General features: G+C 50.0%; 2 protein-coding genes across 3 annotated transcripts; one reads left to right on the top strand and one right to left on the bottom strand.

The window, feature by feature from the left end:
- Positions 1 to 27985: 27985 nt before the first annotated feature.
- Positions 27986 to 41054, top strand: LOC124081754 (cholesterol side-chain cleavage enzyme, mitochondrial). The gene is made up of 9 exons (XM_046428108.2): positions 27986 to 28251; positions 31251 to 31406; positions 34160 to 34359; positions 34960 to 35163; positions 35894 to 36051; positions 38989 to 39155; positions 39478 to 39556; positions 40098 to 40295; positions 40737 to 41054. The coding sequence occupies exons 1-9, from the start codon at positions 27986 to 27988 to the stop codon at positions 40866 to 40868; spliced, it is 1560 nt and encodes a 519-aa protein (XP_046284064.2). The 3' UTR covers positions 40869 to 41054.
- A 765-nt stretch (positions 41055 to 41819) lies between these two features.
- On the bottom strand, positions 41820 to 56841 carry Ccdc33 (coiled-coil domain containing 33). Of its 2 annotated transcripts, XM_046427847.2 has the most exons (10): positions 56754 to 56841; positions 46208 to 46370; positions 45834 to 45925; positions 45515 to 45646; positions 45333 to 45426; positions 44508 to 44656; positions 44066 to 44167; positions 43440 to 43526; positions 42969 to 43082; positions 41820 to 42016 (listed from the first exon to the last, which is right to left on the bottom strand). In XM_046427847.2, the coding sequence occupies exons 1-10, from the start codon at positions 56820 to 56822 to the stop codon at positions 41891 to 41893; spliced, it is 1128 nt and encodes a 375-aa protein (XP_046283803.1). In that variant the 5' UTR covers positions 56823 to 56841; the 3' UTR covers positions 41820 to 41890. The 2 variants fall into 2 exon arrangements, with proteins under 2 accessions (XP_046283803.1, XP_058429791.1); XM_058573808.1 differs by lacking the exon at positions 44066 to 44167.
- Between the last annotated feature and the right edge of the window lie 4107 nt (positions 56842 to 60948).

Consider the following 60948-nt stretch of genomic DNA (forward strand, 5'->3'; position numbering starts at 1 on the left):
AGGCAGACAGGTAGATCCTCTGCATGATCTCTGGGGGTGGGCACAGCGTCACCATCTAGGTTGTATAACTGAGGGCCACAGGCTCAACTTCTCTGTGGCTCTCCCAGCTTTGAGAATAAGCCCAACCCTGGGAACAGCTGCTCTCTGGGGTGCCCCTTTTTCCTCATCTATCAGGACTCGCTTGCTGGGACCCTGCACCCACCACCAGCATTGAGGGCATGGCCAGCTGGTGTGTCGGGGGTCTGTTGTTCACTGCACCCCTGCCCACACCAGCTTTAGCTGTGTTCACTGCTGTCCAGGAGGGGTCTTCTGAGTTCTTTCCCCAGGGGTCCACCTGAGAGGTGGGCTAGGGGACGAGGGCTTGTCCTCTGATGCTCCCACCCCTAACCTTTGCAGGTCTGGAGTAAAAATGGAAGCCCCATACACCATATGTCTAGATATTTAAAAGTTACAAATCTAGCCAACAAACTGCTAAATAGAATATGTTCTCTCCTCCTACACTGGCGAATATACCTTCGTGACAACAGGGAAGGCCAGGTTTCATTTAGAATTCTTGGACTCTTGAAGTCAAGTCCTGGAACACAGCAGCATAGAGAGAGAGCTAATCCCAAGCCCCACCATGGCCAATGCATGTGGCTACACTAAGCCATTCACCTGTGGGCTATCCTTGTGCCCAGCAAAGGCTGCCCCCTGGCCACCCCTTACACCCAGGAGTGAGACCTGTATAGACTGTGGAGTGGGCTTTGAAGCCTTGTGGGCAGGGAATGCTGGGTTCCTGCCTTTGGAGGAGAGAGAATGGATCTCATGTGGGCATGTCTTCTTGCCCCCTGTTGAAGGAGTAAGGCCAGAGAAAGGCCAGATGGGTTCCTCTAGAAAACAGTCCTGGGCAGGGGCCCTTCTTGCTTGGGTCTAAGGCATGCTGCTCTTTGAAAACTTCCAGAACCTGCTCTGTCCTTTCCTGTCTGCATCCTGGCCCTTGAGGCATCCTCGAGCCCCATTGAACCAGGGTGAGCAGGCCACTGTGCCTTGCTGACCCCGCAAACCAGGGAGCTGGCTGTGCTCCAACAGCCCTCCCTTCCTACCCAGCATGCCTCTCTTTCCTCATGTGGAATGGGGAGGGGGCTTCGGCCACCTGTCCCCCACCTGTCTGGGACTCTATTGCCCAGGCTGGCTGTGTGGAGCTCTGAGCACTGAGCCCTCCCACCCTGACTCTGGCCCTGCAGGCAGTGGGCAGCCCTTCCTTGTTCGTGTCTGGAAAGTGGGGCACCAACTCCACTTTAGACAATGTTTCTCGCTCACTCAGCTGAAAAGCCACAGCTTCCCTGAGGCTCCCAGCCCTCACCCAGTGCTGGCAGTTCCCTCGCTGATGCTGTGTGACAGGCTGACATTAGGGCTCCCACACCTGTCCTGCCGCCCTGCTCCTGGGTACCTTTCCCCATGGGGCACAACATTTGCCACAAGGCTGTTAGGCGTTGGCAGCCCCTTCTTCCCACCATGCTCTATCTTTGGCTCAGCTTGACCCTTTCTGGGCTCCCCTGTTAGGGTATATTCTCCTGCTCCATCCTCCAAGGGATGTTGGGGAGGGCAGGGGAAGTGGGGCGAGCAGACACTACCATCAGGGGGAGGAGGCAATTCAGAGGCCTTTCCACTGGGAGGGTCCTGGGCCCCCTGGGGAGGGGCGATTGGGATTTTCAGGGTAGAATGCAGCAGGCCCTGAGCTGTGCCCATAGGCAGGGCCCAGTTCTGCCTCCCAAGTGTCTGGTCAGGAATATGCTGGACTGAGCTCTTGGGGACAGAACAGGCTCAGGCCTCCTCCATTGCCCATGCAGACCACAGTGCCTGACACCAGCTCAGGAGTGGTTCCTGCCGATGCAGCCCCTTCCCATCTTTCTTTGTCCACTGATGGCCTTGCTTTTGCTGCGTCGGCACCATTATCGTCCCCTGCCAGGCGTGGTTGTCCTGCAGCCAACACGGCTCTCCTGGGAGGATGCTGCTGGGGTGAGTGGGGCCAGGCAGAAAGGGTGTCCACCTCATCCTGCTGAAGCCAGGACTAAAAACCAGGTAGTCAGTGTAGACAGGCAAATCGGTCAGAGTGAAGAAAACAGACCAAACCGGTTTGGGTCCAAAGGTTGGAAACTGTGTGCTGGGAGATTAAAATGTTAGTGTACCCAAAGCCCAGCCTAAACTGCCCATCCTAAAGAATTGTTAATGAAGCGACTTCTGAACAGATGGGGAACTGCTAATTAATCCGCCCAGGGCTCACTTCCTGCCCGGATCACTCCTCCCTGGCCCTCTAGCCCACCTGTTTCCCACCTTTTGGCCAGCCCACCGAGCATTTCCTGGGCCTAGTCAAGTACCAGGAAGGAGACAGATAAGGGGAAGAGAGCAGGAGAACAAAGGAAGCCTAGGACTATGAAAAGGCAGAACACCTCACTTCCTGGGATACCAGGATACCAGCTGTGGCCCCCTTCTCCCTCCCTGGAGAAGTCTATGTTACCCCTTTTTAAATAAACCCTGCTTTATGTGCTTGCCTCTGCGTACTTGTTCCCTAATGTTATAATTCAACATGTGAGGGAGCAGAACTTGTGGCCGATAACCAGCAGTATCACTGCCAGGTAATGGACGTATGCTGGCCCCTGTAGGTTTCCCTGCGACAGGCTTACCCCTGCCTCTTCTGAGTGGTCCCTTCCCCTTCTCTCATCAGCATATTCCAGGTCTATCTCCCCCCTGTCAAACCTCCCTCCCTGCTGGCCCGCTACAGACCAGGCTGACCCAGTGGTCAGCAGAGAGACTCCAGCATGGGGGACAACTACCACACATATCATACCCAATCATACCAACTCCTAGTGGGCAACAAGCCCAGACTCTTTCCTTGGCCTTACGGGTGATGTAGACACAGGGCAGGTGCTCATATGCCATGGTCCCTCTGCTTTCCACGGCATTGCCCCTGCTGGGGTGTCCGTGTCTTCTTCCCTCTTTGTTGCCATGAACCCCCACACCAACCACCTTGAGAAGCCCTCCCAGCTGCACAGAGCTGCCTCGCCTGTGTCTGAGTGAAGCCCCATCCCAACAGATCCTTGTTCTGAGTCAAAGCTCCCAGGTCCAGGTCCAGGGACCCTCTTACCCCACCACTCCTTCAGCTGTAATGCTCCCGGGGCTCAGCACAGGCTCTTGCAAAGGACAAGGGGCTCACAGTGCTCTGGCCTGTGGCCTGTGCCTCGGTTGCCCATCTGAGAAATGGGTGCTCTGTCACATCAGGTTTCCCTGACGGAATGCATCCAGGGAGGAAGTGCGCTGTTCCTCTTGGAAGGGCTTGGAAAACGCTTGCTTGAGATCTGACCTCATGTTTGCATCCACCGACCCTTTTTGGTGTTGTCAGATGTGAGGAGCCTTTGGACGGGAAGGGGGAGCAGGCAGAGATGGGGCTGAAGGATCAGGGGCTACACCTGATCCGGGCTCCTCTTGGGATGAAGTTGTCCTCTATTCTGAGTCCCCAGTTGAGGGGCAGCGCAGGCCACACAGTTGGCTGCCAATGCTATGCTGCCCAGAGCCGCCCCTGGCACATGCTGAGGGGAAAAAAAGCCAGTGGATTCCAGACCTCAAGGCCACCTGAGGCCCAGGGACTGAGAAGACAGATCTGGGGCTGGAGCCAGGCATGAGGCTGAAGGGCAGGAAGCGGGGCTCACTGTCTGAGCACCAGTCACCTCCTCTCTAGGGACTACACTTTTGAACAAGATCACTACCTGTCTCACTGCCTGGCCCACTCCCTTGTTTCAGGAGCATATAAGGTGATGCAGAGACTCTGAAAAGCATAAAGGTGGTATTATTATTAGCAGGAGTCATATTTGACTTGCTAATTAGCTGCCTAAAAATACCAAGTTTATTTTAGCATGGGGAGAACCCTATGCAGGAGTCGGCGCCCTGGATTCTTGGCACAGCTCTGTGATGGCTGTGCTGTGTGACTTTGGGCTGAGCCCTGACCTTCTCTGAGCATCTGGTTTCTAGGAGGAAGTTGGATGATCTCTGAGGGCCATAGACCCTGAGTCTTAGAAATAGCATTCAGATGAAAAATTGAGGAGGAGAACTTCTCCAGTCTTGGGCTGGATTCTAAGGGACTGGCTTCTTCTGAGTCACTGGGTCAGAGGAATTGGTGTCATTGAGGCTATCCCAGTATCTGCTGGTGAATTTACAGGAGTCTCAGTTTTTTACTTGGTCTTGTGGTGTGTGATGGTCCAGAAGGCTCTGAGGGATGCAGGTGAAAAGGGCCCAAGAGGAGCCCAGGCTGGATAGAACAGGGTGGGAGGAGAGGGGCTGCAGAGTCACCACGGGACATCTAACCAGTTGAGGAATCCATCCATTCATTCAATGATGTTTACTGAGCACCTATTATGTGCCTGGCACTGTGCCACAGGCTGTGGAGACAATGGGGCCAGCTAGACCAGGTCCAGTTTCTTCCCTCCTAGAACTTAAGATCTAGAGGGGGGAAGCAGATGCTCATCATTAACCACACACTAAACTGGTGAGGGCTGCAGATTGGGGTGCCTGGTGCCAGGAGCACATGTCACTGGGGATTGGATATAGTCAGGAGGCCGGGGCAGGCTCCATGGGGTTGAAACCTGAAGACAGAGGATGGAGGGGACCCAAGGCAGAAGGAAGACCAGGAGTAAAGTGGTCCAGAGGGGTGAGAAGAGGTGCTGCTGGAAAGCTGGTGTGGTGACAGCTGGAGCGGGCCCAGAAGGCTGGCCTTTACCATCAGCGCCTCACACAGCCTGGAAAGGGAAGGGGTTTTCCATGTGAAGCCCTTAGTGTGGTCCAGGTCAGGGGGTGGCAGTTGACTCAGGGAGGTGATATTGATGTAGAGTGTTTAGGCGGTGAGTTAGAGCACCATGTCATGGGCCCATCTCAGACATCATGTCATGGTGAGGTGGTGGGAGTGGTTGCAGTGATTCACTGAAATGACCTCCCTCCTGTCTGTCTCTCGGAGGAAATGCCCCTTTGTTGGTCTTCTGAGTCACCAGTCCCTCCTCATAGTGTAAGCTGAGCACCTGCCAGGATGCTGCCTTGCCCTCTGCATGCGTCCCCATTTCTGATTTCCTTGTCTCTTCCTCCCCAGGATTTCTGCTGGGACACCCCCCCCCCAGCCCCCGGCTGCCCTGTCTGCTCTCTGGGCAGTGGAGTCAATTTGCTTCTGAGAACCAAAGGGTTCATTGTGAGACCACTGGCCAGCAATGGGGGCTTTCCCACACACAGTGCCTGGACTTGGAGGTATGGTGGCATCAGTCCCTCCTCTGCAGGGAATGGCCAAGTTAAGGGCTGAGGACCACAGCCTGGGAGAGTAGTGCCACATGGAGGCCCGAGCCTCCAGGAACTTTAAATTCTGAGAGAGGCGGGTCTTGAGGGTCTTTCTGGCCTGGAGGCCTCCAATATCCTCTATGCCACCAATCTTACATTATTTCCAGTCCTGGGACCTTTGCCCCAAGAAGCTGGACCTGTGGAATTTGGAGGGAGTGTTGTCATAGTTTGGGCTTCCACTGGGCAAGATCCCGGAAGATTGGTTATAGAATACAAATCCTTGCTATTGGGAAGAGAATTGGGCTGACAAGGGGGACATGGAGTCTCCTCTCCTGGGTAGGCCAGTGGCCCTGCACCTGGAGGTCGCTCTTGAGGACCTGTGTGCTCCTATCTACCCTGAGGACCTCCTTAGCCCTCCTTCCACCTCCTTCCCTGGCTGTCCTGGGGAAAATTCTTTCCTCTTCCTCTAAGGAGGGCCTGAGACAGTAATGGAGACACCTCCTCCTCTCTCCCCAGAGCATTTGGGTCATCTTATCATCACCCCTAAAATATGATGGTGGTAAGGGACAACCCTGGAACCCATGGGGGACACTCAGTATGGGGATCTCTGGGAATTCCTCCTTAGGTTTAGTTTCCTTTACAAGATAATTTTCCATGCAGGGCTGTGGCCTGGGGAACATTCTCTTTTCCAGTTCTTCTGCCCTCCTGAGAGCAGAGTCTGGATCAAAGTGGGTGCATTTCCAGAATGCTCTCTCAACTGGTGGATGTGCCAAGAGAAAGAAGGGCTTATTTTCTTCTGTGCTCAGGTTAAAAGGAACTGGCATCCAGATGGGCTCAGGAGTCTTCCCACCCTAAGAACCACCCCTCCTTCTGTCCTCCCAGCCCCAACTCTGGGCTAGGAGCTTAGGATGGACCTGAGGCACCTAGAAGGAGCCTAGGGGCCACCACTTCTGGGCAGCACTGCCCCCTGCTGGCTATCCAGACAGGCCTGGGGGTAGCACTTTTATTCTGTCCCTGACTGGGGTTAGCTCAGTGACCCCTGCTAGGCCTGTTGGGGCTGTTTCCTTGGTTTTCTGCAGCTGGGGGGCCCTGGGGCAGGTCCTGGCTTGGCTCTCTGGCACGCTGAGTGGCTTAGGCAAATTTCTGCATAATTTGCAGGGTGACTTGGAGGTCTGTCTTAGATGTCAGATTTAGAGGTCACTTTTCACCTGTCCCTCAGCCCCCATTCTATTCTCCCCACCTTCAAGTTTCCTCCCCACTTCTGTATCTCCTTGGTGTTTGGCAGACCCCAGCTTTGGGACCCCCTACTTGCCCTCCATCTCTCTGGGCCGCCTCTCCTGCCTCCCTAGGACCAGCTGTCTCAGGGAGATCCCAGCACTCCACATGTCCTCCATTGGCTCTGGGCGCGGCTGGGAGAGCTGCATTCGGAGCAGTCCTCAATCCTCCCACAAGAGCATTATCCAGTGTGAGTAGGCTGCTAATGGGTATATGATGGGCCCATAACATTATTCAGTTTGCCCTCTGTAAAATGGGATAATAACTTCCAACTCCCAGGGCTGTTATGAGAATTAAACAAACTAATGACATGTTTGTGAAAGAGCTTTGCAGGTGGTGGATGTGTGTCAGTGGAAGGGCAGCGAGGAACACTGGGAGGCTGCCTTGGAGGCCAACAGCAGGGGCCTGGACCACCAGGGCCTGGAGCCCTATTCCCCAGCACTAGGGCCACACTGTGCCATGCCCACTATCCTGGGCTGGAAGTGGGGTGGGAGCCCCCAAGTCCAGTCCTGGTTGCTCTTGGGCCTGGAATCTAGTGAGGGGGAAGATCTCTGTCTGGCCTGGCTCTGGTACTTACTTGTACCATATGGATGTGGGCCAGACCTCTTAGCACCTCTGGCATGGAATGGCTCTCAGCTTCTGCGGATGTCTCCTGGGTACTTTATAAGGCACCAAATTGACCAGAGTCTCCAGACTTCATCCTGAAGGCTCTCCACTCACCTCAAGAGAAAGTTCACAGGCTTTAGGTGAACATTGAAGCCCTTAAGGACCTGGCCCCTGTCTCATTTTATCCCCTTCCTCCCATCCCCTACTGGCCACTCTGAATCCCTCATAACTGTTCATAGGCAGCTGTAGGAAATAGATACTAGTAAGACAACAAAGGTCAGAGGGGTTAGGTAGCCGTTCAAGGCCACATAGCTAGTGAGTGGAGGAGCAGGGAATGGAATCCACTGGAGCCACATTCTTTGCTGCCTCTTGGGTGTGTGTGGCGGGGGGGGAGGAGTCAGACTCAGGCAGAGAGACCAGGTAGGGGGCTTTGCAGTAGTCTAGATGGCAGAGGATGGTGACCTGAGGTAGTAGCTGGGGATCTGGGAGCAGAGGTATGGGATACTTGGGAGAAGGAGCAGGAGGTACAGGGTTTGAGGCTTTGAAGACTGGGTGAAGGGGCCTTTGTGGGGGCAGGGGCAGTGGAAGCCAGTGGGTTGGATTGGGCCATGGTGTGGATGTGGGCCTGGGGGCTGCCCAGGATGGCTGGGCCATGGCAAAAGGGTTAGGGGACCAGCAATAGAGCCACCAGGGAGCCATGAGCTTGGGGTCCTAGGAGGGAATATGGGCTCCAGGCACCTGCTAAAGAGGACCAGCAGGTGGGCAGGGCCATTGACTCATAGGGGACAGCGTGAAGAGTGACCTCAGAAGGCTGAGGTGGGGCTGGTAGGTAGGAATTGCATGGTCTTGATGTGGAGCCCCCCAAATAACAGAGGCTTGCTCTCAGGGTATGAAGCTCCCAGTCATAGGTGGTATGAGAGGCAGGGCTGACGACCTCTCTGTAGGGTGGGGGAATCTTTGTGTGGCAGCTGTTGACAGGAATGAGGCCAAAGATCCTGCATGTAGTTGGGGATATTGCTGCTGCTTCTTGTTCTTGTTCTTCTTCCTTTTTGGTGGGGGGTGGACAGGGACATTGCTTCTTAAACTTTACATAGCTGCCTTCCTTGGGTACAAGCCCTGACTTGTGCTGTGAAATCCTGACAGACCCCAGTGCTCTAAGACTCACTGGCCATGTAGACAGAGGTCTCCTGCACAGCTGGAAGCAGCCCCCCACCCCCACCCCAGATCTCAAGCACTCAGTCCATGCCCACCCCAGGGCAGGCCTCCGTCCAGGGCTTCCTTCCTGGAAGAGATCCACAGAGGGAGTGTCCAGCAGCACCTGGTGGGTGCCAGCCCTCCCACTAACGTCCCGTTGGCCTAGGGGCTGCAGTCAACTGGCCCTGGGGAAGGGGCTCCTGAGATGTTTCCTGAGACACGACGTAATTGGAATTGCATGGCTTGATAATTAGAAGAGGCAGCCAAGTGTTCTAAAAATGACTGTAATTATAGTTACAATCCAACAGCCAATCCAGGAGTTTCGGGGATCACCTGGGGGAGTGGGGAGGGGGACGGCTTGCTGTGGGCTGTTTGCCCGCCCTGAGTTTCACCCACCCCCAAGAGGCCCTGCCACAGAGCTCTGTGGCCCTAGACACCCTCCCCCAACAGGCCTGGAGACCATCTGCTTCAGGCCCCGATTTGACAGAGTGGGGAAAGCCTGGATAAGGGAAGAGACTTGGCCCAAATGACAGAGGCATCAATAGCAGAACCTGGCTTGGACCCAGTCATCCCCTAGGCCAGACAGAGCTACTTGATTTTAGTTCCTGGTCCATGCCAAGTGTCTGCTCCTCTCCTGGTCTCTTCCCGGCACCCCCTGCAACCTGGAGCACTCCCCTTCCCCCTTTCTGGGGTGCTGTCACTCCTCCCTCAGGTCTGTGAGGCTACCTCCTCCTGCAAGCCTTCCCTGAGGCCTGGGCAGGGTCAGCGCTTCCTTGAGTTCTCTGTGGCCACTGTGTGTCCCTCTGTTCCCCACTGACCCTGGGTGGGCCCGTCTCCCTCAGAAAGCACCCTCAATCCCCCACCACACGCCAACTCATACTGGAATTTTCAGGAATTCTGTGAGCCAGTTGTTAAACACAGCCATTGTTAATGATGAAATTACATAAACTTATAATTAAATACGTTCCATTTCAAAAGGAAACACACACTAGGAACTCATCATTTTCTAATTCATTACTTTTTACTGTCATCTCTGCACACAGTTTTTTTTTTTGTCTACTGTATCTGGTGGCGGAGACACTATAGTGGTGTGTTTTGTCACATTACATCTGTGACTTCACATAGTAGGACTATTTACACCACAGAAATGGGCAAAGTCGACAAATTGGGTTCCCTCGCCCCATCCCAGAGAGCTGCTATTGAACATTTTTCAACTTACACAAACTCATCTCTACCTCTGGCCCTTCTGGCAGGGCCTCCTTGCCCACAGGAACTCAATGAGGGGCTGGAAGGAGAGAGAACACAGGCTTAGGTGTTGCCTTGGGAGGTGGGGATACCTGCTTTCATCTGCCACCAGGGCTGACTCAGGCCTTGGCTCCATTTTCCTGCCCTCATCTAAGGCTCTTGTGGGGACACAGGCAAGGCCTATGCCAGAGGCCTGAATTTGAGGGCCCTGGGGTGGTGGGGGAGCCATGATCTTAGGCCAGGGCCTAGGGGCCCCAGAGATTCAAGCAGGTGTAGGCGGCCTTGGCAAGAATCACAGACAGCTGGGCCCCAAGAAGGTCTTGTCTCTTCCTCTCCCAAATGGTCTGGGCAGGGTGCCACCTTCCGGCACCCTTCCCACCTGGCCACAGCCGGAGGGGCATGGGGCTGTGGGCTGTGGACTGGGCCAGCTGCAGGGGCATGTGATGAAGGTATATTACAGTGCATGGGGCAGGCTCCCCCAAGAAAGAATTATCTGGCACAAAATTCAGTTGTGCTGAGGTTGAGAAGTCCTGCTCTGGAAAGATGCACTTGGACACAGATATGCAATTTCAGGGTGCCCTTCTGCCCCAAGTACCCCTGGTCTTGCCAGCCTATTAGTGTGCAGAAAGGAACTAACTGAGGGCAAGATGAGTAAATCATTTTTAGAGGTCACCGAGCAAGACCTCTTTGCAGCCCCGGGCGGTGAGCACGTTGTCTGCACACAGCAGCTGCTCAGTAAATGCTTGTTAATTGGAGAAACAAAAACCCAAACCAGGAAAGGGGGGCGGGGGACAGGCTTGAAATTCCTCCCAAGGTTGCCCTGGACAAGTCTCCTCAACATCCTGTTCTTCACTGGACCACAGCCTCTTGGCAGCAGTCACCGCTACTGACTGACTGTCCCCTTATTGACTACCACAGAAGGCCTGAGCCAAGATAATGTTGGGGGACAAAGTAGAAGGCCGTGGGGAAAGCCAACTTCACACAGAGAGGCTGCAGTGGTTGGAAGGGCACACCATGGTGGCTGGGCATGGGAGGGCTGCTGCAGGTGGTTGATGGAGTTTGCTGGGCCAGGTCCCTGGAGGTTCATGGGGTGCATGTGTGGGGGACCTCAGGTTTTGTGACCTTACCCACTTGGTTGGCTAGAAGTCTTTGTGTGGTGCCTACTTCTAGAACTGATCTTAAAGAACCCTTTGGGATTCTGTCTGTGGGGACCTCAGCTGCCTTCGCTGTCTCCATCTGCCCCTCCTTCTTCACAGGGAGAACTGCATAGGGTTAGGAATGCAGGATTTACAGCTCTACTCCAGATTCAGTTCCTTGATTTACTCTTTTCTGTCTGTGTGGCCTTAGGTAAGTTATTCAACCTCTCTGAGCCTATGTGTCCTTGGAACTAATACAACTGTACCTAGCAATAGTTTTGGTGGGAAGGTCAAAAAGTTATTTTTTAAAAATAAATTGCTTAGAAGGATAGCTGGCTTAGAATACCTACTCAATATGTATGAAATGTTGGCTTTTTTTTTTTAAATCAGGCTCCTCACATCTGTGGATGTTGGGAACAGAGAACTTCATCCTCTCCCATTTTTCTACTGCCCTCTAGAGGATTCCAGCAGTACTGTCCTGAGAGGACTTGGACCTGGTGGGTACAGAGAGGTAATTTCCGTTTTAAGATCTCCTCACCTCCTTACTAGGGATTGAACCCAGGGGTGCTCTACCACTGAGCCATAACCCCAGCCCTTTTTATTTTGACACAGGTTCTTGCTGAGGTTGGCTTTGAACTTGCCATCTTCCTGACTCAGCCTCGGAGTTGCTGGGATTAAAGGCCTAATGCCACTGTGCCTGGCTCTTTTTTCAGATTTCAAAGAAAGTTTGCCACTTAAGGAAACCTAAGCTTGATTCTTGTATAGACACAAGCAATTATTTCTTCCTCTTCTTCCCAAACATAACTCACCTGTGGGCAGGCATTTGTTTATTAATGTGAAGTAACACCTGCTATTGTAACATGGGCCAAGGGACCAATTCTTTCTTTTTCCTCCTCTTCCTTCCTCTTCATCCCCCACCCCATACTTGGGATTGAATTCAGGGTCTCACACAGGCAGGTGTTCCACTGAGTTACATCCCTTTTTAATTTAATTTAATTTTTTGCATTACAATTTTAATACACCATTATACAATAATTTATCATATCTCTGATTATATATAAGGTATGTTGACACCAAATTCACATCTTCATACATGTATTTTGTATAATGATGAGGGTCTCCTTCCACCATCCATGCTATTCCCCTTCTCCCTCCCTTTCCCTCCCACCCCTATTCCCTATGGAGAGGTAATCTTCCTCCCTTGCTCTCCCTCCCAACCCTTTTTTATTTTATTTTGACACAGGGTCTCATTAAATGGCTCAGGCTGGCCTTGAACTTGTGATCCTATTAGCTCAGTCTCCTGAGTCATTGGGATTACAGATGTGCACCACCATGCCCAGCAAACTTTCTTCTTGATTTTGACAACTGGATATTTTCAATTTTTAATTTTTTTTAGCTGTTGATAGATCTTTATTTTATTTATTTATATGTGGTGCTGAGAATTGAACCCAGTGTCTCATACATGCTAGGCAAATGCACTACCACTGAGCCACAGTCCCAGCCCCTATTTTTAATTTTTATAGGTGTGATGACCTGTAACCTCAACCCATTTCTGCAAACATCCTTATCCCACAGCTTAAGATGCACCTCAGTTTGGGGGATACCTGTCAATTTCTTCAAGCTCTCTGTCTTATAATTTTGTGTGAAAACTGGGTAATAATAATGCCAAGACCTTGTCATTGAGCTCATAGATGTCTTAGTTCTCTTAACAGCATATTTGAGACTGGTTACAGAAAAGAGCTTTATTTCTTGTAGTTCTAGAGGGGTCTGCATCTGGTTATGGTTTTCTAGCTGCATAATCCAATGTGGAAGATGGAAGGGCAAGAGAGCTGGTGTGAGAGCGAAAGAGGGGCCAAACTGAAGTGACACCCCGTTTATTCACAGAAAAGTCTTAACTGGGCTTCTCCAGAAATCTTCACTATGGCTGATTTTAGGACTGTCAGCAAAAAAGTCTCTACAAAAGAGTTCAATGTAGATAAACTTCCTATTTTTGTGTTACCCTGTTTTACTTGGCCACTCGCCGGGAAGATACCAGCACTCCAGGTGCTGGACACCCCCTTACTAGTTTTTCACAAACATATCCAGTATAGTAGTTTGTAGAAATGAGCAAACAAGGCCTCTGGCCCTGAGCTGGGCTTCACAGAGTTGTCTACATTTTTAAGATAAGTTACCAATTGGGCTCCATGGTAACCACTGGCAGGGGGAGGAAAAAAAGGGGAGAAGAAACTCTCCCCTTCTCAGGTGTTGTCCTTGAAGGGTTAACTTGCCCAAAACAGTGAAAGAAAAAGCTGCTTTTATTATGAACTTCTGCAGACTGTGAACTTCTGAGCCTCTCCCCTTACATGCTGGGTATAAAACTCTGAAACTACCTGAACTTGGGGTTCAGGGGATTGATTGATTACAGCAAAAGCTGTGCCCTCTGAGCCTGGCTGCAGCCAAATAAAACTGTTTCCTGCTATCGTTGGTGCCTTGCCTCATATGTCCCTACAACAAAACTTATTTTTATAACAAATCTACTCTTTCCATAATGAACATATTTCCATGATAGTGACAGTAGTTCATCATGAGGACAGAGCGTTCCTAAACTAATCACCTCTTAAAGGTTCCACTTCCCAATAGTGTTGCATTGGAGATTACGTTTTCAACACGTGAACTCGGGGGGACAACTCAAACCATAGCCCAGCTCTATCTCTGGTGCTCAGCACAGGGTATGCCTATAATAATAGGTGCTCAGGACAAGTCTATGAAATGAAATAATTCACTTCTCATAAACAGGTTGGGCCATATTCCTGTTCACGACCCCGCCTCCCACCTTAGAGGTGTAAGGATAATCACAGAGAGTGGGAAACTGCTAGGGACTGGTCATGCAAAGCTTTGTGACCTGGACGCTAGAGAGAGGCTGTTTAAGATAAAGAAGAGAGTGGAGGATGAGATGGAAGGATTGGAGGAGAGCTGGACGTCAGCCTGGTTCTGCTGGTGGGAGGTCAGTGAGAGCTAAGGAAGGAGCCGTCTGGAGTCTTGGTTTCACGTTCTGTGGTCTCTGACTGGGAAACGTGAGTTCTGGGAGAGATAAGGCTGCGCAGAAGGGTGCACACCTTGTTGCCCGAGGGAACCTGGAGCTTGGTTTCTCGCAGCACACTTGGGACCATATGCCCATGTGCTTAGAGACAACACGGCCAATGCCCACCCTAGATGCTAAATAAGCCGTGCAGCTCAGACCTCAGCCCAGCAGGAGCCACAACACCTGCGCCAGGTCTCTGCACCTTCCCGGTGCTTTCGCTCTCCAGAGCGTCTAACCCCTCAGCCCCGCCCTTGTCCCGCCTCCTCCCCTCCAGCCAACCCGAGCACCCCAGCAACCCCCTCGTCCAATGCGGGAGACTCCGGGTCTGAGCCCCGCCCCCTCCACCTGCAGCCGGGGCCTATGAGCTCATTCTGATGCTTCGGTGCTCGGTTCACTCTGTTAGGTGAAGCCCGCATCTCCACCGCGCTCTGTCCTGGCACGCCCAGGACAGTGCTGGAGTGGACGGCGGCCCAGTCTCCTGTGCTGGTGTACGCTCCTGGGTCAAGAGAATACTGGTCCCCGCTTCAGGATCGCCCTTCCTGGAGATGGCATCTTCTCCACCAGCGCCCTCCCCAAGGGCAGGGAATGGAACTGTGAATGCGGACGCTCGGCCTCAGCTTTGTCTTAACTCCTTTGACATCCTCTCAGGGCCTCAGGCTTCATCTGGTAAACGGGGACTTGCGACTGCCGGGGTCCGCTCTGGGACCATTTATTAGGTTTTACCGCTAATTCAGACAAAGCAGACAATGTAGGCCAAATAAGCCCACCCTGGGCCGGGCCGGCTGTCCCATCTTCTTCCTTGATAGGTCCCTGACTCAGCCCCGCTTCCTCAGTTCGTTTTTGAAAATTTTTTTTGTAGTTGTAGATGCACAGAATGCCTTTATTTTATCTGTTTATTTTTATGTGGTGCTAAAGATTGAACCCAGTGCCTCACACATGCTAGTCAAATCACTGAGCCACAACCGCAGCCCCCCACCCCGTTCCTTAGTTCTTTGCCTGCGGAACCCACTTTCTTGGATCGCGGCGGAGCATCCTATCCCAACGCAGTTGCGGTGGACTTTGGCTCCACCTAGTGGCGTATTGTTTCATTTCAGGGAGACCCGAGAAGACCGGGATGAGAGGGAAGGAGACCGCTGGTGGGCAGTTGGAGACTTGAATGTCACAGACAGGCAAAAGTAGCATTTCTCTGCCTCAGTCCCTGCCGCGGACATGGCTGACGAGTGCCGCAACTCAGCCTTCCCTCTCGTTCCTAGGGGAGGCTGAAGTGCCTGTGCACTTGTCTGTTTCTCAGTATTGGACTTTTTGTGTCGTCCTGTGGGATGTTGCTCTGGTGCCAAGCAAAAGCCTCTCAATTCCTGTTTGGACTGATGCCCATCTGCCTGCAATGCAGAGGCTGCAGTCCCTAGATTAGTGCAGCAATGTTATGTGGTCACCAGTTAAGACCAAGGCAGGTGGCTCTTTCCCTTCTACCCTGGACCCACCCTCCCCAGAAGGAAAGACGTATGCATACACGTCCCCCAGAATAGCTTACTTCAGGCCTCTGTGCCTTTAGTAGCTCCAGCCACGGGTTTCAGTAAGTCCTTTCCCACACAATGTGGCACGATTGGCTTCTATGTCCTTCCTTTCAATTTGCCTTGTCCTCTTTTGCATCTGGAGCTGAACTCTGCCTGTGCAGTCCAGCCAAGATGAGTGTTCTTCCCATTTGTACTTGTGTATAAAGGGTGTGGAGTATGAGAGGATGGCAATACCTATTGGCCCAGGTCGCTAATGTACTCAGTCCACTGAGGAGCCCACTACCTGGGGACTCCCAGGGACCTACATGAAGGTCACAGCTGGAAAAAAAAAATATTGGCTCTAAAATAAGAACACTGCCAAATGGAAATCAATAAATTCTTAATCAAATGTCCAACTGTAACAGTATGTTAAATTTCGTATTTATAAAAATTTCATTATGTTTGAAAGAATGCGTGGGCTAGGTTTTTCTCATTTTTTTTCAAGAATTCCCCAATGCAATTCAAAGCAGTTACTCATAGCCAAAAAAATTTCAAGAGAAAACCATTCCTTTCAAATCCTTTCAAAAACTTTAGAACAAAATTTTAATATTTGCACTGATGTGGAGGGAAGCTGTCAAAAAGAAAAATACCAGAGCTTACAGAGGTCCTAAACTGCCCTTGTGGGGGCTGCTAGGGTGGGGGCAGAGCACAGGAAGGCCTCAGGAGATGGGGGGGAGACAGTGATAATGATGGGGAGAAAGAGATGTACCCGACTACTCAGTCTTGGGTTTTTTTAGGGTACTGGGGATTGAATTCAGGGGTGCTTAACCACTGAGCTATATCTCCAGCACCCCCCCTTTTAAAAAACTTTTCAGTTTGAGACAAGTTCTTGTTAAGTTACTGAGGCGGTATTGAACTTGGGCTCCTTCTGCCTCAGTTTCCCAAATTGCTGGGATTATAGATGTGTACCATTGAGACCAGTTCAGTCATCTCTTTTTCTCTTGTTTATTTATTTATTTTTGGTATCAGGGATTGAACCCAAGGGCACTTAACTACTGAGTTAAGTATCACATCCCAAGCCCCCCCTTTTTTTTTCAGACAAGAAAACCTTTTATTTTAAATCACAAATAATAGGTGGCCACAATGTCCATGTTTCATTAAAATCACATAAAACCACTGATTATTGCTCTGGAAAAACTGCATGAAAAATTTAAATATGCACGGTAAAAACACCACGTATGTACAGGACCAAATTTTTCAGGCAGATATATGGAATGCTGAATCAATTTTACACATAGCTTCTAATATTAAATTGATATTATTTTATTTGAGGATGATGGAGATTTCCAAAAAGTAAAATGTTCATCCTTATATATTTTGTATGCCAACTAGTAGGGTCCTAGCATTTACACAATTCTTGGTAAAATAGCTTTTAAAGGTTATCTCAAGCCAGGCACAATGGTGCACGCCTATAATCCCAGTGGCTATGGAAGCTGAGGCAGGAGGATCTTGAGTTCAAAGCCAGCCTCAGCAATTTAGCGAGGGGTGTATAAGGGGTGTGGAGTATGAGAGGCTGTGGCTGTGGCTCAGTGACAGAGCACTTCCCTAGCCCATGTGAGACCTAGCAACTCAGTGAGACCCTGTCTCTAAATAAAATACAAAAAAGGACTGGAGATGTGGCTCAGTGGGCAAGTGCCCCTGAGTTTGATTCCTGGTACCTGCCCCCACAAAAAAGAAGCTATCTCAAGAGGTGCATAAAATCAACCCAAATTTTTATGATAATTCATTCTCTCTCAATATGTGCAGATTCAGTTTTTCTATGCCTCTTCAGTTTTAGTTTCACCATTTCCAGATGGTGCAGTAGTTGCAATTACTGGAAAGGAATTGCAATTCCTTTCCAGTTTCCTGCTTTTTTTCCCCCTGTACCTCTGCTAATCTTTGTTCCAGGTTCTTTCTTAGCAGGTGCTTTTCTTGATTTAGTTTCAGGTTTTGGTGGAGCAGGTTTGCTGACGACCTGGCAGACCGTCTCGTGGCCTCCTGTTTGGATACTTTGGATCCATCTTTGCCTTCTATTTTCTGCAGGTTTTCTCTTCAGCATATGACTGTATTGGTGCAGCAAAAAGTAAAGCAATGGGCTGGAACTGCTGGCACTGCAGTTAGATGCTGCCTCTGCTGCAGCAGCTGCTCACACACAGGACACAGCATAGCCCCGCCTCTCTGACCTACACCTCAGCAGCTCCCTCCTGGGGGCTCTCCACTCTTGCTTCCCAGCTTTTTAAAATATTATATTTAGAGACAAGGTGTCTCTAAATTGCATAGGGCCTTGCTACATTTTTGAATTCCCAATCCTCCTGCTTCAGCCTCCCAAACTGCTGGGATTACCATGCCCTGCCGGCTCAGTCATCTCTTAAATTGGGGTATGGGAGTTCCTCTGGACTTAGCAATCTTGGGTCTTAGCTACACAGGTAGCTGAGTGAAGATCCCTATGGTGTGGGATCATCCCATAGGAAGTCCATGTGGGTATGTTCTCGTAGGAGGACAGCATCAGGTAGCACCTGGCCAATCCTCAGAAATGCCCTTTGCAGGGGCTCCCAGCTGGGAATGCTGCTTTGCTGAGGCTCTGGGCCCTTGGTTTTATGGAAATAGAAGGAAAAAATCATGACAAAAACTATACTTAAAGAACTTTTCAAAGTGGAGTAGGGAGGTGATTGGAAGCAGGATTTATGCCGGATCCCAGCTGAGGTGTGTGAACTTTGGTCACAGATTCTGACTGTAGAACAGATGAGCACATTGGGCCCTGAGACTCAGGATGTACATCAAGAGGTTATCAGAGGGCTGTGACTGTGGCTCAGTGACAGAGCACTTGCCTAGCCCATGTGAGGCACTGGGTTCGATCCTCAGCACCACATAAAAATAAATAAATAAAATAAAGGTATTGTGTCCATCTACAGCTAAAAATATATTTTTTTAAAAAAGAGGTTATCAGACCCTTGTTCTGTAGACACTTTTACTAAGTGTACACATTCTATTCTTTATTTTTTAGTAGTCTCATAAGCCTTGTCCTGTAGCACTTGTTTTCAACTCCAACAGAAGTTGCCTCACAAAATAATTTTTACTGCTTTGTAATAAATCAACACAGTTTGTCCTTACAAGCTCCCATTTTCCCTGCCTTTTCTGGAACACTAATTTACAATGAATCTGTGTTGATGAATTGCAATTCCTAAGACCCCAATAAAATCCTTTTGCTTTTTCAGTTTCTTTCTTTTCCCTCCCTCCCCCCCCCCTTTCTTTCTTTCATACTGGAAATTTAATCCAGGGTGCTTTACCACTGAGCTACATCCCCAGCCCTTTTTATTATTTTTTTAAATTTATTTTTTGTTTTGAGGCAGGATCTCACTAAGTTGCTTAAGACCTTGCTAAGTTGCTGAGGCTGACCTTGAACTTTCCATCTTCCTGTCTCAGTCCTGGATTACAGGCTACTTTTGCAGTTTCTGAGTTGGAATCAATTGACAACTTCTAAGTACTATCTTCTCCCTCCCCAGCCCTGATTTACTCCTGCCCCCAAAGTTCTGTCAAATGTATCCTTTATTTTCTTTTATTTCCTCTTTAGGGTGATTTAGTCTATAGTGGTATCAAAGTCCGGGTTTCTTTATATCTTTCCCCAAACTAGTTCTTTGTAGATGAAAAATGACTGCTAAAAATCTCTGGGGGTTTGTCAGGTGTGGTAACACACACCTGTCATCCCAGGTAATCAGGAGGTTGAAGCAGGAGGATCATATGTTTGAGGCCAGTGTGGGCAACTTAGCAAGACCCTGTCTAAAAAAAAAAGAAAAAGAAAAAGAAAAGAAAAAAGACTTGGAATATAGCACAATGGTAGGGCACCCTTGGATTTATTTAATCCCAAATACTATAAAATAAAACAACAAAAGCCTGGGGATACAGGCTTCCTCAGTGTGGCTCTTAAATATGCTTTGACACTTCCTTTCAAAGATAGACCCCTACTCCTCTCTGCTTATATGTAGGCTAGACTTAGTGAGTTGCTGTAACAAATAGAAAAAAGTAGAAGTGATGTCCTGTTACGTCAGAGAGTGGTGCTTTCTGCTTGCTCTCAGACCTCTTGTTCAGGGGAAGGCAGCTGCTATGTTGGAGAGACACATAAGCAACCCTTGAAGAAGCCCAGGAGGTGAAAAATGGAAGCCTCCCAACAGTCAGAGGAAACAAGGCCTCCTGCCAGCAGCCATTGAAAAGTCTTAGAGTTGAGCTGATATTGGAAGCTGATCCTCTAGCCACTGTCAAGCCTCTAGTTACAGCAGCTCCTCATGAGAAACCTTGAGCGGGAGCTATCCCACAAGCTGATCCTGGGGGCCAGTCCACAGAAGCCATGTGGTAATAGCACTTGTTGCTGTAAGCCACTAAGTTTTGGGGTAATTTGTTAAGCAGCAATAAATCACTAATACATTCAGCCTCATCCAGCTGAAGTGAGGCGTCACGTTTTCTGGAATCCTCCAGCAAACCTTTTCTCACATCTCATTAACTCCAGGCCTCTCCTCTGACATTGTAGCAAGGACTTCAACTCTTCACTCACCTGCAAATGTGCAATGGGTGGCTAATAGTGGGATTAAAGGCTTGGCCTCTTCCTCCATTTTACATCCAGTTTCTTTGCTCTGAGTCACCATGGATTCCAAAAACAAGGTCTGATCTGATAAGCATCTTTTGTTGAGCTAGAGCTACACCCCAAGCCACAGGAACTTTCTTATCTGGGACAAGACCCTGCCTGACCAATCCTGAGGTAATGATGGACAGACTACACTTGATCAGTATCACCTGCTTTGGCAGCTTTGAAAGCCTCCAGCTCTGCAACCCCCCCCCCCCCAACACTTGCTTTCATTCCTCTTTCTACAAAATGTCAAAGTCACCATCAGTGCCTTGAAGATAGGGCTAAGGAAGTGAGTCACTTTGTCTTTCCTGTGATCTCCAGCGATGAAAGTTTCTTTTATGCTTTTCCCCAATACCTTTTCTGTTTGGATTTTGGGGCAAGTGGCTGGACCTAATTGATTGGATCCCTAGAGTCATGCCTGTGGCCTAGGACTCAGGTAGCAATGTGACTGAGGCCAGTGGGCAGGACCAGGTGATGGCACATGGCTGAGAGGGAGGCATGCAAGTCTGAGCCCAAGGTGGGGCGATTACTATGGAGAGGACCACAAAGTCTTCCATGGGGAACTGGTGGAGTTGACCTTCCTTTTATGATCCTATGAGGAAAAACATGACTTTCTTTGTGGTGGCTTATTGCCTCCAGTTCCATCATCACAAGGTCTTGCAGGTTTGAGGCCATCAGTGATGCAAAACAGATTCTTTCCAGGCTGTCTCTATCAGCAAGTCCATGTCTGATTGAGCAGCCTCCACTCCTTTAGCATGAATGACAGATGCTCTTGATAAGTGCTTATTATTTTTCTGCTAAAAAACTGGTGCTCTAAATTTGTTGGAAGTGATTCAATGCTATTGGAATCTGTTCAAGAAGTTGTATCAGGATGACTTTTGCTCTTGGGGTGATTCATAGGCTGATAAACACAAGAGAAGGGGCCAGAGAGACACAGATGTGTCCATAGATGTGAGTGCATGTTTGATAACAGCTCTGTTGAAATAGAGATACCATAAAATTTGCCCATTTAAAGTGTATGATTCAATGGTTTTTATATATTCCCAGAATTTTACAACCATCACCACAATGAATTTTAGAACATTTTCATCTTCATCACTGTAAGAATCCCCATATTGGCTGGGCATGGTGACACATGCCTATGATCCCAGCAGCTCGGGAGGCTGAGGCAGGAGGATTGCAAGTTCAAAGCTAGCCTCAGCAACTTAGCAAGGCTCTAAGTAATGAGAACCTGTCTCAAAATAATAATAATAATAATAATAATAATAATAATAATAATAATAATAATAATAAATGTACATATATATGTATATGTGTGTATGTGTGTGTGTGTGTGTGTGTGTGTGTATATATATATATATTTTTTTTGGCCTGGCCTTATCTGTAATTAATATATATATATATATATATATATATATATATATATATATATATGTGGCTGGGGATGTGGCTCAGTGGTAAAGTGCCCCTGGGTTCAATCCCCAGTATTAAAAAAAAAAAAAAAGAATCCCCATGCCCTTTATGTATCACCCAAATACCCCAAGCTCCCATCCCTAAGCAACTACCAGTCTACTTTCCATCTCTTATGTGTGTTTTAAATTTAACCTCTACTTATCAGGAGATAAGATTTGGAAAAAAAAGAGAGAGAGAGAAGTAATTCTTCAATGTAAACATGAGGTGTAGTGTAGTCATCATGAGTTATTCTACATAGAATGTGTGTGTGTGTGTGTGTGTGTGTGTGTTTTGATGTATGTATTTTTATCAAGAGAGCTTTAGAGCTAGAAGCTGTGGCACAAACCTGTAATCTCAGTAGCTTGGGAGGCTGAGGCAGGAGAATGGCAAGTTCAAAGGAATCCTCAGCAATTTAGTGAGGTCTTAAGCAATTTAGTAACACTGTCTCAAAATAAAAATAAAAAGGCCTGGGGATGTGGCTCAGTGGTTAAGATTAGACCCCTGGGTTTAATTCCTGGTACCCTCCCCCCACAAAAGAGAGAGAGAGATAGATAGAGAGAGAGAGAGAGCATGTGCTTGCAAGAGAGTGCTTTAGCTTTGTTGAGATGATTGGCAAGTCTCTTGGTGATTAGCCCTTGCTGTTTGGGGAGTGAGTGTAGAAGGTATGTGTATGGGGGCTGACCTGGGCTAGGAGGATGGGTCTGGAGAGGTTTGGTATAGTAGAAGGATCTGAGAAACGTGACAGAGATCCAGTGTGTGGACAGGGAAGAGTTGACATGCTGGGTTTGCTGGTGGCCACATTTGTCAAGGTCTTGGAGTGAATCCAAAGCCATCTAGCCACAGACCTCAGATCAATGAACCAGACCTCCTTGTGAGCCAGCCATGCTGAGTCACTGCCCAGATCAGGGTCGGCTGACTAGGGATGATGGGGAGTCAGGCTCCAAGGTGAAATTCCTTTGTTTCAAGTTCTTAGAAGGCCTCCCAAGGTTTCTCACCATCTCTGGCCTTTCTTCCACCGCCAGTGAGGAACCTACTGTCTTGCAATCTCTAGTGACCTTTTTTCCATATTTTTCTTATTGGTGCATTTGAGGTGATTTTTTTTTTGCGGGGGTGGGGGGGGTGGGGGGGGCTGGCCTCATAGAGGACAGGCTGGGAGAAGAGCCATCCCTATAGCTCTGTGGGGAATTTGAGACCTGACCCCTGCTTCACTCTAGTGACACTGGGTAGGTCTCTGCTCCTCTTTAAACTTTAGTCTTCTTATCTGTATACAATGCGAGCTCACAGAAATTACATCCTCAGCCTCCTCAGCTGTCTGAACCTGTGACATAGGTCAATCCGGTCAGCCGTCTCTAGTTTGCAGTGTTCTCTCACACTGCTGATGATCCTTACTTAGTGTCCCCAGGCCCACCTCTCAGCAGCATAGTGAGGGGCTCAAGCCCAGACTGAGGCCAGATAAAATTTGTGCTCTTAGCTCTGATGCTAGTTAGCATTGTGATTTGGGGCAAGTAGCCATCCTGTCTGAGCCTCAGTTTCCTCATCTGTTTGTGGTACTTGAGGTTGAACCCAGAGGTGCTCTACCACTGAGTTACAGCTCCAGACCTTTTTATTTTTTATTTTAAGACAGGTCTCACTAAGTCGCCCAAGGTGGCCTTCAACTTGCAGTTATATCCTGCCTCAGCCTCCCGAGTTGCCTGGCCTTATCTGTAAACTAGCAAAAGTACTAGAGCCCACCTGCTAAGGTGGATGGGAAGAAGAAATGCATGTCAAGTGCTCTGCGCATGTTAGGTGCTCAATATATTTCCCTGACATAGATGAGGCCATGGGGCTTGCCCAAGGCCAAGTTTGCTGTTTGCTCTTTCTATCACATGGTTCCCCCTCCTTCAGGGCAGAAGCAGGGAATAGGATCTTTTCCCTGTTCCTGAAGCCAGGCCTCCCTACTTCTACTGAATTGCTAGTCTGTTTGCTCCCTGTGGGCAGTATGTTGCAGGGGCTTTGGAGAAAGTCTAGGGCCACAGGTCAGTACGTCAGGTAGGACAGCAGTACAGGGAGCTTGTGGGACATGCTACAGGCAGCCAGACAAGGCCATGTCCTGCACACTCTTACAGAGACCTAGTGAGGGGAGGGCAGGGGCCCAGGTGGGGACACAGTCCTCTGGGAGTCACTCCCTTCCTCATGCCTGCTCATCATTGCCAGGCATAGTGAGTGTTACCTGGAAAGAACTTTCTCTGGAGCTGGTCTCCTTGCTGTTCCCATGGGTCTTATCCCTCTTCCCTCCTCCCCCAGCTTCAGGCCTGCCTCACCTGCTCCCTCTTTTCCTGTTCCCATCTCTTGCTATTTTCTTCCTGCCTACATTTCCCTTGTTTTGCCCAAAAGAAGGAAAGTGACAGTCACCCTGACCTGACCTGTCTTCCCCACCCAGGTTCGATCAGGTCCCTGCTCCTTCTCTATGGCCACATTCCTCAAGGGGAAAGCCACGCAAGGATTCATGGTTCAAAAGGTGGGTTCTGGGCCTCACAAATGACGTCCTCTGGTGAATGGGAACCCTGTCAGGTAGCTTGTTTGACAGAGGTGGACAGTCACTCTTAGAGAAGCCATGCCCATGTCTGAAGGTATCAGCTGGTAAGAGGCGGAACAGTGGCTGACCGTGTGGGTTTGGTGAGGAGATGTGGTAAAGACCCTGGCGTTCTGTGTCCTCCCATTCCCTTCTATTCCTCTCTGGAAATGGTCCTTCAAATGCTGCAGTGGAGGGTGGGAATTTGGCATGCAGCCAGCAGGCTGTGGGTGGCTGTTCCTGACTTACACACGCCCATCCTAATTTAGCTCTTCTTAAAGCACCAAAACTTACAGGAATGGAAAATGCAGATACCACCTCAGATCCTGGCCTCTTGCGCACTTGTGCTGGATGAATTATTTGCTCTCTTTTAGGATTTGGTCCTCTCCCAGCCCTCTCTTGGTTGTTGTGTCTGCCTTCTCTGAGCACTTCTTCTTCTTTGTTTGGTACCAGGGATTGAACTCAGGAGCCCCTTTACGACTGAGCCACATCCCTAGCTCCCCAGAGTCTCACTAAATTGCTGAGGCTGGCTTTGGACTTGCTATCCTCCTGCCTCAGCCTCCTAAACTGTTTGGATTATAGGCATGTGCCACTGTGCCTGATTTAGCATGTCTCCTTTGACCTTTTTCTACAAGCCTCATCTCCCAAGCCCACCTGTAGGGGACACTGAGCCTCAGCCCATGGATGCTCCCTCATCCCTCTCTCTGAATGCTGGAATCCTTTTGAGGCTGGCTCCTGCTTACAGCTTTCCTGCTGCCTCCAAGAATGTGACGCCCCCCAGGGCAAGACCCACATGTGCCCTGGGTCTTGCTCACCCAGCCCAGTGCCTGGAATAGAGATGCCCAGTGCTGCAGATGGCCACACTTGATTGTTACCTCACATGGTTTGGCCCCTGCCTAACCATCCAAATTGATAGTGGAACCTCAGAATTTTGGATTTAAATGAATACATCACATTCAGTGGAAAGACCAATGAAACTTCTATAAGATGGTTCAGAAGCATCAAATTTCCCCTTATTTAAGGGAAATACTTATAAGGATTTTGGTGAAAACAAAGGAAGGTTTGTGTATGAATAGGAGTTCCAGGAATAGTGAGAAAATAGAGTGCTGAAATGATGAAATAAATTATACAAGATTTCCATACTGAAAGAGCCTGCTGAAGGTCCAGCCCAAGAACTGATATGGCAAGGGCACTGTGAATTTTAGAGCAGCCAAAATAAGAAAAAGAAGATCCTAAGAGGTTACCTGTGGGGAACAAAAGGGGTAAATGCAAGGATTCAAGAATTGGAATAGCTTTGGACTTCTAGATTGTAGTTCTAGAGAGTAGAAGACAATGGAGTTATGCTTTCAAAAATAATTTTAACAAATTGAAATTATTTCCAACCTACATTTTTGTTATTGTTCTTGTTGTTTTGATACCAGGGATTGAACCCAGGGGAGTTTAACCACTGAGCCACATCCCCAGCCCTTTTTATTTTGAGACAGGATCTTGCTAAATTGCTTAGGGTCTTGCTAAATTACTGAGGTTGGCTTTGAAATTGCAATCCTCCTGCCTCAGCCTCCCAAGTCCTGGGATAACATATGTGTGCCACCATGCCAGGCGCAACCTACAATTCTATATCTAGCAAAAATCTTTACCTTAAGTGTGAGGGCAGAATAAAGTTACATTGTAATGTGGACTAGGGTTGTGGCTCAGTGGTAGAGCTGCGAGGCCTAACACGTGCGAGGCCTAACACGTGCGAGGCCTAACACGTGCGAGGCCCTGGGTTTGATCCTCAGCACCACATAAAAATAAATAAACAAAATAAAGGTATTGTGTACAACTAAAAAATAAATACTAAAAAAAGACATTGTACTTGTAAGCAAATAATCAAAAATGTACGTTTCCTACACTGTTTTTAAGGAAGGTACTGAAAGATGGATGCATTCCAACCAGGCAGGAAAGACATGGGTCAAGAAACCAGAGTGAGACAAAGGAAATTTTTTTTTGGCTTATTTATTTTTTTATTTTTATTTATGTATAACAGCAGAATGCATTACAATTATTATTACATATATAGAGCTCAATTTTTCATATCTCTGGAAATTTCTAAGATGCTAATGAAACGGCAGTGTGGGGGGTCCTTGGCTGACTACAGCAGGGCCAAGCATAGGGGTGTGGATTAGGAAAGCAAATGTCCAGAAGAGTCTTCCAAGGTGAAATAAAAATGGATAGGGACTTGTAGTGGTTGATTCTGGGGGAAGAGATTTCCTTGCCCCTCCAGGAAGTGGCATCAGGATTAGGGAGGATTGCTGTCTTCTAAGTTCAGTAGAACCACTAGTCAGTTTAATGTAGTGTTTTATGTACAGTCAGTGGTACTGATAGAATATGTGTCAATGTGCCTAGGCTATAGTCCCCAGAAATTTGATCAAACCTTAATCTAGGTGTTGCTTCGAAGGTAGATATGATTAAAGTCCATAATCAGCTGATTTGAAGTGAGGGAAATCACCCTGGGCGAGCTGAGTGACCTAATTCAGTTGAAAGGCAAATAAGAAGCTTCCCTGAAGGAGAAGATTCCACCTGTGGATAGCAGCTTCAGGTGTGCCTGAGGGTTCCAGACTATGTTTCAGAGCTAAGTCAGACCCACAATTGCATAAGCCAATTCCTTGCAATCACTCTTCCCTCCCTGCACTTCTCTCTCTCTCTCTCTCTCTCTCTCTCTTTTTGGTGGGGAGGAAGGATGTACTGAGGATTAAATCCAGGGGCGCTTAACCACTGAACTACACCCCCATCCTCTTTTATCTTAATTTTGAGATGGGGGTCTCATTATATTGTTGAGGCTGACCTTAAACCTTCCATCCTTCTGCCTCAGCCTCCTAAGTTGTTGGGGTTACAGACGTGCATCACTGTGCCTGGCTTGTTCACTGTTTTAATCAAATAACTTATATTTAATAAAATGAAATAATCACAAGTGTGTGGCTTAGTGAATTTGACATATGTGAATACAGCTGAAAAAAGAACATGCCAGAATTCCAGAAAGTTCTCTTGCACTCTCTCTGAATTATTACCCCACACTTCTAATATCATAAATTATTTTTGTTAATCCTTCAACTTTGTCAAAACAGAATCCAACAACGAATACTCTTGTGTCTGGCTTCTTTTGTTCAACTCAGAATATCTTAATTTTCATGTTTATCTTTTCCTTCAGAGTTCTACATGAACAGATATGACTGTAATTTAAAAAATAATAATAGTGCTGGGCACAGTGGTACACACCTGTACTCCCAGCAGCTCAGGAAGCTGATGCAGGAACTTGCAAGCTGGCAAGTTCAAGGCCAGCTTCAGCAATTCAGTGAGACCCTGTTTCAAAATAAAAAATAAAAGGGGCTGGTGATGTTGCTCAGTGGTTAAGCACTCTTGGGTTCCATCCCTGGTAACATAAATAATTAAATAATATTCATAATAATGATAGCAACATTTGCCAATCATAACACTTTCAGAAACAAAGAAGGGTATTTTGCAGGGAGGTTGGCAAACAGAAAAAAATAGAACTTTAAAAATCAGCTAACCATACAGTTTATAATCAGACATATAAATAGTGGGCCACAAGGAAGATGTATGTGGCCCCCAAATTGGCAAGGTGACTCAGTCTCCTGTTGGGCTCCTCTTGCCCCCAATCCCAGGCTGTGGGTGTCTGCTAGCACCTGGACCCACCACAGGCTGGCAGGAGGCCTCGGCCCTGGGGAAAGTGGAGGCACGTATCTTGAGAGCCTGCTAGGGCTGGCCTGAGAACAGACACCTGAGGATATCCTTGTATTGCGGTAGCCTTGCTGGCTGCAGAAATTCCAGATTGAGGCTTCACCCTGGGAAGGGCTGATTATTTGTGGGATGTGCTGGCTGCAGGAGGAGGGAGGCCCTTGGCTTTATCAGCTTCTCTCTCAGCCTTGAGCTAGTAGTTATAAGCTTTCCCCCAGGGTCCAGCGACAGTTATCCCAGCAAGTTCTCTTGTAGTGGAGTCAGTGGAGTGGCAGTTGTGTGGACAGAATGCTGGCCAAGGGACTTCTCCAGCATTCAGTCCTGGTTAAAGGTTGCCAGGCATTCCTGAGCGCTGCTAGGGAGGGTGTGGGACATCCCAGAGCACCCACTGGAATAGCTGGTATCTCCACCCGCAGTCCTCGTCCCTTCAGTGAGATCCCTTCCCCTGGTGATAATGGCTGGCTAAACCTGTACCATTTCTGGAGGGAGAACGGTGCTTACAGAATCCACTATCACCATGTCCAGAATTTCCAGAAGTATGGCCCCATTTACAGGTAAGTAAAGGGCAGAAGCAGACAGGATAGGGAGGTACAGGGGCATAGAGAGGTACAGGGGCGTAGGCAGCTTGGCTGTGCTCCCCTCTCCCCAAATGGTCTGTTTTTAGTTACAGACTTCTGCCTACCTTCTGATTTTATTTCTTCCAGGCTAGGCATGGTGGTGGGGAAGGCCTCTCCTTTCCCCTTTGAAACTTCACGGTGGCCGCTGGGTGGTAAGAGAGCAAGGCCCCTAATGCTTCCCATAACCATTATCCCAGGATGCCTTGTGAGGGAAGTTTGTTGTCCTCATGGTCAGAGGAGGACACTGAGGCTCAGTGTGCCCGGTCACTAGTTAGATCTCCATCCTGCCGGGGTGCTAACTGCACCCTGCAGCCCTGCGTGGCTCTAGAGCAGCTGTTTCTGTCTCTTTCCTTTCAAAGGGAAAGGAAAAGAAAGCCTCGTTTCTGCTTCGGCCCTTTGACCCTTTGACCTTAGACCCCAGGGATATGGCTTGTCCCTGGCTTACTGATGGATAAGGTTCGTGACATTCAAGCTACTCCTGGAAGTATTTTTTGGTTGATGTGGTGGGGTGGGTGGTGTACAGGGGATCAAACTCAAGGGCACTTGACTATGGATTCACATCTCCAGCCTATTTTGTATTTTATTTATTTTTTAAAGTATTTTTTTTAATTGTAGATGGACACAGTACCTTTGTTTTATTTTTATGTGGTGCTGAGGATGGAACCCAGAGCCTTACACAGGCCAGGCAAGCGCTGTGCCACTGAGCCCCAGCCCCAGCCTGAACTCAAAGAATTCTAACAGGGGAGGAGCACATGTGACATCTTGGAGGGCTTGAGGGGTGGGGTGGCTGTGTGAGTTGGGCTTGCTTGTGTTGGGACCTTACTGCTGTCTCCCTCCCTCTCCCACAACCCTGTCAAAGCCCAGATTGCTCCCCCCCCCCAACCTTACAGCTGTTTGGAGAGAAAGCTGTTTGGGAGAAAGTGGCTCCTTCCTGTGTTTCCTCTCTTCCTCTCTGTCCTGGGCCTGTCTGTTCCTGCAACCCAACCTTACCTCATGTACCCCCCTGTTATCTCTGCTTCCTTCTCTCTCTTTCTTTCCCCACTATCTACTTCCTCAAGTAGGAAGGCCTTATTTAATTGTTTTCTTTTTTATTAGTGCATTATAATTATACATAATAGTGGAATTCATTACATATTTGCACAGGCACACAGTAAAACAATATAATGTGGTCAGTTTCATTCCTCAGACCTCCCCTTCTCCCTCAGAGTACCTTATTTCATTAGCCCTCTTCTGATCTGCTTTCATCTGAGCCTTGCAACATGTCTTCAAAGTTGTGCTATTAGCCCCATTTTATGGGGAAACTGAGGCCCAGGGAGGAGGAGGGTCTTACTAAGGTCACACAATTCATCAGGACAAAATCAGGACTGGAACCCAAATGGTATGACATCCAGGTCTGTGTGTCAGGATGATGCTACAGCTCATAGCCGGGAAGTAACAGACTCCTGATAAACATGAGGAATTTGAAATACAGCTTTCATGGTTTTCCCCCATGCGGTGAAGGCTGTTCCTATTCTCTATGGAACAGTTGAGAAAATGCACCAATGAAAGATGGAAATCAGATCCAGTCTTATCCTGGTACCACAAGGAATGAGTGTGCTGGGTATGGCGGTGCCCCACGGTGCATCCCAGGTTTCTTTCCTCTTCTCTCTCTAAATAATTTTAAAGGGCAGCACAGTAGTCCACGGTATGGATAGGCCATATTTTTAAGCCAGCCTTTGAAGGTGAACATTTAGCCCACTCCCAGCTTTGGCTCTTGGACCCAGCAGGCTTGTTTCTGATGTCAGGTCATTGCCTTGGCGAGCTTCCCGGGAGTGGGATTGATAACACTGAGAGCAGATCAAGGACTTGGCGATCTGGGTTTGGGATATGGAGCTAATACTTAAAAAGACACTTGGTAGCCGGAAAACACCAAGGGGATTCTCTGGCCATGAACAAGCCAAGGCTGAGACTCGGGACAGTGGGGCCAGGCCTTCTGGCTTAGTGGTGAACAAGGTATTCTCCAAGGTGGGCAGGAGACACAGAGGGAGAGGAGAGAGGGGAGTGACAGCACATCTGGCTTGCAACTGCATGTTTTTGTGAGGTTTTTGCCTTAAATTTGTATCTTCAAGTAGCCTTTCTTAGGCAAAGGCAGATGCAAGCAGGGAGTGGGATTTTCTGTTGTTTTGTAGTAGGGCTTTTTTCTCCCTTTCTTTCTTACACAGAAGAACTTTACTGCCTCATAGTTCTGGAGCCTGAAGTTTGAGATCAAGGTGTCTGCAGGGTTGCTTTCTCTGGGGGCCTCTCTCTTTGCCTTTTAGACATCATCTTCTACCCTTGTCTTCACATGGTCGTCCCTCTGAGCTCTGTCCTCCTTTTCATCCTCTTATAAGGATGCCAAACACATGGAATGGTTGCATTTTAGTAGAGTCTATCTGCAAAGTGCTTTGTGACCTCTCTTGTCACCGGGCTCGATGGGTTCTGGCCTGGCTGGCAGGCTACAGTGAGTCGCAGGCCCTTCCAGAAGGACATGAAAGTGTGCCTTGGTTCTGAGAGTCTGAGGTGCTGAGGGTGTTGCCACAGGAAGGACAAGTGTAAGACTGAAGACTGGCTGATCCATGGAAGCCTCCAGGTTGGGCCAGGGCTAGTCCTGGGATGTGCTATGTGACAACAGCAACCATGATCACGAAGCTATCTCTCATAGAAGGCGTAACCACAGTGAACTGTCACATCAATACCCTGCATATTTTGTCCTTCAGGAACTCTGTGAGATAGGTACTATATCTGTCTCCACTTTACAGACAAGGAAACTGAGACTCAGAGAAGTTAAGGGATTTGCCTCAGGTCACACAGTAAGAAAGCTGTGGAACCCTACAGCAGTCATGCAATGAGCCCTAATTGCTTAGGGTCTCCATGGCTCTACTTGGATCCTGATGTCACCCCTCTCCTCACCCCTCCAGGGAGAAGCTCGGCAACGTGGAGTCAGTTTATATCATGGACCCTGAAGATGCGGCCTTGATTTTTAAGTCGGAGGGTCCCAACCCAGAACGATTCCTTATCCCCCCCTGGGTGGCCTATCATCAGTATTACCGGAGGCCCATGGGAGTCCTACTGAAGTGAGTCCTGAGCCATTTCCAGGGTGATAGGGGAGCCCTGAGGAGGGAGATACTAGCGGGCGGGCTCGATCAGGTTTGCTCTGCCCTTCCAAGCAGGGCCTCTAGGCAAGACCCTGTCATCCTCTTGCCTTTATAACATACATGACAGTGAAGATAGAGAAAGTGAACTGCCCTGCCAACCTCCAGGGAAATGCCAGGCTGAAGATCTTTATGAGTAATTAAAGACCCTGGGAAGTTCTCCTTCATTGCTTTAATCATTAAATCCCAACTTACTGAGCATCCACTATGCACTAGACCTTGTGCCAGGTGCTGGAGGAACAGTGACAGGGAGTGCAGGGTCCTTCCACAGTGACTCCCGAACAGTCTAAAGGGGCAATGAGAAGCAGTAAGTCAGTGAATTGAATGTAGTGGCTACTGTGTTATCATCAATAATGAAAATGTAGGGGCTGGGGTTGTAGCTCAGAGGTAGAGTGCTTGCCTGGCATGTGCAAGGCCCTGGGTTCCATCCTCAGCACTACATAAAAATAAATAAATAAAACAAAGGTATAGTGTCCAACTGCAACTATAAAATAAATATTTAAAAAAATGAAGATGTAGCTGGTCATGATGGTGCACACCTGTAATCCCAGTGTCTGAAGAGGCTGACGGTTGCAAGTTGGAGGCCTACCTGGACAACTCAGTAAGACCCTGTCTCAAATTTTTAAAAAGGGCTGGGGATGTAGATTAGTGATACAGCATCCCTAATACCAAACCCTGGGTACCAAAAAAAAAAAAAATTTAAACTTGACTGTATCAAGTGTTAGCGAGATTATGAATGAAGTAACTGGAACTCTCATCCTTAGCTGGGCAGACTGTAAACTGGTGCCTCTACTTTAGAATTGTCAATAGTTCTGAAATTGACTATTCACATACCAATGATGAAACAGTTCTGATTTTAGGGATACACTCCCAACACATGTACCCAGGGAACATGGGCTAGAATGTTTGCTTAGATGCTGTTCATAATAGCAAATATCAGGAAGCCACCTAGATGTCCAACAGAAAAGTGGATATGCAAGTGGTGGTACATACTGGTCAGAATAAATGGACTCTTTGTCCCACAGTGGTGTAGATGCTGTTTGGAAATATAGAATCCAGCAGGTGTGGTGGTGCATGCCTGTAATTCCAACAGTTCCAGAGGCTGAGGCAGGTGGATTGTGAGTTCAAAGCCAGCCTCAACGAGACCCTGTCTCTAAATAAAATACAAAAAGGGGTGGGGATATGGCTCAGTGGTTAAGCACCCCTGGGCTCAATCCCTGGTACCAAAAAAAAAAAAAAAAATTACACATACACACACACACATTCCAGTGGAAAAAAGCAAGTCCCTGAAAGCATGATAGCTTTTTTAAGAACTTGAAGACAAGTATACATTTTTAAAAAGTACCTTTTAAGGGCTGGGGTTGTGGCTCAGCAGTAGAGTGCTCGCCTAGCACGTGCAAGGCCTGGGTTCCATCCTCAGCACCACATAAAAATATATAAATAAAAACAAAGTTATAAAAAAAGATTGATTGAAATAAATTATTTTTTAAAAAGTACCTTTTAAGAACAAATGATGAGCCAGGGCCAGTGGTGCATGCCTGTAATCCCAGAGGCTAAGGAGGCTGAGGCAGGAGGATCACAAGTTCAAAGCCAGCCTCAGCAACATCGAGGAACTAAGCAACTCAGTGAGACCCTGTCTCTAAATAAAATACAAAATAGGGCTTAGGATGTGGCTCAGTGGTCGAGTGCCCCTGAGTTCAATTCCTGGTACCAAAACAAACAAACAAACAAACAAACAATGATGGAATAAAACCATACACAAAAGAGATTAAGGGGTCCAAGTTGGTGGTCCCTGGGTGGGGAGGAAGGGCATTGGGAGAACTAGAAGGGTGAAAGCAAGCCATGGTCAAGTTCCTAGTTTTTATGTTGGGTGATGAGTTTATAATAATATATCCAACAAACAATATGTCTCCCAAATTACAAAGGGGGCTACATGTGGACTGATTTTTAAGAGTACTTCAGGAACTGTGTGTTTGTTTTTTGTGGGATCAAATCCAAGGCTTTGCACATGCTGGCAAGTGCTTTACCACTGAGTTCCACCCCCAGCTCTTTCTAAAATTTGAGACAGGATCTCATTAAATTGCCCAGGCTGGCCTCACACTTAGATCCTCCTGTCTCAGCCTCCTGAGTAGCTGGATTGTAGGTATTCCCCACTGTGTCCTGCTGAACTCAGGTTTTTGATTAATTCTGTGTACCTGAGATTCCCCCCACTGTAGTGAATAGCAGCCACTTTTTGGGTACAGAGGGGAGAGCTTGGTCAATTTGTATAGGAGTAAGAAAAGGTGATGGGGGATGGGCTTGACAGTGAAGGTGAACATGGGCCAAGAGGAGAGGCAGTACAGTAGAATGGGCAGACTTGCAGTAACAGGGACTGGACAGCTTGAAAATCGCTTAAAAGGTGCTGAGGATAAGAACTTTTGGCTTGCAGTGGCAGCTGCAGAGGGAGTGGGAGGGGATTGGAGTTTTGGTCTCCATCACCCTCTTCCTTCCTTTCTCCTCTCCTAGGCCAGGCAAAGCAGGGAGGAGGTGACAGGCCGAGGGTGTTGGGAGGAGGTGAGGACACATGGGTGCCACATGCTCAACTCTGGCTCAGCTCCGGGGAGGCCGAGTGACTCCTCTGTGTTTGTCATGCTTGGGGACTGTGACCATGGGGCTTGGGGCCTGTGTTTTCTCAGGAAGTCAGAAGACTGGAAGAAAAACCGGGTGATCCTGAACCAGGAGATGATGGCTCCAGAGGTCCTCAAGAACTTCGTACCCATGCTGGAGGCGGTGGCTCAAGACTTCATTGGTGTCCTGAACAAGCGTGTCAAGCAGCAGAAATCTGGGAATTTCTCAGGAGACATCAGTGATGACCTGTTCCGCTTTGCCTTTGAGTGTAAGAGACTTGCTCCTGGTTGGCAGTGGCAGAGGGGACAACACTTGCATGTGGAGATCATGGGGTCACTGCAGGAGATCTGGGTATAAAATCAGCTTTCAATCATGAACTTGGTATAGAATCAACATTCAAATTCCTCACCTGGTAGGTGAGAAGAACTTGAGGTGGTTGTAGCCTCTTGGGTTCTGGGTGGCTGATTACCCAGGGATTTATGTCCCCATTCTCCTGTCTGACCTGTGAATGTAGCCAAGTCATCAATTGCAATGAGAACTCCCTCTTGGAGGAGGGGTGGGCCGAGCAGGTTCATCCCAGCATGGGGCCTTCCTTGGCACAGCTGGAGACCCTGCTTTCCATCTAGACATCTCTTTTCAGAGGTTTCCATATGCCCTTCTGAGGGACCCGAGCAGTTGTCAGAAGGGCAGCTTTTTTCCATCCTGTGTTCTTATCCCTTTGGGGCTCAGGCCTGGGTTCCTTTATAAGAGAATGGAGAAGTTGAGGCTGAGTCAAGGGCTCCTGTGTGTGTGTGTGGTGGAGGCAGAGGCAGAGGCTCTCGGATGGCCGGGCTGGAAGAGGCCCCTCAGCCTCATCCTCTCCTGGCAGCCATCACCAACATCATATTTGGGGAGCGCCTGGGGATGCTGGAGGAGATTGTGGACCCCGAGGCCCAGAAGTTCATCGATGCCATCTATCAGATGTTCCACACCAGTGTGCCCATGCTCAGCCTACCCCCAGAACTGTTTCGCCTCTTCAGAACCAAGACCTGGAGGGACCATGCGGCCGCATGGGACACTATTTTTGATAAAGGTGAGGGCTCCTTTGGCTATTCCCAGGACATCCAGGCATGGGGGCCAGGAGAGCCTCGTTTACCTCAAGGGGTGGGAGCTCAGTGCTGGGAGAAACCAATCCAGTTGGAAGGCCCAGGCCTTGGGTTGCTTCTTTGTCCTGAGCTTTGTCAATGGACATCACTTATCATGTAGGAAACCCATTCTCTGGTGAGTAGCCATGGTATCAGGAAGGCCCTGGAAGCCCTGGAAATGGTGGGCTCAAGGCTGGCTATTGGAGGAGATTAGAATTTTCTAGAGATAGAGAAGCAAAGATGTTCATAGTTTTCCTCAAAGGAGCTCAAGATCCCTGCAGGGTTAAGGATCAGTGTCTGAGTCCCAGCTGTGCTGGGTCTTAAGAATTCAGAACTTGGGTGGAAGAGAATGGAGAAGGTCAGGTAGAAAAGGCGGATTGGGGTGGGCTGGAGTTAAACGCCAACTCTGCCTCTTACACCCACTCGATCTTGGACAAGTGACTGCCTCTCTGAATCTCCATTTCTTTGTGTGAAAATGGGGTGGTGTCTCATCCCCCACAGAGCTGTGGCCAGGAATTAAATTAACAAGCAGATACAAAGAGCTTAGTATAGGTATTTAGTAAAATGATAGCCTTCAAAAGGTGGATTGTTGGGATCCGGAATCCCCAGCCCTTGATTCTACCTTTTCCCGAAGATCACCCTCCCCACTCCATCTGGGTTCTTTCCCCTGCTCCACAGCTGACAAATATACACAGAACTTCTACTGGGACTCGAGACAGAAAAGAAACTTCAGCAAATACCCTGGAATCCTGTATAGTCTCCTGGGAAGTAACAAGCTACCCTTCCAGGACATCCAAGCCAACATTACTGAGCTATTAGCAGGAGGTGTGGACACGGTGAGTGGCTGTGGGCACATCTCCTGGTTCCTGTGCCCATGTGCACCTTCCCTCCCAGTGGTGTGGTGGTCTGAAGTCCTGCTATCCCAAAGGGTTCTCCCCATATGGGATATGCCTTCCTCTCCTGGCTCTATCTCTAAACACTCATTTCTTAGGAGGGTGATGTCAAAGTCAGGTTACCCACAGGCAGAGTTTGATGCTGATTGGACACTTTTTTTCTGTGCCTGTGAGAAGGCATTACCAGGTGTAGGTGATAAGGCTCAGCTTCTGCATAAGTCTTCAAAGGCAAAAGATTTATTTGGAGTCCTGCTCTGTGGAAGCCCAGGCCTATGGGGGACACAACTCACTTAGATCCAGGGAAACACCTCAGAAAGCTTGCAGGGGCACAGGAATTTGCCCTGGGCTCTGCCCTCCAGGGTCTCTTTGTTGTTTTCCCTCCTCCCCTTCCACACCTCAGTACCCCATGGTCCCCCCACCACCCAATACTTAAAAGGCAACTACTGTGAGGTCTCCCTCCTGCTTTCTGCACAGTACGCTAGAAACTTCTCTTCTCAACATTAAAACCTATCTGTCCTGTGCGCCTTCCCTTTTTCTAATTTCTTAAACTCCCCTATGCTAATGGGACAGTGAGTTAATGATTTGGTGTTATGGATTATTAATTGGGATACAGGCACTGAGACTATAGAGATGAACACACTAAACCTCAAGGGTTCTTAAATGGCTGAGGTAAGGGCCATGTTCATCTACTCAGGACACTGTAACCCAATAATTTCAATGGAAGGTGATTCTCTCAGTTCTGGAGGCTGGAGGTCCAAGATCAAGGTGCAGGTAGGATTGATCCATTCATTGGCCTTTCTCCTTGACTCGAAGATGGCTGTCTCTTCCCTCTGTCTGCACCTGACCTTCCCTCTTGTGCATGTTTGTGTCCTAACCTCCTCATCCTAGAAGGACACCAGACATTATGGACTAGGGCCCACATGGATGATCTTCTATTCTTATTACCTTTTTAAAGGTCCTATCTTCAAGTGCAATGGTGTAGAGGTTAGGATATTGATATGTGAATTTTATTTTTTTGCAGTACTGGTGATTGAACCCACGGGTGCTCTGCCACTGAGCAACATCCCTAATTTTTTAATTTAATTTTTAAAATTTTGAGCCTAGGTCTTCCTAAGTTGATGAGACTGGCCTCAAACTTGTGATCTTTTTGCTCAGCCTCCTGAGTCTCTGGGATTACATGCAGGAGCCACCATGTCCTGAAATGTGAATTTTAGAGGCACACAGTGCAGCTGATAGCAGAAAGGCAGAGATGCCATCAGATATCTGTCACCCATGTTACAGGGCCGTGATGCCAGAGGCATATCCCTGTAGGACAGGGAGAGGAGCTAAAATTCAACTTGTATCTTGAAGTCCCTTGTAGGAAGAGAGAGAAGAAATTTCATTTCAGGACTAGCAAGGGGCATGTATCAAAGTCCCATGGGTTAATAACTTTCTTTCTTAGTTATTATTTTTATATGATACTCCGGTGGAGAAGTTTTGGTACCTATGACAGGCTGTAGATGGAGACTTGGCGTGCATTTGAAAAATAGTTCATTGTGGGTGATGTAGAGGAAATCTCTAAAAGGTGAAAATCTGCACCAAAGATGAGGAACCATTTATGAAGCACATATTATCTGGCAGGCAGTGTCCCAAACTTTTACACACATTCCCTCCTTTAATACTAGCAAGGGACACTATGAGCTATGTTATTCTCCTCCTCCTTTTTTAGATGAGGAAACTGGGGCATAGAGAGATTAAATAACTTGACCAAGGTCACACAGCTACTAACTTATTTAACTACCTTATCAGCCAAGAATCTTCCAAGTACCCACCCACTCTGTGGCAGGCCATGGAGGTCCAGAGACAAACCCCCCACACGTGTGGTTGGGGTCTTGAAGGAGTGGACACTTGCTTCTTGGGTGGGGAAGGGAATTCCAGTAAGAGGAACTAGCTTGGGAGATTTCTGGGCTTCAGGAGCTGTGTGCAATTCTGTGTGGCTGGAGGGCCAGGTGTGTATGAGAGCGGGGTGGTGGTGGTGGCGCTAGAGGAGAGCAGGTAGGTGTTGAAGGGGCCACGTGGGTCAGGCCGGAGCCTCTGTACTTCTCCTGGAGGCTCCAGGGAACTATACCAGGATTTAAGGCCGAGAAGGCACTGAGTGCCACTTTTTCCAATGTGGTCCCTGCTGAGAAGAGAAAGGTCTCCAAGCCTTGTGGACAGAAACTTGATCCTTGGTAAGATCCTACACCAACAATCCAAGTTCTAGTCACAGGAGGAGGATGTTCAAGGTGGGATCCTAACTGGGCTTAGTTTGTCATCATAGAGGAATCTGGGACTGTGGGGTTTGAAGATCAATGTTCACTCTTCTCTAGTTTATGTTGAAATTAACTGGTTAATCTCCATTTGTTCCACATGCTAATCACAACTCTGAGTGTGGGTCTGAGGTCTGACTTTGAGCCTTACTTGAAACTAGGCTGGGGAGGGGTGGTTGTGCCACGGGGCATGTGAACAGGAATTGCAGTCATTTGGGAGCATAACACTTTTGGAGGTAGGATTTGGCTTCTAGAGGCCCCCAGATTTCTGTGGAGAAAGACATCAGTAGTACAGCTGACACTCTTCTGGCTGGGGAGACGATGGGTGACATGAGGGATGAGGGCAAGGACAAGTGCTGCCCCAAACATTCCTGCCTGGGTGGCAAGAAGGCCTTCTTAGATATTTACCTTTCAAATTGTTGGGCCATCCACTTTTGTGGCCCTCCACTTTTGCAGGTGGTGTGGAGACTGGGACGAGGTAGTTATCGGGGGAGAGGTTCTTATAAACGATAATTTAGCTTGGGTCCTCCACCTTGAGATGCCTTGGAGTGACAGGCCCTCTGGTCTTCTGCACCCCCACATTCCCTGCCAGACATCCATGACCTTGCAGTGGCACATGTACGAGATGGCACGTACCCCAAAAGTGCAGGAGATGCTGAGGGCAGAGGTTCTGGCTGCCCGGCGCCAGGCCCAGGGAGACATAAACACAATGCTGCAGTTGGTCCCACTCCTCAAAGCCAGTATCAAGGAGACACTGAGGTAAGCCCATGTCCACTCCTACCTCCCCCACCCCACTCCTGGGCAGGGCTGGAGCAGGGCTTGGGAAAAGGCTTCCAAGGATGGGGTGGGAGAGGCAATTAGAAGTAGGAGGTGAGAGGCTGGGAATGGGGAGGAGATAATGTGAGTTGAGCTATCCCTGGCCCTCAGGTAGTCACCAGCCCTGACAGGACCTGAGTCCTGTCTCAGATGCCCTGGGAGCTGCATCTGGGTCTGAGATGCCATGCTGATGCAGAAATCGGGGTGGGGATGACCTATGTCCAGGTTTTGTGGCCATCCGTTCTGAGTGTCCTCTTCCTCACAGACTCCACCCCATCTCTGTGACTGTGCAGAGATATCTTGAAAATGACTTGGTTCTTCGTGGCTACATAATTCCTGCCAAGGTAGGTACAACCAGGGAGTTACCGGCTCTGCTAGTCAGACAGAGGAGGCTGGGGTCAGGCTGCAATTCCAGACAGATAGTGGTGATTGGGGGCTTTTGTCCTGCCTTTCTGCCTTGCCCTGGGGCCCTGCAGAGCTCTCAGCAGCAACAGTCCAAGTTTGAATGAAGAACAGAGTTGTTAGGCACCATGGGGAATGATTACTGAAATGTTCTGGAGTTCAGGGTTAGGAGATAGACCTCAGTCTGCCTGGGTCGGTGGAAAGCACTGGGGCTGGGGAAGGGGCAGGAAAATTCTCTGGGTTATCTTAGCCTTGAGGTTTTAGCTGTCCTCATTTGGTGGATGAAGTTCAGGGAGGGGCTGGGCCTTGGTTAAGGTCATACACATGGGCAGAATGTTCTGCCCTGGGTGAGCTGGGAAGCCCTGCGGGGATTGAGAGGGGGGATGGAGAGGATGGAGCTCAGGGACTTGGGGAAGCTGGGTGTTGTGCTCAGGACTGTGGGAAGGTGAGACCCACTCAGGCCTCTGACCACCTCATCCCCAGACACTGGTTCAGGTGGCCAATTATGCTATGGGCCAAGAATCCAGCTTCTTCACCAACCCTGGCAATTTCAACCCAAACCGATGGCTGGACAATGACAAGAACAACACCTACTTCCGGTACCTTGGCTTTGGCTGGGGTATTCGGCAGTGTCTGGGCCGCCGGATTGCAGAGCTGGAGATGACCATATTCCTCATTCACGTGAGTTGAGCTTGAGGACATCTGGGTCCCTGGGCTAGCCCTGGCCCTCAGGTAGTCACCAGCCCTACTCTTCTCATCTCTGCACAGAGTCCAGAGATCATACAGCTGGGGCACATCTGTTTCCCACAATTCCCTTTGGCCTCCTCTTTTGAGCTAACCCATTTATCACCTACCAGTGTCCCCTGGCCATCTATTTCCCCTCAGGTGATGTGATGGGGGTGGGAACAAGAGAGGGAATATTGTCAACTAGTCAAGGTCTAAATCCAGGGATCAGCACCAGTGGTTCATTTTGGACACAGTGCGGGGTTAAATGTGGAGCTGGTTGTCCACTCTTAGAGTGCCTCAATCACACTCAAAGGCCCTGCTGGCAGGTGAACAAGCTGGGCCCAGGGGAGACAGAACTCCCCCCACTTCCCCTAAGCCCACTGCTCCCTTTCTCAGGTGCTGGAGAACTTCAAAATTAAAATCCAACATCTCAGCGATGTGGGTACCAAGTTCAACCTCATCTTGATGCCTGAGAAGCCCATCTTATTCACCTTCTTGCCCTTCAAACAGAACCCAGTTCTGGGATGATCAAGGTGGAACTGCCCTCCCACCAACCAGGCCAGCAGTCATGCAGTGGGATGGCCCGGTGGCGGGTACAGGGTGTCTGCATCTCTAGTCCTCTGTTCCCACCCTGCTCCTTTCAGACAGGTGGCTTTGGGTCCCAGTGGTCCACTGCTCCTGCTCAGTTGAGCCCCTCCTCTCTACCCCACCTCCTCCCCTTCTTGACCCACCTCAGGTAGACAATAAACTGTACTTTCGGGTCCACACTTATAGTCTTTTTGTCTTTCCCACCTCTTCCCTCTTGGCTATTTGTCTCCTTCTTGATTCCTTTCTCTTCTCTGGGCTGGAGTCATATTTAACTCATAAAAATGTCAGTGTTGGAAATGGCCTCACCACCAAAGATGTCCAGATCTGCCTGAGATAGATGAAGAAACTGAAGTTCTGAGAGGTTCAAGTCATCCAAGATTACCCAAAATGCTTGTGGCCAGAACCTGGGCCTGTTGACTCTATGAGGACTCCTTCCTGAGTCCTGTATGCTTTCCCATCTCTGGCTGCATTTGGACATAATCTAGCCAGCTCAGTCTCGCCCTAGTTGACAGGAGGACTTCAAGTTTTTCCCCTTCCCTAAGCATCTGATGAACCAAACTCAAAAAAAGAAAAAAAAAAAAAAAAAAAGGATTTCTGACAGAATAGATACTTGGGCAGGTGGGAAGTCCCTGTCTTCCTCTTGTCTGCAAACAGAGCTGGTTTCCAGTGGCCTCACTTCCTCTGGCAGTTCAGGAGGGTCCTACCTCCCTGGTGTTTCTTCTCACCACCCTCCGGGGTTCATTATGGCCTTTGGCTTTCTGAAGATGCCAGCTCCTACATCAGGCTGGAGGTTATATGGCTGCCGCAGAGGGAGGGCTTAGGGCCAGAGTGGGGTCTGGGAGGAAGAAGTGGAGGCCCCAGGCTACCTTGCTTCAGGAAAGAGGCGAAAGCTCACTGAGGTACAACATTTAATAAAGTCATCTTTGAGGGGTGGGGTGAGACTCCTCAGCATGCGGGAAGGCTCAGGCCTGCTGGGAGTTGGAGATATTCTGGTGGTTCGAGGGCCTGTTGAGCTGCTTGTCTTGGTTGGGCTGTGCAGTCTCCAGCTTAGAGGGCCGCCTGAGATCCCTGGAGTTGGTTGAGCCATTCTGTGGTAGGCAAAGCACGTCCAGTGAGTATACTTCTATCCCCAGGGGTAATCTGTTCTAGGGCATCTTGCCTGATAAGGCAAGGATCCAAAACCCAGTGGGCTGTGACTTCCCAAAGATTTCTAGACCCATTTGATCACAGCATGGAACACCTAAGTCTGCAGGGCTCAGGTGAGTTTCAAAGGTGGTCCTGTGTTCCCTGTCAGTCCCATTCTCAGGTCCTTCTCAGGAGCTGTGGAGCCTCAGCCAGGAGCAAAGAACATATGGTTCAAGAGCAGAAGAAATCAGGATCTTGGTTTTGGGGGCCAGTGTCCCTAGAGCTAAGCTTGAGGGACATCTGTGAGTAGGCCTTGGGAGCCTACAGCAGCATTATGATTACTCCAAAAGGGTGGCTGATGGGAGGAAGAACCTTGGGACTGGGAATTGGGTGGGTGTAGGGGTACAAGGTACTCTGTCCATGAGCAAAACCAGTCCTAGACAACCAGGTATGGGGACACAGCCTGTAATCTCAGTGACTCAGGAGGCTGAAGCAGGAGGATCATAAGTTTGAGGCCAGCCTCAGCAACTTAGCGAGACTCCCATCTCAAAATAAAACTTTAAAAAGGGCTGAGAATGTAGTTCAGTGATAAAGTGCCCTTGGGCTAAATCCCTGGTACCACAAAAACAAAACAAAACAGTCCTAGAGTATTGGCAGTGCCAGGATATTGCAGAAATGCCCACATGGGCTGCTCCTTATCCCTAGTCATCTCCTCCTTGAATTTCACAACAATCTGTTGGGGAAGGGGTAGTTTTGGCTGGGGTTTCTATTCCCCTAGACAGATGGGGAAACTGAGGCCACACAAGGGCTTCTGTTGGGAACAGAGCAGGAACTTTAGCCCAGGACTTCTGACGCTCAGCCCAGGAGCTGGTCTACACTTGAGCCCCCACGAGCTCCTCTGAAGGGGTCACTTACAGGCTGGTTTACGATGATAGGTTCTGAGGGGGGCCCAAAGCCGTGTTCTTGCTCCTGTAGCCGTGTGGCCAAGTCCTGTTTTTCTCGCCCCCAGCGTCGAGCTGAGTCCTCTAACTGCAGACATGAAGAGGGCAGCTGGAGAACCAGTGGGCAGTAGGGCCTATCCTTGAGACCCAGGACAGCCAGACCCCGAGCATTTTCTCTGAGCAGAAAGCCAAGCTCTGGGAAAGAGACTTCAGGGGTAGAAGGGACAGCGAGAGGGACAGATACCTTCTCTGTATCCCAACAACATACTGAGTGAGTCCTGACTTGGGGTTCACACTGGGCCTTCACTCTGACCATGGCTGCACACTGGGCTCTGATGCTGGTCATATACTGACCCTAGATCCTGGCCACACACTGAGCACTCATCCTGGCCACACACTGATCAGAGAGCCTGCGTAGCCTCATCAACCCCTGCACCTCACCCACCTGGCTTTCCAGGGACAAGATCCGGCTCTGAGCCCGTTCCAGCTTAGCCAGGAGATTAAATTTATCTGAATTACTGGCAAGAAGATCCTATGGGCAAAGCAAAAAACTCATCAAGGCCCCAGCTTGTGAGGTGAGCTCAGGAAGCAGCAAGGCACTGAAGGAGAATCCAGCCAGGTTTGAGTTCCAACCAGCTCCCCACACAGAGCCTCAGACGTGGGCCCCTGGACCCGACCCTCCTCCTGAAGTTCAGCATAGGCTGGGTGTGTGCTTTTTTTCATAGCTATTTCTTCCATGATTTGGGGCATCTGAAGTTATTACGAATCAATTTTCAAGTGTGAAATGAATCAAGCGGCTCCCATGAATGCACAGAAGACAGTTCAGCAGGGAATCTTTTGATAGGGGGAAAACATCTGTGAAGGGAGGGCTCCCCAACCCCCACACTTTACCTGAATGTCTGTGCATCAGGGTTCCCAAATAGAACTCACCTCCTGCAAGTCCTGGGATGAAGAGAATCACTCTCCTGTGTGCACCCCACCCTGACTATAATTCCATTTTCAGTGGGGAACACCTGGAACCACCTGGGAAGTGGAGGGGGACTAGGCATCTCTAGGCCCTGGGACACCCACCTGTGCGGGCAAGGTCTCTGTGCACTTGGAGTGGCCTGGGCCATCTGTCTCTCGCAGCCTCTCTGCCAAGTTTCCACCTGCTCCCAACTCCCCAGGATCCACCTGGGATGGGGAAAAGGACTCTCCAAGGTTGCACCAATCCCAGGAAATACTGGGATCAGTGGAAGCAAGCCATGTCGCAAAAGGAGTTAGGGATCGGTCAGGGGCTTGCTTTCTCCCAGGATGTAGGTATGGTAGAAGTTTTCAGATACATGCATTCCCAGGAGAAAAAAGAGCAAGGCCTGAGAGCTCACGTTCCAGAATATGCCAGGATCATGCGCAAAGTGGGAAGCCTAGCCTCCTGGTCTTAATCATCAACTTGTGACAGTGCTGTGGGTGACTACCGGACACCTGGTGACTGGCGCAAGTGGGTCATGGCCAAGCCTGTACTGGTGGCTCTTACCGGCAGGGCCTGCTGCTGTAGAATGATGGGGCCCGTCTGGTGGCGGTTCTTTTCCAGCTCTTCCCGTAGCCTTGTGTTTTCTGACAGTAGCACTGAATAAACATCAATAGGCAGGTTCTCTCTTGTAGAACTCAGGGGAAGGCCAGGACCTGAGAGCAAAGGGAAGGCTGTGAACATGGGACACAGGTGTTCGTGAGATGGGCTGTCTTGCCTCCATGTCCCAGCGTTTTGTTCCATTCTGTCCTGGGAGTCTACAGAGGCAGTACGGGGTAATCTCTTGCTTTGGACAGGTCTGATATGGAGTCACCTCATTCTTTCTTATTCATCAGAGCCATCTCTGATTTGTGGCTCTGATTAGCACCAGTGGGGAAAAGAGATCATGGATTCTCAAAGTCTTTTTGTTTATTTGCTTTGCAGAGGCAGAATCTTTGAGGATGTGGAGAGATGGGGAAATAATTCAAAGGGTTTTGAGGTTAAGGAGTTGGGAACTGATGTCCCAGGGAGCCCTCTTTGGGGGAAGTCCTAGTGCTCCTAGTTAGCAAGGATTCTCCCATCGATGGCCTGACTCACACAGTGTCCTGTCTTGCCCTAAGAGGCTCCCTGGCAGGAGGAGATAGCTCAGGGCATTCTGGAAGTGCCCAGTACCTGAGTGAGCGGCAGGGGGGGGACTTCATCCTGGGTATCTCAGGCCCACGGACACAACCGAGCATGGTCTCTCTTTGCAGATTCTCCTTAAGCTCAGGGGACTTTGAAGGAGGAGCTCCAGGGGTGGGGCAAAATCTGGGGAGTCAATTCACTCACATCCACTTAGGGGTGCAGACTTACCAGGGTTGGGTTTCTTCTGCAGCTTGTTGGGTGGTGGGGTTTCTTTTCTGTCCCGTAGCCTGTCCTCTAGTACCTGCTCCATCTTCTGGATCACCTGGCAGGCAGAGCACGGAGGCTGGGCTAGCCTGGGGGTGCCACACCTTCCCATCTGAAGGCCCTCAGCTGGCAACCCCTGCACCTGCCTTCTCCTGGTGCCTCACAGTCTCTTCCAGCGCCTTCATCTTTATCAGCTTGTCCTGGTACCGCCTCAGCTTCGCGTCCTGGAGATTCTGAGCCTGGCACAGGAGGAGCAACTCCTTCTCTCTATCATTTTTCTGTGCAGGGAGGGAAGGGGGAGAATGGGTGCCTGGGAGTCACTCTTGGCAGAGGGGGTCCACCCAGCCCCCTGCTGAATCCTCTGTGGACTGGTCATTCTTCCCTCAACGCATCTTCTGCTCAGGACATGTCTCCTGATGCTGCCACCCAACTCCCTCCTGCTCTGCTCCGAAAGCCTAAGCTCACCCGGATCAGCTCGTTCTGCAGATGCTGCACTTTGTCCCTCAGCTTCCTCATGTCCAGCTCCTTCAGCAGCAGCTTCTCCTTCACAGACATTGCTGGGACGGGCAGGGAGCTGGCTCAGGGTGGAGCCTCTCTTAGCTCAGATCAGCATAATTGGGGGCTTGCAACCAGACTGGATACTCCATCTCCCACCCCCCGAGAAGACCAGCTGGGCAGGGACCCTTTGAGTGTCTGTGGGTGGCGTGTGCGGGGCAGTCTTGCTAGCTCAAGTCCAGCTGCATGCGTATCTGGGAAAAACTTCCCACCACCCTATCTCCAATCCAGAGCCTTGGCCCAGACAGGATTCTGGATGCCTTTAGTGGCCTGTACATCCTCACCCAGGTCTGAGGCTTCATCTTTGGTCTGCCCCTCTTCTACTTCCTGCTGGGTCAGGTGGCTTCTCAGCCTCCGGTTCTCCCACTCTAAGTTGCTGGCCTGTTTGCGCAGTAACAGGATGTCCTCTGCCATCTTCTGCATGGCCCGCTGGTAGCTGTTCATCTCCTGTGGATGCCAGAGTCTAGATCTGAGTCTCCGGCCCCACAGAAGCTTCCACCCCACATATATGCCTTTATTTGGGAGTCAGTGGGGCAATTTCAAGGCCCATGAGCCACATGAGCCCCAACCTGCGACTCCAAGTTTTTAGCATCTCCCTTGGGGGCTGGTTATGACTTGCTCCCTATCCTTTCTGGCTGCATTAGGGATGCTGCACTAATGTGCTTTCCCAGGGGCCACATCAATTCCTGTGATGCCAGCTCAGGGAGAAACCCAAGGCTCAGACACCAGATGAGAAAGCCAATGGGCAGCAGACTTGAAAGGATCAGGGTCATGTTTCCAGAGTCTGGCCAAATAATAACCACTCCTTTGCCTCCTCCCTCTTCCTTTCCCCTTATATTGCTGACCCCAGGGAAGAGCCTCTTAGAAATCACACTAAGTGCTACTTCGGAACTAACCCTGACACCAGCTCCCCAACTAGCCTAGCATTCAGGAAGGGACACAAGGCAGGACTGGAAGACTCAGATGAGGTCAGGGTCAAGGTCAAAATCCAGCTACAAGATGTGAGGCCAGGAAGCAGACACAGTTAAGAGGTCAGAAATAACAATAACCCTCATATCTGAGGTTTGTTGAGCATCTACTATGTTCTAGGTCTCCTTCTAAGTGTTTTATGTGGCCTCCCTCATGTAAGCCTATGAGGCATACTGTTACCAGTGAGAAAATCAAGGCTCAGAAAGGTAAATAACCTGCTCAGTGATAAAACGAATGTATGGCTGAGCCAGCATCTGAAATCCAGGCCTGTTGGCCCTTGAGTCTGCTCTTAAGCACTGTGCAACCCTGCCATGAGGCTCCCACCCATGAATACCTCCCGCTATAATGAGAAGTGATAAAATCAAGCTATAAACAAGAATTATTTTTCTGATCCCAATTTGGAAATACTTTCATGTCTGCCCAAATATGCACATGAAAAATTAATAAGATATATTTGTATATATTTGCTTTATAATCAGAAATTGCTTACTTACTATTATTTATTTTAAAAACTATGGAGATTCTTAAACCTAAGAAGCACAAAATCTAAATGCATAAAACCAGAAGTGTCCAGATAGAGGAAGTAGAACTGGGTTGGGAAGGGAAGTTTGCTGAGCCCTGGTGGCCTGTGGGCTTCCTGAAGCTATAGGAGGCCTTGCCCATGGGGTGGGAGCTTATGGGCCTGCAGGCTCCCAAACCCCCAGCAAGCAGATTTTCCCCAACTCCCACCTGGGCCCCCTGCTGCTTGGGGATATGGCCTGGCTTCCCAGCCATTGCCTTCCACCTGCTGCTGGAGGCCACTGTCTTCTGGGGGAGGAGTCCTCAGACACAGGGGATCATCAGACACCACTTGTCACCTGCTACTGTCTAGCTTTCTGGCCGGACTCCCTCTAACTGTTATGAGTGCTGGGTCTATCTCCCTAGCACCTGCTCCTGCTGTATTCCAGGTCTTGGCTTCTCTAGATCTGCCCATCTGGTGTCCCCAGTCAGCATGTTAACCCGGATGTTCAGCCCAGGGACTGCACACAGACAAAATTTGTGGCCAGGTCCAGATTGGAAGCCCAATATGGCTACTGACAGATTGTGTAGCTCAGAACTTCCTGAGCTTGAGAGTCCTCATATGAGAGATACCTGGCTTTGCTGTGAGCCTTGGAGTCGGTGTGCGAAGCCCCTGGCTTGGTCCCTGTCCAGCCATCTCTCATTTGGAGGTACTGTTCTTATCCCATCCCCTTTTGGTTTTATGGATGTTTAGTCAGACCCTTGCTCCCCATCCTCCTGTGCCCACTCCTCTGCTGAGATCTAAGTCTTCAGTTTATGGCAGCTCATGACTGACAGGGGTTTGGAGGCCCAGTACACTGGCTGGAGAAGGCCCATCACATTTCAGCAAAAGAAATCACTCTCCTCCATTCTTTCCCAGGTCTGGTCCAACCTCTTATCATGTCTGCTCTGGACAATTACAACAGCATCCAAATAGGTTTCTTGGATTTTAGGGTTTTCTCCTTCACACACACACACACACACACGCTGTTCAAGGATGCTCATTGCAGTTCAGCTTAGGTCTGCTTAGCTTCTATTCTATAGGCAGTAATCACAAAGAATGGCCTAAAATTAATTGTGCCAACACAGAGATGGCTATTCTCTGTTGTGAAATGAAAAGAACATGAGGGAGCTGGGAGTGGTGGCACACACCTATAATCCGAGCTGCTTGGGAGGCTGAGGCAGGAGGATACTGAGTTCAAAGCCCGCCTCAGCAACCTAGTGAGGTCTTGAGCAACTCAATGAGATCCTGTCTCTAGATAAAATACAAAAAGTATTTTTTGGGGTGCTGGGGCTGTGGCTCAACGGTAGAGCGCTCACCTCGCACGTGCGAGGCCTTGGGTTCGATCCTCAGCACCACATAAAAATAAATAAATAAAATAAAGGTATTGTGTCCAACTACAACTAAAAAATAAATATGAAAAAAAAGGAGTGAGGACATGCCTCAATGGTTAAGTGCCCCCGAATTCAATCCCCCGTATCAAAAAAAAAATGAGCATGAAGGAAATTGAGATGCTCCCATCCAGAACTTGGTGTGTGTGTTGTGTACGGATGGCAGAGTCCCGGGAGGAAGGGCTGCCAGCCTCTTGGCCCACCCCTTGAGTCTGATTCATTCAGGGAAGTGTCCTCTCTAAGAGCCCACTGTTCTCCAACTCCAGTCTGGGGTGGGGGTGGGGGGTTGGTTAAGCAGAGCTGTGTAATAATTAACACCCCTTTGACAGATGAAGAAAGTTGAGACCCAGAGCAAGAAAGGAAGTGACAGAGTAAGAGCTGGGCTTCTGGCGGGGGGAGCTCCCCCTCAGCCAGATGGAGCCTGCTGGAGAGTGGCCCCTTGGCCTTGGCTCACTACCCTGCCTGGCCCATCCTCCTCAGCTGAGCAGAGGATCTTGGGCAACCCAGCTGAGTTGGGAGGCCACAGCCCACAGGGCAGCCCTGACCTCTCCCTACAGCCTGGAGCCAGGTTGGCCTTCAGGGCCATGCTCTGCGTCACAGCTTAGCCTTGAGATCACACAGGACACCATGTCCCAGATTCTCCCTGTGGTCCAGCCCACTGAGCCGTCTGCTCCCTTTCTTCCCCAGATGTCAGTCTGCTGGGGGTGCGGCTGACTTCTCTCTGGGCTGGCACATTGTGAAATGAAACGAACATGAGGGAGCTGGGAGCGGTGGCACACACCTGTAATCCCAGCTGCTTGGGAGGCTGAGGCAGGGTTAATGACCCTAAAATCCAAAGCCATCATGCCTGATCCTGGAGCACCCACTGCACCTACCTTACCCACTGACACCCCCATGACCAGGACCCCAACCCTCAGAGCTTGCTGAGAGGAGAAATGGCAGAGGCCCCAATTTAAGCTGGTCAGTGGCCACTGAGTGCTAGCAGCCTTTGCCACACTGATACCACTTCTTTGGCTCTGAAAAGGTGGCAGCTGTCCTCTGAGCCTGCTGTCCTCATGTGGGATGGGAAAATCACTTCCTTCAAGGTTACTCTAGAGTGATGGGACATGAGATGAGCTGGCTCCTAGGTGCCTCCCTTTTGAATGAGCCCTTTTGAATGATTTTTTTTTTGTACCAGGGATTGAACCCGGTGGCACTTAACCACTGAGCCACATCCCCAGCCTTTTAAAATATTTTATTTAAAGACAGGGTCTTGCTGAGTTGCTTAGGGCCTTGCTAAGTTGCTGAGGCTGGCTTTGAACTTGAGATCCTCCTGCCTCAGCTTCCAGAGTCACTGGGATTACAGGTGTGCACCATCAATGATTTTTTTTAAAAAAATTATTCTTATAATAGCCCTGGGGCACTGGGTACAAAAAGTATGTTCATGGGATTACACCCATTTTACAGGCTCCAAAGCCCAGTTTCCAATGAGGTTGAAGGGAAGGGATTATCTCTTACAAGAGCCTGAAGAGGACAATGCTTAACTCCCTCCCTCCCAAATAAGAAGCTCTATGGCAGAATCTAAGGCCCATTACCAAGTGGGGGCTTTCAAATATACCTGTGGCCACTACCAACCATGTTGAGCAGAAGGACCCGTATGCCCTCAGTGTGCAGATGAGGAAACTGAGACTGGTAATAGCATTCTCAAGGTTTCAGAGATTCAGTTATAGTGCCTACATCAGAAGCAGCACAATAAACGGGATCAACACTTAAAGAGTGCCACTGAGTGCCAGGTCTGTGCCATGGAGCACAGTTGAGCCCAGAATTTCCCTGCCTGCAGTCGTCTTCTCTCTACACTGAGAGATGGTAGGAAGTATCTATAACAGAGGGGGTTAGAGGAGGCTCTGCTTCCTGGAGGTGGCGATGACCTGAGCTGGCTCTTGGATGAGTAGGTGTTATGTGGGGGGTGGGGGTTGAGGGCTCCCAGGTGGAAAGACCATGGCAAAGGCAAAGATGTGGGAATGTGTGACGATGGACAAAGCAGGTGAGCTACTGGAGGGCAGAGTGTGGGAAGGGGAGGTGATGCGACTGGAGAAGCAGCAGGACAGGCCAAAGAGGGCAGGTCTCCATCTTGCAGGCTGACCAAAGGCCAAAGCCAGACAGGGTGGGCTAAGACCCTTCTGGATGCCCAGAACTAAGGACAGACAGGGGAGACGAAGGCCAAGAGCAATGTGCAGGGTGAGACACAAAGGGACCCTCACTGGGCAGAGGCATTGGGCATGGAGATGGGGGAAGGGGCTGCCCATGAGGACTGGGCACAGCAGAGGGTGTGCAGGGGTAGAGGGCTAAGAGGTGGGAAGACAAGCCCCCAGGAAGTGACATTGGAGTCTTGGGGAAGGGAGCAGATCTTCAGAATTGGGCGGGGGGGAGGTGAAGGAGGGTTAGGAGCCCTCAAGATGGGGCAATTGCCAGAGAGGTAGGAGGAAAGGGGGCGGGAGCAGGCTGGCCAAGCCAGAGTGCAGAGAGCTTCCTAAAGGAGGCTGGAGTGGGCACAGGGGGTGGGCATGAGGCTGCGCCAGGCCGCTGGGTTTTCTGGGCTGGGAACACACCCTCTCCCCTTCTTTGCCCTTCCCTAGGCAGCCAACCTCTGTGTCTCCAGGCCCCCAAATCCACACTGGAGGCTCAGGTCACTTGTATGTGATTAGCCTCTTCAGCCGGCAGAGGGCAGCAGCCTCCCACGGATGCTGGGCTCCAGCCTTCAGTCTCAAAACTGAGGCCCCCTGAGGCAAGCCCCACAGTTAAGGTTGCAGAGGAATGTGTGTACTGGGTGGGGAGGGTCTCACTCTCCAGCCCCCAGCACACACGTCCCTCTCCAGGGGATGCAGCTGGCCTTCCCAGACTTCCTGCCCTGGAACTCCCATTTAGAGGTTCTAAGGGATGCCTTCTGTTAAGAACCATCCATGAACACCAGAGAGGTGCAGTGACTTGCCTGAGGTCACACAGTGCATCCTGAACCTCAGCTGGGTTCTCTGCCTTGTACCAGCCCCAGGGATGAGTGTGGAAGGAAGGGGTTTGGGATAAGACCCATCTTGAAGTTACCCCAACTCTTCCCGCCTGAGCAGCAGCAGGTGCCTAAGGCACAGCCTAAATCTTTGCAAACCAGACAAAATTCTATCTACCTAGCACATGTTCTCTGTGTAGGAAGCCCTGGAGTGCCTTAATGACATACCTACCCTTTGTTGAATGTCTGTTTACCGACCAGGCCCTATGGTTTATTTGTTTTGTTTTTGCCCTGTGATTGGAATGAGTCTGAAAGAGAGGCATTTCCACTCAACTTTGCTGAGCAGGGAGCTGGCCCTGGGGCCAGAAGGCCAGGTGGTCTGGTCAACATTGCCTCATACATGAGGGGCTTAACTGTGCCTGGACTTAGTCTCTAGGCATTTGCGGAGGGAGTGTCCTGTGGAGCCCAGTGTTGGGGGGACTAGAACTACCATGTCCAAAGTGATAGGTAAGATGCCACTTGACTTTCTCCTTTCACCAGGGACTGAGGTTACTTCTAGCCAAGATGCCCACTGGAGAGGGAAGGCATGTCCATACAGCCCATGAGCCATCCCATCCTCTCAGGTCTATGAGGTGCCCTTAGAATTTATGGTGGCTGCTTTTCTGAGTCAGAAAGAGTCCTGCCCTTGGGCCTGGCCAGGTCTTGACACTAAACAAGGCAGAGAGGCAATTCTACTTCCTCATGATATCCCTCTGCTCCTGATCAACCAGCTCATGTGGTGTACCCACCCTCTCTACATGTATTTCCTCTGCCCAGAGAGGGCACTTCCCCTGCCACCCTCCTGGCTCTCCAGTCTGCTCTCTGCAGCCTCCTTCTTTAGGCAGGCCTCCTAGTTCTCTGCCTTCCTTTTCAGTTGGATTTTCTTTGTGTTGCCTCAAAACATGCCCTTCTTCTGTGGTGGTCAGAAGATGGTGGAAAATGCTGTTACTCCTTCTCATTGAGAGGTGGAGTCTAAGCCCCCTTCCCTCATCACTGGCCTTGCAGCTTCCCCTTCCCTCCCAGAATACTGTTCTTTCCCCAGGGAGAAGTCCTGTGTCTCCAAGATCACCATGCTATAAGGAAGCCCAACTAACCGTGTGGGAAAGAGCCATGTGCATGTGCACCTGGTCCCCATCTGTTCTAGCCCTGCCCTTTAAGTCACCCTGGTTGAAAACCTGGACAACTTGGAGTAGAGAGGAGCCCTTCCTGCTGTGTCTTGACTAGTGCCTGACCCACAGCACTGTGAGATGTAATGGTAAAAGGAAAAATGATTAAGTTACCAAGTTTTGGAGGTGATTTACTATGTAGCAATAGATACTAGAACATTTTCCCTGGCCTCTTGGACAAAGCCCTTCATAATAAATTTCCATCTTTGAACTTCAAGGAATCAGGAACAGCACAATTAGACCTCCTTTCAGAACTGAGCCCTGTGCCTAGGCTCCCTAGGCCCCTTTCTGTCTTTGAAGCTTTACCTCCTCTGACCAGCAGCCACCCCTGAGCCACTCCAGCTTGGCATCTCCCATCTGCTGGACACCAGCTACAAACTTCCTTCCAGCTCCTGGGCGCACCTGTCTACCTGTCTGCCTTTCTCAGACAAAGCACTGGCCAAGGTGCTGCTCCTGGCAGTCCAGCCCTCAGGATGTCAAAGAAGCCACTTTTGCTAGACTAAGTTTTTCAACACCTTTAAAGGGAATGAATCTGTCCATCAACAGATGAATGACTAGAGAAAATGTGGTGTATATATACACAATGGAGTTTTATTCAGCCATAAGGAAAAATGAAATTATGTCATCTGCAGGAAAATGAATGGAAATAAAGATCATTATGTTAAGTGAAATAAGCCAAACTCAGAAGGTCAAGGGTTGTTATGTTTTCTCTCATATGTGGAAACCAGAGAGGAAAAAGGAAAAGGAAGATATGGGGGGAGGGTATCTCATGAAAATCAAAGGGTGATCAATAGAGGGAAGGGACCAGCGGGGAGGACGTGGGGAGGGAGAGGGGAGTGCAGGGGAGTGATATTGGCCAAATTATATTACCATATTGTGTGCATTATGAATATGTACCAACAAATCCTAAAATATGTACAATTGTAATATACCAATAAAAATGAAAAAAGAGAAAAAAATAAGGAAATTAACCATATTTCTTTAAAATAAAACAGAACCTAGTGCAGTGGTGCATACTTCCAGTCCTAGTGGCTCCAGAGGCTGAGGCAGGAGAATAGCAAGTTCAAAACCAACTTCAGCAACTTAATGAGGCTCTCAGCAACTTAGCAAGACCCTGTCTCAAAATTAAAAAGGTCTGGGGATGAGGCGCAGTGCTTAAGTGTCCCTGGGTTCAATCTCTGCCCTGTCCCCAAAGGAAATGTTCAGTTTACACAAATTGGTGCTGACCTCATTCCCACCCTTGTCCCAAGATCAAGGAGCTGGGAGCAAAAGCCCAGTCCCAATGGTCTGTCCCAGCAAAGCCTGGGAGTCAATGGGGGTTGTGACTGAAGATTAGATGAGATCATTATGTCCCAGGGGTTGAAGCTCACTGTGGCTAAGCAGTCCCCTTACTCAGAGGAACTTCCAGGATGATGTCACCTGAACCTTGGCCCTTCTGTCCTTGGCTCCTGTCCACCCAGCCAAGCTCTCCTTCTACCCAGTGTGGGACAATATGACAAAAGAATGGAGTGAGCAAGCCTCTTTCTTTCCCTCCATTCCCTTTTGAACTTAATTACCACCAGAGGGCAGGCAAGGGAGGTCTGTGAGCCCCTGTTGGGGGGGACACTGAGGCCAAGCTGAATCAGGCATAGGGTGTGGCCCTGCGGCAGAGACCCTGTTCCAGAGAGCAGGGCTGCAGAGTTTGGCCAGGGCGGTCTCTGGGATGGGACCTTGGCCAGAGAGTGAGAATCTGGGGGAAGCGTGGCACTGGTGGTCTTTGCTCTACTTTCTACCACAAGGTGGTCCCAGCTCCCCAAGCCCATTCTGGGCTGTGTATTGTTATATTCTCCCTTCCACCTCTGCCCCAGTAAGGTCTGGCAGCCAGGGTTTGCACTAAGCTCAGCTCTGTTGGAGAGGGGAGAACTTGTCCTCAGAGAGCTGCCAGTAGGAAGGTGGGGACTCGCCACAGGACACATGGAAGTGTAACTAGGAGGCAAAGGGCAGGGGAGAGGCTGGAGCCAGGTCTTTGAAGCAGAGGTAAGATTTGACTGGACTGGGTGGTATTTGAAGTGGGCAAATGGCTTGAGCACAGATATGGAGGCCAGCACAGGCCTGAACTTTGGGGGGTAGATCAGAAAAGCACATAGATCTCTCTGGCTAGAGAGTTGGAGCAGGCTTCGCCTGTGGGGTCAGCTGGGGAAGTGGTACCTGGAGTGCCAGGCTTGGGAGCTCTGCTTCTGAACAGAGAACAGTCAGGAGTCACAGAATGTTCTAGAACTAGGGCCCTCCTCACCCCAAGTCCTGCTTCTGAAATTATTTCCTTTGGACATCAGCTGGGCCTCCCAGCCACTATAAATCTGTGCACTTTGCTGTTTAAAACAGGTTCCCCTGCTCTATGGAAGCCACGCTCCCAGGGAGGGGGAGGCAGTTGCCTCTTTGTTTGGCCCAAGGTTACAGCAAAGAAACAAAAGGAATGAATTTTCCCTTTTTTCCTGTTCTTTCTTTCCCTTCCTGCAGCAGCAGAGATGGTGTCTAGAAAGCTTTTGTGCTTGGCTTGGTGAAGCTCCAAGGGGTGAGGGGCGGCGGGGCCTTGGCCGGCAGCTGACCCCAGTCCCTGTCTAATTGGCCCCTGCAGGAGCCAGGCAGGCTAATTGGACCAGGCCTGGACAATGGGGCTGAGGCTGGGGTGATCATAGGGGTGGGGCTTCCTGAAAGATACTGGCTTCCCATTCCCATTTCCCTAGGCCTCTCTCAACCCTGCCTAATCTATAAGGCTCCACTCTGGACCCCAATCCTCTAGGAATATCTCCTCCGGAAAACCCCCCTCAAAGCTCAACTATCAAACCTTTATCAAAGCTCAGCTATCAACTCCTCCTCTGGTATGTGGCTCAGAGCCTTCCCTCTGCTGATAGAAACTTGGGGCTGGCCCTTGTTTCCAGTCCAAGGACATTTGGGTGCTCATCCAGGGGGCTGGGAGGGAATAGACTCCTCCCCAAAGTGGCTCTGTTCAGTCTTCCACAAAGAACCCTTCCCCCTGGTCACCTCTTACCAGAATACCCCCTGGTTAAAGTCTGGATGCCTCTGATTGCTTGCTTCTTGTGGTGTGTGTGTCGAAGGGGGGAGTGTGGGCAGGGGTCCAGAACCTGGGTTCTAATCTCACTTCTGCCCATAGCTGTTGGATGACCTTCAGAAAGGCCCTTGCCACTCCGTAGGCCCTCATCTGCCTCTAGGGAGATGACACCTACTGGGTGTAGAAGAAGAAATACTTTGGGAATGGGGTCCTGAATTTAAAAGATTGTTATCACCCAAGCCCACAGCCTGGGACTAATCTGCTTCTTCTTGAATGCTTCCATCTGCCACCTCCACTCTTCCTCACAGCCCTATACCATGTCTGTGCTATCAGCAAACCCTCCCAGGCTAGCCCAGACTGGGATGTGGGGCTGGACCTCCAAGATGCCAGAGTCAGGGCTCAGTTAGCAAGAAACAAGGGTCACTTAAGGTGATTTCCCCAGAAATCTTGCTCTCTTCCCTCTCTGGATTCTGGCTGTGGGCTCAAGAGGCCCTGGTTGGGGCTAGGGGTTCTGCAGAAGGTTCCTGTGACTGTAGACATCTAGAAGCCAGTGCCTTGGTCTCCTGCCTCCTTGCCTCTCACTTGTACAAGGCTCCAGGAATACCTCTAGTGGTTGCCTGGCAACACACCCCTACATACCTGCCTGCTAGGTGAACAGACTCATCTCCCAGGAAAAGTGGGTGTGGGGGCAGACTTACAGAGCGGCTGTCAACCAGGTCCAGAGCAGCTTTAGGGGCTAGAGGGGGTGGGGCCCCTGGCTCCCCCATCTTTGCTGCTAGCAGTCTTGTTCCCTGGGGTTGGGTCCCCAGGGACTGTTGCTACAACAAGTGCCTGCCTAGTGATGGAGCCCAGCCCTGAGCTGGAAGCAGGCAGCCCATGGGGCCACTTCCCCTTTGTTCCAGAGTGAGGGGGCACCTGGGTGGGTGGCTGAAATCAGGCTAGGCTCATTCCTGGGGAGGGCTATGGCGGCCCTTTAGGACCCCGGGCTTCTGACTGCCCCCAGCCTGCCCTCTAGCTACACCTCAGCCTCCCTACTCATCTCCCCCTTCCCTCTCCACTTGTGCCCTTGGTTCCCCATGCTTTTTTCTTTCCCGCTCAGCCTCGCCCTCTCCATCCCTGACCCTCTACCTCTCAGTTTTCCCTCTCTCTGCACCCCCATGTTCTCAGGCACCTCCCTCCCGCAGCTGCTCAAGCTGGGCTCACTTTCCTCTCTGCAGCTGCGCAGTAGGATTCAGGGTCCCACGCCTGGCCCCTAGGGCCTCCCAGGCTCTGCCTTCCTGATGGTCCAGACAAATTCTTTTCTCTTTAGTTCAGCAGACATGGGTGGGTGTTTTTAGAAGGATCTCTCTGGGAAGCAAAGGGAAAACAAACCCAAACAAGCCAGCCCACCACCTAGAAACGCGTAGGCAGGAAGGCAGAACAGCCTCAGCCTGGTTGCAGAGACCCCTCCGGAGGGCGTGGGGGCTCTTGGCCCATCCTAGCCAGCTCAGCCCCAAGCCTTTCAGGATGGGGAGCCAGCAGATGCCTGGCTGGAGCTGAAACTTGATAAATATTTGGTTACTTGCTTAATGAATGTTTAGGGTTCTCTGGGGCCTTGATGCTGGCACAGTTACGGAACCTGACTGGACAGTCCGAGTCCTCTACCTGTGTCAGAATCTCCACCAATGGGGCGTCTGTCTTGCCAGTGTTGGAGGGTTTTGCCTCTTCATTTGCAGGCCTCACTTTTCACTTAATTCACTTTTCCTGAGTGAGGTTTCTTTCTTTTAAATATTTTTAATTGTAGATGGACAGAATGCCTTTATTTTATTTGTTTATTTTTTGTGGTGCTCGGGATCGAACCCAGTGCCTCACACATGCTGGGCAAGTGCCTGACCACTGAGCTACCATCCCAGCCCCTCTTAGCGAGGTTTCTTAGTGTAAGAAGGATGGGCAGAGGCGTTGGAAAAAACCCCCACCCTGCTCTGGAGCCCAGATTTGAGCTGGCCTGGCAAAGCAGAAAGACCATGGGCTCTGCTATTCATTAGTTTGGGGACTTTGAACGGATCACTTAACATCTCTGAGCCTCAGTTTCCCCTCTGTAAAATGGAGCATTCTCTGCACCCATCTCATGGAGCTGTTGGGGGACCATGTGAGGTTGTGGGTATAAAGCTCTGAGCAGAGTACCTGCCACATGGAAATGACTCCCCAAACATCACTCCCTGCTCTGTGTGCTGCTCGTGGAAGGCTTTGGAGGGACTAACACTCTTCCAGGGAGATGAGAAGAACACTTGACATGGAGCCACCCTCCCTGATGGTGCCAGTCGCCCAGCTGGTGTACCAGATAGGGACCCTAACCCTTCTGATCTTGCCCTGGAACTCCCTCCCTGTCAGAGAAATGGGCTGCTGCTTCCTGTGGTGTGGGCCAGAGCCTGGGAGCAAGGCCACACTGACCCAGACCCACGCCCCCTCCAGTCCAGCTTTCAGCCACCCCTCCCCGCGAGGGACCCAGCCCTGCACCCGCTGAGCTGCCAATCGATCGAATCTGCTCCCATCCTCGGGCGTGCCATGAATTTTTCATCAAAGGCCTGTAGACTTTGGGAAACGCACAATTAGAGGCCCCATCAATAATGCACCACATGGAGGCATCCTCTGAGCCAGCCAGGCCTCAGACATGGCTGCCTTCCAGCCTGCTCTAGTAAGAGGCAGGAGGGGCACCTGTGCGGATCCTCAGGGGTCCATCACTGGACATAGAACAGGTGTGGGGTGCTGAGAGGGAGGGGGAGCTGCACCCTCGAACGACTCACGTCTGCCTATTCCTTGAAGCCCAGGTGGGCCCCAGGTAGATCAGACTAAGCTCGGGAGTTTCATCTATGAAATGGGTGCTGAAGAGCTCCCCGGCCCTTTCCCTGACTCTTAAAGCATGGTGGGACACACCAAAGAATTCCTATGTGAAGATGAGGGTTCTTTGTGGGGCTGGGGAGTGTCCTTCAGGATGGGTCCCAGAAAGCAGGGCAGAGTAGGAAGAGCAAAGGAAGACAGAGATCCCAAAGCATCGGGGCTTTATTCACACTTTCTTTGCCCTGCTTGGCTGTCAAGGTCCCCTATGATCTCCAGCCTCATAGTACAGCTACCCAAGCAGGGATATGCGGAGAATGCCTGAAATCCCAGCGACTTGGGAGGCTGAGGCAAGAGGATCACACATCTGAGGCCAGCCTCAACAACTCAGAAGACCCTGTCTCAGAATAAAAAATTATAAGGGCTGAGGATGTAACTCACTGGTAGAGCAAGAGCGAGCGCAGCTCCTGTCCCAGGCCCACCTACTTCCCGCAGCCTCAGAACCTCTGGGGGCATAAAGAGCTCCACTTGGGTCTTGCTTCTGTGGCTTCCCCCATGCAGTCCCTCCACTAACAGGATAAGGTGCTTCACTCTCTGCTGACAAAGCCTCTCCCATCTTCCTGGGCTGTTTTTTCCTCAATTCTCCAGCCTGAACCCAGCAGATAACAAGTGCTCATCAGGGCCTCGTTCTTTACACTTCCAACAGATGAATCTGACCTCAGCCTTCCAGCAGCTTAAGGAAGTTGCTACAGCATGCCCATTTTACAGAGGTGAAGCACGAGGCACAAGGAGGCTAGGGGACTTTCCTGAGAAGGGGAGCTGGTTCCAGAGTCTGCACTCTTAGCCACTTCCTCAGACCCTGGGTTGGTGCTCAGTCCACGGGGTCAGGTCTCAGGCTTCTAGATTCCTCACTGGACTGCCCCACTGCCAGTCCCAGGCTCAGCTGAAATCAGGGTGAGGCCTGCAGGATGCTGGTAACCATGCTCAGCTGGCTGGGGGAGAGGTCTCACTCCCAAGCGTGAAGTCAGCCTTGCAGGAAGGTCCAGGTGCCTCCTTGGTCCCCCACAATGGCTCCCACTGAGCCCTACACCCTATCTCCCAGAGCCCCACTGGGTGCTGTGCTTTCCACACCCCCACGGCTCTGAGTCAGGCTGGCACAGTCTGAGGCCGTCCTCCTGAATGCTCACACCATGGTTTTTGGTGTGCTGCTAGAGGATGTCGCAGTGCTGGAGGTAGGTTTTGAAGGATGAGGAGGAGTGTGTCAGATGATTCAGGAGTATGGAAGGGGTACTGTCCTGAGGCAGCAGGAGCAACTGTGTAAAGGTGGGACGCATCTGGCATGCCAGGGGAGTGTTGTGGACGGTCAGCATGTGTGCTGAGGACAGGTGGTGGGAGATGAGGCGGGAGCAGCTGCAGGGTCTAATCACCGAGGCCTTGAATGACAGGCTAAGGCAGTCGCCATGGAGCCTGTTACAGTCGGGTTGGGCTGGGCTGGAGCTACATGCTGACACCAAGCATGACTGTGAATAAGGCTCTCCCGTTATTAGGCCCAATGGCCCTGGAAGCACACACAGTGTGCTGTGCAGGAGAACAGAGCCAGAGAGCGCAAGAAGTTGCCTGGCCTCCCCCGACACTGGTCGCAGAGCTGACTCAGCATGCACAGCCCTTCAGGGTCAGAATCCTGTGTGGAGGTCAGAAAGCAATCTCAGAGCCTGAAGAGGCTGAGAGGACTTCCGGAGCAAATAATAGCCCAGAGAAGAGTAGGTTGGGAGGCTGGCTGCCCAAAACCATAAGTTGGGGACAGCGGGGGGAAGGCATCCTTGAGATGCCACCTTGTCTCAGTTTTCTGGGTGTGCCACCTGCCTTGGCATCCTGGAGTCACCAGGCCATGCCCCTATTTCACCCACCCAGGGAGCTGTCCAATCTAAGCCCCTGTCCAGCCCTCCACTGATTCTTCTCAAGGGAAATAAGAGACATGGAAGTTACTTCTCAGCCATTTCTCAACCCTGTAACTCAAAGCTGTCACTGTTCTTGGAGCAGGGATCTGCCAAACCTCAAGCTTGGGAGCAGAGCTGGAAC

This window comes from Marmota monax, unplaced genomic scaffold (genome assembly GCF_021218885.2).
Source record: "Marmota monax isolate L192 unplaced genomic scaffold, Marmota_monax_Labrador192_F-V1.1 WCK01_AAM20220418_F8-fsc00111, whole genome shotgun sequence".
In the NCBI taxonomy this organism is placed as follows: domain Eukaryota; kingdom Metazoa; phylum Chordata; class Mammalia; order Rodentia; family Sciuridae; genus Marmota; species Marmota monax.

What these genes read in the sequence shown, in the direction of transcription:
- LOC124081754 (XM_046428108.2), top strand. Translation starts at nt 27,986, where the DNA reads ATGCTGGCCAAGGGACTTCTCCAGCATTCAGTCCTGGTTAAAGGTTGC. An exon ending in CCCATGGGAGTCCTACTGAA is followed by an intron (nt 31,407 to 34,159) that starts GTGAGTCCTGAG and finishes GTGTTTTCTCAG; the next exon opens with GAAGTCAGAAGACTGGAAGA. An exon ending in GCTACATAATTCCTGCCAAG is followed by an intron (nt 39,557 to 40,097) that starts GTAGGTACAACC and finishes CCTCATCCCCAG; the next exon opens with ACACTGGTTCAGGTGGCCAA.
- Ccdc33 (XM_046427847.2), bottom strand. Translation starts at nt 56,822, where the DNA reads ATGGGGGAGCCAGGGGCCCCACCCCCTCTAGCCCCTAAAGCTGCTCTG. An exon ending in TGCAGAACGAGCTGATCCGG is followed by an intron (nt 45,647 to 45,833) that starts GTGAGCTTAGGC and finishes CTCCCTGCACAG; the next exon opens with AAAAATGATAGAGAGAAGGA. An exon ending in CTATCATCGTAAACCAGCCT is followed by an intron (nt 42,017 to 42,968) that starts GTAAGTGACCCC and finishes TGCCTACCACAG; the next exon opens with AATGGCTCAACCAACTCCAG.